The 72089-nt window shown below is 39.8% G+C and overlaps 1 long non-coding RNA gene across 1 annotated transcript; it reads right to left on the bottom strand.

Annotated features, from left to right (window-relative positions):
- Window positions 1-25994: 25994 nt before the first annotated feature.
- LOC146660214 (uncharacterized) lies at window positions 25995-54337 on the bottom strand. The gene is made up of 3 exons (XR_014913505.1): window positions 54255-54337; window positions 26518-26724; window positions 25995-26437 (listed from the first exon to the last, which is right to left on the bottom strand). It is a non-coding gene; the product is annotated as an uncharacterized LOC146660214 (long non-coding RNA).
- Between the last annotated feature and the right edge of the window lie 17752 nt (window positions 54338-72089).

Here is a 72089-nt window from a genome sequence, read left to right as displayed (position 1 = left end):
GTCTTTCACCTTTATATTTCATACGAGAATTTATGAAATGCTGACAATTCATTCATTCAAAGTCTTACTTCAAAGTCTAGAACCATCAAAATTGACATTTTAAAATGTCATACTGACCTCTACCTGTAATGATTTACACTGATGTCTTTAATTAAAAGAAGCATCAATAACTTGTAGATTTTTACAAAAATCCAGTAGTGAATCATTTTAAATTAATGTTAACCACTTTTAAAGGCTGCAGGGCGTTTCTTTAATGTAAAATATATAAAGGTCTTAGTTCAACAGTTTAAAATGTTGAAATAAAAAATCTATCAACAGAATATGAAGAATTAACAGCTATAATATGCTAAAGACTTCTATGCATGAGTTCTGGATAAATATCCCCCAAGGTAGCATGCCAAGCAGTTGGTGCTCTCCCATATCAACATATAATACCTCTTTGTACTTAAGATGGAATAGCAAATTGATTAATTAATTAATGTCCAGTCTAACCACAATACAACTTCACAGAATAAAAATGTATTACTGTCAAGAAACATATTTTTAATATACACACATCCTGTCAAACATGTTGAAGAACAAGCAGTTAAAGAATGAAACAAAGAAAACAATGAATGAGGCATTTGGCAAGTGGCCACTGGATTCCATACCAATTGGAGATTGATGTTAAAGGCTGAGTCAAATTGGGCTAAGACTATGATAGCAATAAATAGGATCAAGACAAGCCACTGTGTGTTATGTTATGGTCAGTATTTTAAGAATATTCTGTATAGTGCACTTTTAGAGGAAAGTGTTAACATTAATGAGAAGCTGAACTTCACTGAGCCACATTGGCTTTGTTTACTAATGTGCTCTTGCTCTTTTCTCCGCTCCCCATCTGTATGCATGGAGGGGTTGCAGGCCACTAGGGATGAAAGTGGCACTTTGCTGTGTACCTAACAGAAGCTCTCACGATTACTATGACAGCTTTTGAGTCTCATAAGAAGATTGAACAAGATAATTTCTTTACCTCAACATCAATTTGGGATGCTGTTAAGATATTGGATAGAAGGCAACAAATGACAATGCACTGAAAGCACTGAGTGTCATCACTCAAGATACAAGTAACACATGATGTTGTTCCTGTCTAGTATCAAATGCTTGCGCAAGTGTGAAAGCAGCAATGGGTTCTTCTGTTCATCAGACTTTTCACACACACAGCCTACTTGACAATACAAATATTCCTACAATATTGTCTATTGCCCAAAAGACAATCATGTAGCATAAAGCAATGCTTTTTGAAGACTTTATTAACCAATTTTATGATTGAGAACAAAAACTTCAGCACAATGTCATTAACCATGAAATATATAGTCCACAATGTCCTGTATATCCCATTTGTTACCATTTCTAGGCGATAGGTAAATGCTGTTTCAGTTTCCAGAATTTTCCACCCCAACACAAATTACTGCTGAGTTCACAAGTCAGTACCTTTTGTTACGTTCATTTTATTTAAAGTTGTTATTTAGAATTTATGACGATGTCTTGTGCCAGAGAAATTGGGTAAAGATAAGACTTAATTAAAATGATAGTTGCTTTTGATGCCACACAAGTCCTGACTATGCGCACAACTTAATGGTTTTTAAATTAAAACCCCTCCCTGACCTCAGCAAAATGTGGTCTTAATTAGAGTCAAGAGTACAGGGTGGTTGTAAGCTCAAGCACTTGTTCACAGATACTTCTTTGTTTGATTAGAGCTTCATTTGGTCACATGGCATTGCTCTAACACCATTGTGGCTTCTGTTTCCACACTGCTTTGCACAGCGAGGATACAGCGGGTTTAATAAGAAAACAGAAGCGATGAGGAGTGGCTGCTATGTGCAGTCAGCTATCAGCTTGTTGGAGTACTGTTCTGGGAATATAAGACTGCAATCCATTTCAATCCGTGTCATGTGTATTATCCTTTTGCCCCTCATTGTGCTGCCTTACAGCAGGTCAGGTGAATCCGATGACCTTGCCAAATCTCCACCACAAGTGAGAGAGCCAAGCATGCAGAAATGACAAATTATAATGGCATTGTTTGTTGGATATCCCACATGAATCATTCTTGGTGTATCACACAAACATAGAGGGAGAACAGAAGATAAAAAGAATGCTCAGTTGTGTGGCCTTGAAAAACTGTGCATGCACTAAAACAGGAAGTGGACATATTGATTTTAACAGGCTGCCTTTGTCCTTCATTCAACATCTTTTACAACCGGCTTTAGCCATATTGAATTCAACTCTTGCATTGTGTTTCATTTAGTTTACTTATACATGCAGTGACATCATATAATTTCCTGCTGCAACATATTAACACCAGACCCTGGGTGGTTCATTCAGACTATCCATACTAATCTTCATTCATATCATGCAAGGATGGGCAGAGCGAGCAGACAATGGACGGGCCTCATACCAAAGCTAGTTAATACCCATGCAAAAACATGGAGAGACTGAATAAAGAGCATCCATTCAATGGATTCAGTCATCTGCAGTAGTTTAGATCCTTCTGGCACACAGTTGTAACATTGCACAACATATCCTTGAAAGAGTGACATTCTGTGGTTGGTCCAGCAAAATTTTGGGAAACAGTTTGAAATGTAGTTGTGTGTGGTAGTATCCATAATCTTTTACAGCCTTTCTAAACATCAAGTCCCAGTAAACAAGAATTTTAGAATACATTTTAACATTATTTATGATTACTTTTGTTTCACAGCTGAGCCTTATGAACCAGAACGCAGCTTTCTGATCAGTTCTAAGAGAATAAAAAAATGCAGTGGAATTCTGTACAAAAACAATGTCTTGACTTTTAGTACTCTATTTTAGAGGTAATAATTTGAACTTGCCTTCCCTTACATTTGTGTTTCATTTGGGCTTTTCTGTACTTTTCAATAACTATACATACTATGTATATGTTCATTTCAGAAGACAAAGGTGGCTTTTAAATCACTATTAAGTCTGCCATTACTTTTATGAATTTGCTTCATTTTTCACTGTAGGGCATCATTGTTACTGGTAAAATCTGGTTTGCTTTGTAATGTAATTGGCTGAAATGGAGGGCTTACTGGGTTTTCTCTTTGAAGGTAGACATTCCTTCTGCTGTTTTCTCTTCTCTTTATTTTTTTAATTAAATTGCTTCTTGTTTCAGGTTTGCTTTAAACTGTGTAGAAGCTTAAGTTCTCCTGGCATGCAGCGCTACACATGATTTCAACTTTGATCTCAGATAACTACATCTGCCACAGTCTTGACTAATCAGACAGCTAGAATCAGATATGTTTGCTGCAGTCACAGCATGCAAAACAAAAGGCAGTTTGTCTGTAGCCAGACTTTAAAATTTAAGGCTGCTGCTTTCTTTGCTCTCACAAAGTGTTTTGTTTTTTTTACTCTGATCTGATCCAGGTCCTTCAAGTTTTTTACCTGATAATGCTACGTGATGTCTTGCAAAGTCAGTTGGTGTAGACAAGAGATAAGGACTGAATTATTAAAGATGCTGGTACCTTTAACAGATCTAAATGCCCAGACATTCTGTGTTATCAATAGGTGCAATATTGTGTGTGCTCCGAACATGCATGTTCAGTAAGTATGCTGATACATTATCTAGGCTTCCTCTGACCTCTGATGGCATTATTGTGAGGATGGCTGAATTAAAAATATGAGTTCAAATACGCTGCCCTGACATGAAACATTTTTACTTAACAGAGGGTTCAGTTAAAAAAAACAACAACAAAAAAAAAACAAAAAGAACAAAAACATTTTCTTTTTCATTCCAGTCTATCAATATTCCAACAATTTTAGCATCTTCTGACTACAAGTAATGGACACAAAAGCTGCTTTAAGGTCAAAGCCAAATCCCCCTGTATACAGCTTTTGTGAGAACCTTGAAAATATGAATGGTATCAACAAGGACTCAGTGTGCATTACTGTGTGTTTTTTTTTTCACTCTAGTCCTTGCATGTTTATTCTTTGAAAATACAAGTGAATGCATTTGATCCCTTCAATATTTTCTTTTCAGTTATTTCAGTGGCACTAAATAGGAGGCAAATGCTTATGCAACACACCTTATTTGGAGTAAACCACATCTAGGATCTATGCCATGTAAATGATGGCTTTGAGATGGCGTTTCAACAGTTACCTTAGGGGAAAAGCCTAATAAGGTTTTGGAGCGTGCTAGGACAAAGAGATAAGACTAATGGAGAGCAAAATGATCTGGCAGTATTTAGTTATGCTTACAGCACAGAAGCTTTCAGAAACAGCTTCATCAGTAAACAATTACCTCTTTCATTTACAAACAAACAAAAATACCAGTGTTCTGGGTCATTTAGACAAAGTTTCATTAACAGGAAATTACTTTGGTAAGTGTATTTTTTAAAAGTGGGATTCTCTTCAGCAAACACTGTGGTTATCCAGTGAGTGGGGCCACCAATTCTGCCAATTGATCAGTTTCATTGGTATTAAATAGTTCATCTGTATGTATGTAAATGTAGGAATATTTAACTCTACACTGTTAGAAAAAGCATCTTGAAAAAACGGTGATATTCCGGCAGCTGGGGTGCCAAAATACGACCGTATAATTACAGAAAATAACTCCCGCATAAAAATACGGTTATTTCCAGTAATGAAAATACAATTAGTTGCGCTAATTTGACATGGGATCTCGCCTTTTTCAAGTGCCACTAAACATTAAATTAGGAACATGTTAATGTGATTAAACAATGAAATCATCTATAAATAGGGAAAAAAAAACATCTTAAAAAAACGGTAATATTCTGGCAGCTGGGGCGCCAAAAATACGACCGTAAAATAACAGAAAATAACTGTCCCATAAAAATACGGTCATTTTCAGTAATGAAAATAGAGTTTGTTGCGCTAATTTTACATGGGATTCTGCCTTTTCCAAGTGCTTTTAGACATTAAATAAGGAACATTTTAACGTGATCAAACAATGAAATTACCTATAAACAAGGTCACTGAATGTGGCAATATGAATCATAATACGTAAATGTACAGAAATATACAGTTAACATTTGGTTTAAATAATAATGGATTGCATGCCCTGGGACAGACTGACAGAGGCGAGGCTGCCATATCGCACCATCGGCCATCACTAGTAGGCGAAGAGTCTTGACCACGGACACAACGAGTGTCCGAGCCGGGGTGCGAACCAACAACCTTCGGATCACAAGGCGAACTGCCAACTCTTGAGCCACGAACGGCCTAACTAGCAACGATAATAATACTTATGTGATGTAACACAAGCTTATAGGGATCATGTTATATACTTTTCCATAGCATTACATTTGAATGTATTTTAACAATCGAAATATGCATATGTACAGACAGATACATTTAATAATCATGACAATTATGTTGTATTACATTACAGTGATTTAACGTTAATTTACATTCAAAATGTGAAGTCAAAGTCTATTTACGTAACTTTAATGATATTCTAGAAGAACAGAACATTACTGTAAAATTCACAGTAAAAAACCTTCATATTAGGGTTTTTTTCCTACGGTCGCAGCGTTACCCACGACCTTGTTCTTAGTTCACATTCATTGGCCGATGCTTAGTGTCATGTTATTTATATTAATTGCAATTCCTACCTCTACATTTCTTTTTCAAAATATATAATTAGCACAGCGTGTCCGTGCAATGTCTTACATTGTGGCATGCAGAGAAATCTTAACAAAGAAGCTCACAGAGAGAGATTGAGCTTGTTATTTAACCCCAAGCTGGTAGGGGGAGCTGCTTATTAAAACACTTGCTGGTGCTACAATGTGCCTCAAGGTTCAACAACAGCACAACAGAAGTCGCTCATGGTACAGCACTCTCTCTACAAAACAACAACTATCAGTGACGCTGCACCACGGCGTAAACACAACATTCAAGATAACAGTTTAAAGTAACGTAACCATAAACAATAAAACAAGAACATCTAAACATCAGCACATGTCCCGACGCATGTTGGGAGAGAACTAGCTGTTCACTCGCCACAATATGTTTTTTTAAGTTTTTATTCCTATTAATTATATTTTCACTTGTTACCTCTGAATTATTGAATCAGACCTAGGTGACATGAAATTTTCAGCAAAATCATAATTCAAATACTCCTTTAATGATTGGTTATTCTCATTAATTTTCGATCATTTTATATATTTTTCCATAGTATTACATTTGACTTTAACAGATCATTCTCTCACATAACAGACGTTATGAGAATTATGATACATTTCCGAATGTATTTTTACAATCTAAATATGCATATGTACAAAAAATATATTAAAAAAACAAGTAAATTGTGTTTTACATTTACAGTGATGTTATGTTATTTTACATTTGACGTGTCAGATCACAGTCTACTTATGTAAATGTAATGATATTCTAGAAAAACAGTACACAACTGTAAAATACACAGTAAAATAATTTGACATTACTATTTTTTGGAACAGTGTAAGGTAATAAGCAATTTAGAGACAATGAGTGTCCAATCCAGGACAGTAAGCAGCGCACCTCTAAGTAATGGTTATTATTTAGGCAGAGGCTGTCATCTCAAAGATGGATTCTACTCACTTCAAGTTAAATGCTTCTCACTGACAAATTTCCATTGAAATATTAGAACCTACCAATTTTAGGGATAAAATAAGTTAACCACTCAGATTTTGTTTGACTCTGACAAATGGATGGCATTTTTGGAAAGTTGGGGAAAATATCAGCATGATTTGGGAATGCTTCACCAAAAATTCAAAACAATTTTAGACACCCCAAATGGTTGATTCTGTTCATCTGGATGTAGCGTTTTCAGTGGGAGAAACATTTCATCAATCATACAGGTGACTTCTTTAGTCTCAGCTGACTGCAGGTTTCCCCAACCTCATAAACAGTACATTTGCACAATGACTGAAACTAGCACCACGGAATCCATAATTGGCTGAGAGGTCAGTTCCTTGATCTTTAATATGCAACTTGTCATGGCCAGTCATCAACAACCACTGATCATTGATGAATGACCATTCATAAATGGCCATGAGTACCATTCTGCTGTTCTAACCACCCAGCCAAGTTCATTCTGTTCTGTGCAACTGCCACACCATAAGACGAAGTATGATTTCTATTGTGGTTCTATAGAGGTTTGCCAGCAGTCCAAGGAAGAGTCAAGCCCATTCAAGAGGTTTTGTTCGACCTCCAGTTCAGCATTCAACATGATCATTCCCCAGCAACTCATTCACAAACTGGATCTGCTGTGGATCAGCATATTGCTGTGTAACTGGCTGCTGGATTTCCTGACAGGAAGACAGTAGACACTACGGGTCGGCAGCAACACCTCCGGCATAAGAACACCTCCCAAGAATGTGGGAGGTGTTCTTATGCCCCCTTCTCTTCACTCTGCTGACCCACGACTGGACATCACACAGCTCCAACCTTTTCAAGTTTGCAGACAACACAACTGTGGTAGGTCGCATCAGCAACAACTATGAGACCTACTACGGAAGTGAAGCGGCCAAGTGGTGCAGAAAAAACAACCTGTCCCTCAATGTGGAGAAGACTAAGGAGATTATCATAAACTTCAGGAGAACTCACACCCTGGACACACCAGCCTCATCTGGAAAGTCCTGTGCATTGCAGGTGATTCCACCTGCAATGCACATCCCCTGATCTGTCCAACAGCTTCTTCAGTTTGCTGACATCAGGAAGGAGACCGAAGAGCCTGGCTAGAACCAGGAGACTAAGAGACAGGTTTGTCCATCAGGCTGTCAAGATGCTGAATTCACTTCCTGCTGTCACACACACAACTCCAGACCTGCACTCACCCCTTCCCTCTGAACCCCCCATCCCTACAAAACCTCCACCATTGCCCTTTCAAACAAACAACCTTTATTTGTCACATACACAATCATACAGGGTACAACATGTAGTGAAATGCTTGAGTCTGAGCTGCGGACAGGTTGCAGACATAGCCACGCCATTCCAGGGCTTGGTTTTAGCATGGGGGATCTAGCCAGGACCCTTACTGGATACCAGGTGGGAATCTAACTTCTGACTCCCGCTACAAAGGTGTGTAGTTTTACCATTACACTATGCAGCTGCTTTCACTGACTGCCCCACCCCCACTTGCACACAAACTTGCCCACAATCACTATGATTGTGTTGGACACTGCTGTTTATATAAGATTGTATATTACTGTATTGTACATAAGACTCTTATTTTATTGTAATCTTTTTATCTTTATATTGTTTTAGTGTACACTGAGGGCCATGGGAGCATTGCAGTTTCAAATTCCTGTGTATTACTGTACATATGGTCTTTGACAATAAAGTCTGTGAAGGTTCTCAGTCATCCAGGTCATCGTAGTCAAAGGAGCTTGCAAAGAAAAGCGTCTGGACTTCTTTAAGTTGCTTGAAGACGTTTCACCTCTCATCCGAGAAGCTTCTTCAGTTCTAAGGTCAAATGGTGGAGAGTCCCAGATATAAACCTAGTGGGAATAACCCCCCACAGAGGGACAAAAGGACCCCCTGATGATCCTCTAATCGCCTGAGCCAAGGTGTGAAACTGGGCGTGGGTCCCAATCAGCCAGAGTTTCGGGTGTGTTCATTGTGAAACCTGGCCCCACCTTATCATGCGAATTCCTGAGGTCAGATGGCCCAGGATGTGAGTGGGCGTTAAGGCGTCTGGGAAGGGATCTCAAAACTGGATTATAGATGGCAGAGAGTTGGTGTCGTAAACCCCCGCCTCTGTTCAAAGATGGTCGCTCACAGTGGACATAGATGGCTTCTTTCACTCCTCTTTCAAACCATCTGTCCTCTCTGTCCAAAATGTGAACATTGGCATCCTCGAAAGAGTGTCCTTTACCCTTAAGATGCAGATGGACTGCTGAGTCTTGTCCTGTGGAGGTGGCTCTTCTGTGTTGTGCCATGCGCTTGTGAAGTGGCTGTTTGGTCTCTCCAATGTAGAGGTCTGAGCATTCCTCGCTGCACTGTACAGCATACACCACATTGTTAAGTTTGTGTTTTGGCGTTTTGTCTTTCGGGTGAACCAGTTTCTGTCTGAGCGTGTTGCTGGGTCTGAAATACACTGGGATGTCATGCTTGGAGAAAACTCTCCTGAGTTTCTCTGATACACCGGCTACATAGGGGGTGACAATGTTGTTGCGTCTGTCCTTCTTATCCTCCCTCGCTGGTGTCTGGTCTTCTTTTCTGTGCCTCTTTGCTGACTTTAAGAACGCCCATTTAGGATAGCCGCACGTTTTGAGTGCTTCCTTTACATGTGTGTGTTCCTTCTTTTTTCCTTCAGGCTTAGAGGGAACATGTTCTGCCCGGTGGTGTAGGGTCCTAATTACTCCAAGTTTGTGTTCCAGAGGGTGATGGGAGTCAAAGAGGAGGTACTGGTCCGTGTGTGTGGGCTTCCGGTAAACTTCGATGTTGAGTTTGCCGTTCTCTTCAATGTGCACGGCGCAGTCCAGGAAAGGCAAACAGTTGTCCTTTGTGTCTTCCCTGGTGAACTTGATGTTTTTATCCACAGCGTTAATGTGCGCAGTGAAGGATTCCACTTCTTGTGTCTTGATTTTGACCCAGGTGTCGTCCACATATCTGTACCAGTGGCTGGGTACTCTTCCTTTGAAAGAGCCAAGAGCCTTCCTTTCCACTTCCTCCATGTAAAGGTTGGCTACAATAGGTGACACGGGGGAGCCCATGGCACAGCCATGTTTTTGTCTGTAAAAGCCTTCGTTGTACTTGAAATATGTAGTGGTGAGGCAGAGGTCTAACAGTGTGCAGATCTGATCGGGTGTGAAGTTGGTCCTGTCCTCCACATGTAAAGGAAGCACTCAAAACATGCGGCTATCCTAAATGGGCGTTCTTAAAGTCAGCAAAGAGGCACAGAAAAGAAGACCAGACACCAGCGAGGGAGGATAAGAAGGACAGACGCAACAACAAATCAAATCAAATCAAATCACTTTTATTGTCACATCACATGTGCAGGTACATTGGTACAGCACATGTGAGTGAAATTCTTGTGTGCGAGCTTCACAAGCAACAGAGTTGTGCAAAATACAATAATGTAAACAAGCAAAATACAAGAATGGCTACATCTGAAACTAATAAATATATGTACAATATATAATAGTATATGCATTTCTGGATGTGTATACTAAATATTTTTCTACGTGTGTGTGTGTGTGTGTGTGTGTGTGTGTGTGTGTGTGTGTGTGTGTGTACACATATTTTACAAATTAAATAGAGTAAACAATAAATAAAATATATAAAATAAAATATACAGAGTGAGACATGTGCAAAACAGTGGCGTTACTGTACAGTATGGAGTGCATAATGTTAAAGTTCCAGTAGTGAAGCTGAGGTGTCTATGAAGTGTTCAGCAGTCTGATGGCCTGATGGAAAAAGCTGTCTCTCAGTCTGCTGGTACGGGACCGGATGCTGCAGAACCTCCTTCCTGATGGAAGCAGTCTGAACAGTTTATGGCTGGGGTGACTGGAGTCCTTGATGATCCTCCCCGCTTTCCTCAGGCACCGCTTCCTGTAGATGTCTTGGAGGGAAGGAAGCTCACCTCCAATTATCCGTTCAGAGCACCGCACTACTCGCTGGAGAGCTTTGCAGTTGTAGGCGGTGCTGTTGCCATACCAGGTGGTGATGCATCCAGTGAGGATGCTCTCAATGGCACAGTGATAGAAGGTCCTGAGGATGCGGGGGCTCATGCCGAATCTTTTCAGTCTCCTGAGAAAGAAGAGGCGCTGCTGCGCCTTCTTCAATGTTTTGTTTGTGTGTACTGACCACGTAAGATCCTCAGCCAGATGTACACCAAGGTACCGGAAGCTGCTCACTCTCTCCACAGCAGCGCCGTTGATGGTGATGGGGGTGTGTACTTCTCTGCACCTCCGGAAGTCCACTATCAACTCCTTTGTCTTTGCGACGTTGAGGGTGAGATGGTTGTCTTGACACCAGTGGGTCAGGGCGCTGACCTCCTCCCTGTAAGCTGTCTCATCACTGTTGGTGATAAGACCCACCACTGTAGTGTCGTCCGCAAACTTCACAATGATGTTGGAGTTGTTAGTGGCCGTGCAGTCGTAGGTGTAGAGTGAGTACAGGAGAGGGCTCAGTACACACCCCTGTGGAGCATCAGTGTTCAGTGTGACGGGGGATGAGGTGATGCTGCCCAGTCTGACCACTTGGCGTCTGTCAGACAGGAAGCTAAGGATCCAGCTGCAGAGGGAGCTGCTCAGTCCTAGATCCTGCAGTTTCCTGTCCAGCTTCGAGGGAACGATGGTATTGAATGCTGAGCTGTAATCTACAAACAGCATTCTCACATACGTGTCTCTCTTCTCCAGGTGTGACAGGGCAGTATGTAGTGTCAGGGCTATGGCATCATCAGTGGACCTGTTGTGGCGGTATGCGAACTGTAGAGGGTCCAGTGAGTCGGGTAGTGCAGAGCAGATGAAGTCCCTGACCAGCTTCTCGAAGCATTTGCTTACGATGGGGGTCAGGGCTACAGGTCGCCAGTCGTTCAACATTGTCATCCCCTATGTAGCCGGTGTATCAGAGAAACTCAGGAGAGTTTTCTCCAAGCATGACATCCCAGTGTATTTCAGACCCAGCAACACGCTCAGACAGAAACTGGTTCACCTGAAAGACAAAACGCCAAAACACAAACTTAACAATGTGGTGTATGCTGTACAGTGCAGCGAGGAATGCTCAGACCTCTACATTGGAGAGACCAAACAGCCACTTCACAAGCGCATGGCACAACACAGAAGAGCCACCTCCACAGGACAAGACTCAGCAGTCCATCTGCATCTTAAGGGTAAAGGACACTCTTTCGAGGATGCCAATGTTCACATTTTGGACAGAGAGGACAGATGGTTTGAAAGAGGAGTGAAAGAAGCCATCTATGTCCACTGTGAGCGACCATCTTTGAACAGAGGCGGGGGTTTACGACACCAACTCTCTGCCATCTATAATCCAGTTTTGAGATCCCTTCCCAAACGCCTTAACGCCCACTCACATCCTGGGCCATCTGACCTCAGGAATTCGCATGATAAGGTGGGGCCAGGTTTCACAATGAACACACCCGAAACTCTGGCTGATTGGGACCCACGCCCAGTTTCACACCTTGGCTCAGGCAATTAGAGGATCATCAGGGGGTCCTTTTGTCCCTCTGTGGGGGGTTATTCCCACTAGGTTTATATCTGGGACTCTCCACCATTTGACCTTAGAACTGAAGAAGCTTCTCGGATGAGAGGTGAAACGTCTTCAAGCAACTTAAAGAAGTCCAGACGCTTTTCTTTGCAAGCTCCTTTGACTTTGACAATAAAGCTTTTTTTGACTAAAGGCAGAACTGAAATTAACCAATAGCATCCTCACATATGTGGTCTTTCCGGGCCCTGCTAAATGCCAGCCTGTCACCCGATCAATAATAAGCATCCTGTGTCTTAAACAGAGCCTATGCTGTGCTGACTAGCCACAGTTTCTGTGATGCAGAGGTGTGGTGTGGTGTGGAAAACATCAGCCATCACTCTGTCTTAACTGAAGTTGTTAGTAGGGTTGGGCAATTTGACGAATATATCGACTATTGACTATAGGCTGTGTCCAAATTCAGGGGAAGGATGCTTCAAATGGTGTATTTGTAGGCAATGACGTCACAGCAACGTGACAAAGGCTGTCCAAATTCAAAGAGTCCTCCAAATGTGGTGACAAATGCGTCCTTCATTTCCCCGAATTTGAACGATGGGTTGGGTGTATCCTTCGTGTCCTACCATATCCCAGGAATCACTGCAGGCCATACAGGAGATTTTTTTCTGATAACGATGGCAGTTGAAGCCGGAGAGGAAAACACTTTCAAATGTAACTATATGAAAATCTGGTGGTACAAAAGTAACATTTTCATAGCAGTTGTATTGTTAAGCTTTGGGAATCTGCATAGACATGTTTTTTATTAAAATTAAAATAATTGTAAACTAGCCTGTATGGTGGGTCCCGTGGTTTTTTTATGTATTGCTGCAATTATGATTTTTGCGAATTAACCTTTTTTGTGATATGTGTTAGGCAAGAAAGACCAAATGGCTCAAATGGCTTAAAATGATAGTAGAAAGTGATCACCTCTTCACTGGGGTGAAGAATTCGGCCACTGTGGCATGGAGGTACAAGAATAATCAATTTACACATCATATTTATGTGAGTACGGATTTATTAACCCTCATGCTGTACAGAACCTGTGATGTCAAGACCGTACTCCTCTTGTGTTCTGCCGTGAAAACTTTTGGATTTAGGGATTATCATAGTTGCCATGGTTTTTCTCTCTTCTCTGTTTTTTGTGTTTAGGACAATTCTGGAGAAGATGGGCCAGCAGGGGAAAGTCACCCCCTTGCACGCCAGAAAAAAATGGGGTAACTTAAAAAAAATACAAAGTATGTATGTGTGTTATCAAGAAGATAATTCTTAAGAACACAAGTTAATAAATGTTTTAAAGTTTTTGCGCTGTGGCACTAACGACCAGAAAAACACGGAAGTAAGGGCGGACTTGAACAGAGGCTAGAAGGCTGTCCATTTCACAGCTGTTCACTTCCGTCCTACCCGGCCGTCAAAGGATCCTACCTATGTGGAGCAGGTAGGTAGGATTCTTTGAAGCATCCTTCTCCTGAATTTGGACATATCAAATGTCTTGCCAGCTTTATATACTCGGAGACCACGGCTTCTCACTTCAAACTGGCCTACAAAAGTACTGCATTTGAGGCGGGCTTCCTCATTACTGGAAAAACAAGACGGCTACCACAGAGGTTTGACCTGGGTAACTTACAAACATTTTGCTGCATTAGTGATCCCCACCAGTTTCTGATTTCAAACACTCTGATGGTTTTTGTGCCTAGGATAGAATTAAAACAGAAATGCAGAGAGGCCAGGACAAATAATTTCTATTCCTCTAAATGCCATCCTTGAACACTTCCCAGTCAGTATGCTCAATGCAGTCCTATAATACTGAAGTGACAGGGATCAGCTCCAATGAGATGTGATCTTACATGCTATGGTGTGGAAATGCTGCACCTTGATATGTCCCAGGGATGTTTCAGTAAACTTTGTCCAGAATATTATGGTCTCTGGATGGGAAGTCACTGTACTTATGTACTTAAGATTGCTTTTCTGACCTGATTAAAACTGTTTAGTTTTCATTTGTTTAGTTTGGACAAATAGTTATTAGCATAATAAAATGCTAACCTAACATAAATCTGCCAACATTTACGTTGAACCTTTTTGTAATTGGTGCATCTTAAATGTTGCATGTTAAACTGTAGCTGTGTGGAAATGCAGTTTCTGGAAAAATCTTCTGAAATTGTATGGATGGAATTAGAAACATAACCTAATGGAGCTAGCATAGCTATAGGCAAAAAAAAAAAAAAAAACAGCAGCCAACACAGTTATAAATTTATAGGTTAAATAAAAAAATGTATTCTTATTTTTCTCTGTTACTCCTGCTTGACCATGCCAAGGTGTCAAATCCAAACATTCCCTCAGATGCTGCTAGACTTCCAGAGACATTCGTTGAGATCTGTATCATGATATTGCTGCCTATGGCAATATGAGATGCCAGTAGATGCCTCTTTGAAAGTCAGTATTAAAAGTCAAGAAGGGCGTCTTGTCAGTCGAATAATTAAAAGTTTATCAGACAGAAGACTGGTTTGCCTTGTTTCGAAGTTCTGGGTTTTGCATCCTGTTTGGATTTATTTTCATTGATCGTTTAGTTTTCACTAAGCTTTTACTTCTGATTTCACTCAGTTTGTGGCTTAGTTAATGCACTAAAACATACCAGTTTCAGGTATCATAATGCACCTTTTTAGGTAGTCAAAGAGCTAAATGTGACATGGACAATAAGGACATCTTAGCATACTCACGAGATACCAATGGAATTAACTAAATGTCAAAAACTGACAACCTGCGAATGAAAAAGTAGTGTTTCACCAGCATTCACCAAAAATTTGACACCTTATCATTTTCTATATAGAAACAAATAGGAAGTAAATTTGGGTCACTTTTCCATAAATCATTTTGTGCTGCATTGTCTGAACAACCTCCCCCCTTTTTGTGGAGCTCCTTGATTAGACACCCTGTTGCAATGGACATGAAGTACAATAGAGCTGGTCAAAGCAAATGTCATGGACAAAATGTAGAGAATACTCTTGCAATGGTTGTTGCACTGTCTAGAAACTATATCCATGGGAAGGATCCTTAAGAAGCACCAAACTCTATATATGGCAACTCTGTTGCCATACAACTTTAATTATTTGTCAGACAGGATGTATGTAAATATCTACAACTATTTGTATTTCACTGCATGTTTATGCCTTTATGGAATATAAGTTGAGAGGTCATGCTGGTATCTGTATACCTAACTGTATCACACACATCTGACTCAACCAACATACACCTACCTCAGTCAGTCCAGTTGACTTGACAGGCATAATAACAGCTTGCGTTTTATTCAGGCTCTAAAAAAGGACTAAGCTTTATTTTTAAGCTTTAAGTCGATTTTCTTTGAGCACATAATCATACAACAGTAACTGCATGTTGATGTTTGAGCACTTCCATAGCACAGGTAACCTACAGCTCAATACTGTGCCTGAATGCCTCCTGTGTAGACACAGATGGAGCTCCACAGCTGCTGCTGCTGCTCTGCTAAAGTGCTGCTCACGCAGTGGCTTCTTTTTAGACACGAGTTTAGTCACTGACACACACACATACACAGGGAAAGCTGTGACATAACTAAGACCACAAATATGCTGACATGATTCATCTTTTGTGATTTCACTTTCTGCATCTCTCTGTCATATAGTTTTTCCTCAAGGACTGTGCAGAGTTGCAGAATTTGTTTCCTACATGGATAATTGTGTTTTCAGACTGGAAAAATGATAAATTATCACTCAGCAACAATGAAAGAGATTAAGCCATTGTGCAGAAATTGAGGCTTCCTCTGATAACCGAGATGATACTCCTGCTTTTTCCCCCTTTTTTACACATTTCCTGGTTAATTTACTTAACTGAGTAAAAGGTGATTGCTTTCCAGCATGTGTCACAGCAGCATCAGAAAATGCCTCAATGGGGCATTTGGTTCCACCAAGAGTGCTTGCTCTGTCTAGCCCATTTCTTGAACTAACTGTATAAATGTCTGGAGGGCACAATTACAACCGGCAATGGAAAAGAAAATGTTGGCATTGAGAAGAAAAACGAGGTGTAATCTTACTTATTTTTCTTATCTGTGGAAGTCCAGAAAGACTGAGAGGGTACAGTATTTCCCCAGATAAAAGCCCAAATGATATTCCACACACGGAAACAGTGACTCAGAAGTACACAGTGGATCTTGCTATCTTCACTTGGTATTCCTATTGGTTTGTTTTGAACTAAACTAAAGCCTTCCCTGTCTGGCGCTGACTTATGAATTTAGCTTTTCTAAAAGGAAAATAAATGAGTGTATTTTAATAATATATTATCAGCTTTATTCCTTCTCACAGAAAAAAGCAAAAAAACAGGACAGGTTCAGCGATTGAAGACGTTTGCAATGGCATGAGTCGATTAATTCCACACACTAGATCTTAATTAACTCAGCATAACCACACAGATGATTTGTGTGCTGATGGGATTTGGTGAACGGAGATGGCTGCTTGAAGTAGATATGGTCATTCAATATTCATTATCTTCTTGTCCCATTTTCTTACAGGGCTGAGCAGGTCCTTCCTGAAATCAAGATATCTTCCTTATGTCTTCAAATGCATAAAAAGTTCAATATGAAACCTTTATTTTAAATAATTCTATCAAAAGGCTGAACTATTTTAAAAATTAATCAACCTTGAAAGTTTTTTCCCCCACTGATTTAACAACATTAAAATAGTTTTTAGCCTTTCCCGTGAATCAAATATAAAATAAGCAAATTTGTTTAAAGTGAAAACTGCTTTTAGAGCTCTAATTCTTCCTGAGTTGCACATTTTACTTCAGGGCCAATTTGTTTGCACTAAATGTTATTACTAAGGATGTAATGTAATGCAATGTGTCTTCCAGTGTTAGTTGACTGTAACTAAGATGAGGAAAAACCTCAGAGGATGGATTTGTTGTCTTTATCAAAAGCCAATGAGGAGACAAATATTCATTCATCTGGCCTCAGTCTCTCATCACAAACCCTTGGGGAGTGGCATTAACAGAGAGACAATTACAGAGAAAACGTGACGCTGTAAGTGTGTTGAAAGGATGCGCCATACTGTTGCACAAACCCATAATAACATGTGCAATTGAGTAGGCTCTTCTCCAAACATGTTATTGTTTCCATTATATTTGCACTGACAAACTGTGGTGGAACACCATGGCACTGAACACAGTAACCTCCTTTCATCTACTCTGTGTGCACTGAGCAGGGTCTCAGTGGTGTCTTGCTTTCATTATTGTTTTTGTTTGTGGGGTTGAATAGTGAACAAAACAAAAGAACATACAAGCTCACATTTATGCTGTTATGAGTTACAGATTCTTCAAAATTGCAGATAAGGACCACTGTGTTGCAGTTTCCTTTTGTTAACAGATCGAAATGCATTAATATGCATTTTTTGGCTGCTTATGTGAAATGAAAATTTTTTAATAAATGTTTTTTGGATGTGTTATATTTTTTTATGAAGCAGGGTATTGGCCATTTCACAGAATTCTGCAAATTGCCGATAATTGTAGTAGTTGTTAATTTATTGTTTCCGTTATGAACCACTGTTGTGTTGACATGGTTATTCTTTTCCTTATCGCATTTTATTTAATGACCTGATGAAAAACCCAGGGGGTCATGTGACTAAGTTAGACATGAATCCTTTGTGGGGGTTTACCTCAGTCTAAAAATAGGTCAAACCACTACATGAATAAATGGTGCACAAATTTTAAAGAGCTCAAACTGAGAACCTCGAACCAACAACAACAAAAAAACACCAAGAAACTAAACATGGAAAAAAATTAACCCACTTGAAAAAGAAAAAAAAAAACACCAAAAAACTATTCATCATAAAATTAAGTAAATATACAGACTCGACAAATAATAGACTAACAGCAGTAATCAAATCTGCAAATATTTAATATGGACAGCATCAGTTTCATGCTTCATCTCCTGCTTTGCGTTTGAATGGGAGCCCGTCAAAAACCTGTCCATTATCCTAGCGGTGTCCAAGCATTCTGTTTCCCATCATTCCCATCATTGGCTCTGCATCCCACCCAGAGGACACGCCCACCACTTTTTGGAACCACTGGTCTACTGTATTTTCTTCACTTGACCTGAATAGTGGCTATTGGCAGGTGGAAATGAGGTACGGGAGATAACTGCATTAATTTGCCCCTTGGGTTTCTACCAGTTTAACCACCTGCGACATTCCAGAGACTAATGGAAAGAACCGTGGGGGATCTGAAAGCTGTTGTGTGTATTTGGATGTTATCATCATTTTCTCCAGATGCTGGAAACAACACATCCAAGATGCCCAATGTATCTGTACCCTCTTCTGTGGAACCAGCTTCCAGTTTGGATTCGGGAGACAGACACTATCTCTACTTAAAAATTTCCTTTTTGCTAAAGCATATAGTTAGGGCTGGACCAGGTGACCCTGAATCCTCCCTTAGTTATGCTGCAATAGACGTAGGCTGCCGGGGATTCCCATGATGCATTGAGTTTTTCCTTTCCAGTCACCTTTCTCACTCACTATGTATTAATAGACCTCTCTGCATTGAATCATATCTGTTATTAACCCTTTAAGACCTACCATAGGACCAAGTTCGCCAGAGCTTATATTATATTTTTACATGCTGTGGAGCCATTTTTGGGAGCATTTCAAGTTGCTATACATCAATACAACCATTATAGCCCAAACTTTAATAATATGTCTGCATTAGGTGCATAGTAATTACATAAATTGCAAAAAAGTGCAATAAACTACAAAAAAATTGAAAATCGTTTTTGTTTTTTTAACATATATTTCTAGTTAGAGAAATTTAAGAGGCTTATCCCTCAAAACTGTAAATACAAAAAAGTTACACAAACTAGTTTCCCACCACAGGAAATTTATTTTGAGTGTCTTCATAGTTTTCTTTTTGAAATACACCAATTTTTATATACTGCAGGAAAAACGAAAATAAATATTATAGTGCAAATTTGCAAAATAACAGCATATGCATCAAAATAAACTATTTCCAGCAGTGCAATAGGAGTCCTAAGCATCCCAGAAACGACACAGAAAGTCATAAACTCAAACATAACTTTTTAAAACACATAACAAGTAAAACACAAGCTCATAAGGCCCCGATCGTAAAAAACTACATTTCCGCAAAATGACGTCACTTCCGGTTTCGGGCAGGTCATGCGGTCATGTGATAGTTCGCGCTGATGGACGTAGGAAGTGTTACAAACAGCTGATGGATCGGCGAAGCGTGTTTCTGGAATATCATGTTTTGTTGCTGCAAGTGATTTTTATGCAGTTTTTGCAAAGCTATATGTGGAAGGAAACTGTGACCTAGGACAAGCTGATGGCATCAGATGTAAGTACAACTCCTCCAGTTTCATATGCAAAAAAAATTATTGCGCTAGCTTACGTGGTTGCAGAGCTACCGGGATTTAAAAATTGTTACGCAAAACAGAGCGTGCCCGCTCCGATCGGCTGTAAAGGGTTAACCTCTGTCTCTCTTCCACAGCATGTCTTTATCCTGTCTTCCTTCTCTCACCCCAACCGGTCGCAGCAGATGGCCCCGCCCCTCCCTGAGCCTGGTTCTGCCGGAGGTTTCTTCCTGTTAAAAGGGAGTTTTTCCTTCCCACTGTCGCCAAAGTGCTTGCTCATAGGGGGTCATATGATTGTTGGGTTTTTCTCTGTATCTATGAAGCGCCTTGAGGCGACTTTTGTTGTGATTTGGCGCTATATAAATAAAATTGAATTGAATTGAATTGAATCTGACTTAAAGAGAGGAAGAAGGAAGCTAAAACAGCTTGTTTCACATAGTGAATGAATTGAGAGACTTTGCCAAGTTCCAGTATAAAATAAATACATATACAAAGTTAATGGTCCAAGGATTGCTACACAGTTATTACACTCAAATTAGGCAGAACTAGCAGCATGTGTCTTGGTGTTCAGGCAGTTGGAGGTATACCGGACCAAAAAAAAAATGGTTAGAGTTTATAAAGCAGCTATGGAAATGGTGGAAGTAAGTCAATGACTTATGTTATCAATAGGTACCAAATTAATGGCAAATGTCATTGGTACATTTTATTTTACTGACGAACATTTATATCAATCTCTTCATAGATAACAGATTTGTTTACATTCCTCCTGGGCAATACATGTCCAATATATGTAGTTTTGTGCTTTTTTTATGCTGATTAAATTTGTCTAAGAACCACATGTAAATGAGTATGACCTTTTGGTAACTTGGGCATTGTGCACTGATCCTTTCACTACCATGAAAACAAAAATCCAAATTTATGGGATGAATGGGAGTGAATGAATTTGTTTGTTTGTCTTTTGTTTGTTTGTTTGGTATGTAATTCTTATAATTGTTCTGTTTTTTGTTTCGTTTTTCTTTTTGCTTGTTTTTTTAGGTGACCTTTCAGAGACCTTTTTAGAATAGAATAGCAAACTCTGCCATTTATCAACAATCACCTACAGCTATTATTACAGTGCTTTGGGCTAAATGCTAATATTATCAGGGTCACCATCTTAATTTTGCATATTGCCACAAAAACATTTGCTAATTAACATTTACCATTAACTAAAACATAAACACATCCAAGGTTGTAAACAGTCTGGGTTTTGCTGAAATGTTGCCATATGTAAGTGAAATGAAAAAATGTATATAAGCTATTTACACAAGATAGTTAAACAAGAGTTATACAAGCTATGGCACTGAATCTTGTCAATAGGACTGTATTTTTAATGTCCCTGGCCCAATAAATAGCCATTATCTGTCATAATCACTCCAATAGATATATGTATTAGAAGATGTCCTGTACTTTCTAGCAGCCCAGAAGTATGCTCTCTTTTGTAATCAGTAGTAAACTGATAGCAACCCAAGCAAGTACAGTAAGTGCTTGTGAAAATGTCACCCTGATAACTTGAAAATGGAACCATGAAAAATTTATATTTTACACATCTGATGAACTTTTTCTAATGCTAATCAGATGTGTTTGGTTCCTGAATGAAACCAAATGATCAAAATAACTCAAATTAAAAAGCAAATTGAAATATTAAGTGGAAAAATTAAATTAAATAAAAAATGAAAACAGTTCTCAGGAGTATCAAAAGTTAATGACTAAAGTAATTTTAATTTCTGCTACTGTGTACAATCAATTCTGAGAAAAAATTCTCAGACTGCAAATTTAATGTACAGGCATAAAAATATCAGATTTTTTGACAATTGATATTGGATGTGCTTATGTTGAGACAATGCATATTATTCTCCAATGCCTGTGAACTGTACCTAAAGGAGGTTTAAGATGAGTAAGGTTTATATCTTATAGGTTATGGTTACACATAATTCAGGATGAGATGTGATTTAGCCTAGAGAATCTGTTGAGTTTTATGAATTGCTCCTTTTGAGTAATGATAGATTTTCCTTACAGATTGTCAGTAAAATATTGAGGCAGTTTGGATAAAGTGATTGTAGGTCTGTGAAGCGCTTTCAGGACACTTTGAAAGAGTTGGATGGCTCTCCAAATACATGGCCATGCAGTTGGCTGTCAGTATTACTTTAACTTATACAGCCACATTGTTGTTTAAGGTTATAATGCTAACTTTAGATATTGCTGTGATGTTCCCTGGAGAGGCTTCATATGATTGTGCTGACAATTCTTCCTTAATCTGTCTGTATTCTTTGAGACAACTACCTCCAAAGATCACTGTCCTTTGAAAATACCCTTCTTGCTTTTACTTTTTCATAATAAGCCAAATGAAGTAAGACTTTTCAAATGTCTAGGTTTGGTTTCTTTCGCTTTGTCCCTTTTTTGATGTTTTTATTGCATTGCTACCTTTTTTCTACATTTTCTATCCACCCCCCCCCCCTTTTTTTTCAAGTATAGTATACCCACTGCTTATTAAGCTTCTAAGTGCTAATTGCCAGAGCTATTCAAGATCGAGGTCCACATAGTTAAAAACACATAAATACAAACTTCCATGGCTAGTAAAACTCTTTTCCTGCCTTGCCTCTTCACCCTTTTTTATGAGAAGTGACTGTTTTATATAATATTCTGGGAATATGCTTCTTATTTTAGCGCCGATTGTAATGTTTATAAGTAAAGGTTACTTATTACTTTTTACTAACATTTTTGATTAATGTTACACAATGTGTCTCTCAAGTCGTTGTTAAGTTTGTATTTGACAAAGATCATAATGTTTTCTTCCTGGCCATGTACTTTTAAAATTAAACCATCATCATGCTTTAACACATGTATACCAGAGGCCTTTACCAGAGGCCTGAGAGCTTGAGGGTCCTGCTCAGTATCTTTGCTGTTCCTAGGACTGCTGTCTTGGACAGAGATCTCCGATGTTGTTCATGGAATCTGCTGGAGCCACTCACCTAGCTTGGGGTCACTGCACCTAGTGCTCCAGTTACCACAGGGAGCACTGTTACCCTCACCCTCTTCTCAAGCTGTTCTCTGAGCCCTTGGTACTTCTCTAGCTTCTCGTATTCCTTCTTCCTGATGTTGCTGTCATTCAGGATTGCTGTGTCTATCACTGCATCAGTCTTCCTCTGCTTGTCCATCACTATTATATTCGGTTGGTTAGCCATCACCATTTTGTCCATAGGTATCCGGAAGTCCCACAGGATCACCCTAGGGGGCGTCTCCCATTTTGACCTCAGGACTTCCAGGCCAAATTCGGCCCAGATGTTTCTGTATACAATGCCATCCATTCCATGGATGCTCTGCCTGCTGGCGGCATGCACTCTGCTTTTATGTGATGGAAGGGGCGTCTTTACGCAGCCTGCAACCGGCGTCTCACCTGGTGTGATAGACCCCAGCCTCTATGGATCTTGTTCTTGTGCTGCCATGATTAGTGCTTCTCTGCTGTCTTTCAGGCCGGTTTTGTCCAGCCACTGGTAGGACCTCTGGATGTCAGCCACTTCCTCTGCCTGCCGGTGGTACATACTGTGCAAATCAAATTCAAATTTTATTTGTCACACACACAGTATGACATGTGGTGAAATGCTTATATGACACTAAGAATTGACAGTAAGATTTACAGATTTATAGATTACTACAAAATTTACAGATTTTAACTTAGAAATTTACAATAAAAATGTGCAAATAACAGTTTACAAAATAATTTATGAATAAGAAGAAATTATAAATTATAAGAAGTATGCAAAAACCAGAATGCGTATGGTGACGTCACACCTGGTTTAGTATTCAAATAGCCTAGGGGAAGAAACTCCTCATCATTCTCTCTGTTTTGGCTTTAGGGAGACCTCAGCAGTGGGGAGGGGGAGTCCATTGTTGGGAACGGAGAGGTCCATCATAATCTTCCTGGCTTTAGTCTTGCACGGCTTGGTGTAGATGGACAGTAGATGAGGAAGCTCTGACTGAATGATGCATTTGGCCAAGCACACTACGCTTTGCACATCTTGTCTGTCCTGCTTGGTGCTGTTCCCAAGGGGCCTATCCTCTCATGATGGTTTCTCCTCTTTGCTGCACCTCAACAGACAGTTTTTGATTTTGTATCTTTTGAGACTGTTCCTGTCATTGCTCCTGAGCTTCTCTTTCCTCTTCCCGCTCCTGCTCCCAGAGCAGCTCGGACCCAGGTCTCCCCTGCATCCATTTCAGTTCCTCAGGTGGGAGTGGCAGAGGAACCGCCTCAGTCACCTGCTCAGTCACCTACAACTCCCACATCTCCAGACGTTGGTGTGGTAGCCGCTAACGTCTGTCTCCACTAAGGGCTTTTGGTGAGCCCCTCTAGCACCTCCTTGTGTCCACTGATGGCTCTGATGAGCTGGTTCAGCCACCATCTGCTCCATCTGCGACTTCTACGCCGTCACCTGCAGCGCCGTCACCTGCAGCGCCACCACCTGTGGCTTCCATGCCATTGCGTGCAGCGCAACCACCTGCTCAACCATCTGCAACAACCACCCCGCTGTCTGGTCTTGCGCCATCTGGTCCTGCCTCGCCTGGTCCTGCCCTATCTGGTCCTTACTCATCTGGTCCTACCTTGTCTATTTCTGTGCACCAGCCACGTGCCAAGCCGTCCATGAGCCTCGGGTCACATCCACGCCTGCTGTACTGCCACCGCCTTCCAAGCAGTGGGTCTCTGGACCAGGTCCGTTTTCCATTACGGTGCTGTTGATCTCCGGGTCGGCCCCCAGAACTGCTTTTGGACTTTGATTGACCCAGCTCCTCTGTTTTGTTTTGGACCCCTGCTGCTGGGATTTTTTGTTTTGAACTCTGTTTTTGTTCATTTCTGGACATGAAACAGGGCCATATGCAAAATGCAACAATACTTCTGTCAGTTGTTTCAGAGTTTTGGGCTTTAGTATGTTGATTAGAACAAGTGGCACTTTTCTTCTCCTTAATTTGGCAAGCATAAACTTTCAGCCAATGTGCTCATTCCTTCACACACAGCAGAATGCCTTGGTGGAAGGTGTTAAACTAATTGCTGAGAAATTGTGGGCTTCAGGACCTGAAAATTTGATTAGTAGGTGCTGTAACTGTCTATGTGCTGTGCCGATGGAGGTGTGTTTTTGCTTGAAAATGGCAAAAGTATTTACTTCAGAATATTACTTGAGACAAAAGATTTACTATGCTACCAGTATGGTATTATACTGTTATTCCACTTGTTCTTTTTTATAAACAATTTATTGCTTCAAACTGTACAAGGTACTGTAAAAGGCTATATTTCCCAAATAATACTGGTAAAGGCTAATGATTTAAAATGACTGATTTTAAAATCCTCAAAATTAATTGAGCTTTCAAGATTAACCCATAATGAAAGCCACTGTAACATTAATTCATTCAGTAATTAACAAATTTCAGTCATTTGATTATTTTTAACAAAAAATAAATAAATAGATAGACAAACATATGCACTTATACCTGCAGGCATGACCAATTAACCTAACCCCACTAACTGTATGTTTTAGGGAGTACCAGGAGAGAACCAATGCAAGAACATGCAAGCTCCACACAGAAAGGCCCTGGTGAAGAGATGCAATTGAACTCTGGACCTTCTTGCTGTGAGATAACAGCAACAATCACTGCACCACCGTGCTGCTGGTCGTTTGTCTTTAAGTGTTAACCCTGCGACACACTGGAAAGATTTACACAGTATAGGTTAAGGACAAAAACCAGACAATGAACACAAATTTGAATTTACTATGAAAGCTAACAGCAAAGACAGAACCTGAAGAACAACATCCTCAAATTTTATTTAACCAAAAAACCAACAATGATTCAGTACTACAATGCCAACAAACACCATACAACAGATGCTCTGCACTGGTTATTTACAAAATAGTCAGATTAACAAAATGATCGGACCATGACTGGTTTTATATTCAAAAGTAAAAGAATGGCAGCAACCAGGCTATTGGTGCCATTTTTTGAGCTGTTGTAGCAGCTCTCTATGTTTGTCACATTTTTTTTACTATTTTAGTGCTTCTTTTGTCATATTTTCTCGATAGTTTTAAAAAAAAAAATCTTAATCTTTTGCTTTAATTGTCTGGATATTTTCACAATTATTTCTGATACTCACACAATGTCTGTGTAAGTATCTGAAATTTACTTTTGCATGGTTGTTAGTGTAGTGCAGCCACATTGTTATCAGGACCTGAATAAACTCAAACAACATAAGATCCATTATTTGTACTATTAAAAATTTACTTTTAAAAAAAGGCTTGATTTGATTTGAGGGACCAGACAAAGAGCGATTCACAAGAGCCTTATGAAGAAAACATCGAGGGAACAGTTTACCCTCCCCAGGCTTGGGGAGGGTGCCCGAGGGCAAGCGTCTGGTGGCCGGGCACAGCCTGAAAAGGGGACATGGGCCCATCCTCCCATGGGCAGCGCCATAGGGGTCGGTGCATTGTGTGCCGGGCGGCGGCCAGGAGCGGAGGCCCTGGTGGACTGATCCCCAGCTGCCAAGACTGGCAATCGGGACATGGAATGTGTCACCTCTCTGGTGGGGAAGGAGCCTGAGATAGTGCGTGACTGTCACGGGGCCAAGTGGCCTGTACTGAACAGGACTCAGGTGCAGAAACCCAGAGCAGAGACAGAAGATGATGTAACAATTTATTAGGCTTAAGTGCAAAAAAAGAAAACGTAGCAAAGACAAAAAAACAATAAGACGTGGAGTTTGACGAGGCGTGGCCTGGGGAACGTGGCTAGGGCGAGGGAATGAGGCCTGAGATGCAGAGTGGAGCTGAGCAGGGAACAGTCACACTGAAGAGAGAAGATAGAGGAGTTAGGGAGGTAGTGGAGGCAGCTCTGAAGTGGCCAGTTGTAAGAGTAGCAATTCTTACTTGCAGCAGGGGACATGGAGTGTTGAGAGGGGGGTGATGAGAATCCAGGGGAGGCTGAGTGGCGTGGAAAGGCTGACCTGAGATCCGGGGCTTCAGATGGAGTGTGATGGCAGGAGGGCAGGCAGGTGAGGCACAGAGAGATTTTCAAAATGATTGCTTGGTATCCTGAGTCCGGAGGTGGAGCGTGAGCCAAGGTGAATACAGCAACTGCAGCACAAGAGAGTCTTGTTAACAAGATGGATCACAGCAAGAACTTGAAGTATAAGGCCTGTTACCAATATGTGTTGATGACGAACTGGCAGTGAATGAACATCAACGTGTGGTTTAAATCCCTCTGGCTTGATTGCCTGCAATAGGCTCCAGGTGTGCAGGAGCTGGAGTTGGCCCTGCCCAGGGACGGATCCCAGGTCAGTTCAGGAGCCTTATGGAAATTCCAGCCACCCACCGCAGACCATGACAGTGACGTTGAGAGGTACCGGCTAGATATAGTCAGGCTCACCTCTCCGCATGGCTTGGGCTCTGGAACCAGTCTCCTGGAGAGGGGCTGGACTCTGTGTCCGTCTGGAGTTGTCCCTGGTGAGAGGGGTGGGTATTCTAATATCCCCTCGGCTTGCTGCCGGTACGTTGGGGTTTTTCCTGGTGGATGAGAGGGTTTGTTCCCTGCGCCTTAGGGTCGGGGAACGGGTCCTGACTGTCATCTGCGCTTATGCGCCAAGTGGCAGTTCAGAGTACCCAGCCTTCTTAGAGTCCCTGGGTGGGGTGCTGGAAGGTGCTCCACCTGGAGACTCTGTTGTCCTACTGGGAGACTTCAATGCTCACGTGGGTAACGACAGCGAGACCTGGAGGGGCGTGATTGGGAGGAACGGCCTCCCTGATCTGAACCCGAGCGGTGTTTTGTTATTGGACTTCTGTGCAAATCACAGTTTGGCCATAGCAAACACCTTGTTCGAACATAAGCGTGTCCATAAGTGCACGTGGCACCAGGACGCTCTAGGCCGCAGGTCGATGATCGATTTTGTAATCGTATCACCAGACCGGCGACCATATGTTCTGGACACTTGGCAGGGGCGGATCTAGAGAAATTTTCTTAGGGTGGCAAAGAAATCAAATGGGGTGGCAAAATCAAAGCCTTTTTTTTTTCAAACACATATGCAAGTAATGATTCAAATGCAGTAAGTATACACATTTTTAATATAAATATAGTCTATAACTTAATTATTGTCTGTAGCCCACATAATTAAACACTTTAGTTACATAAAACATGTGATTTTTGATTTTATGTACTGTATAGCCTGTATAATAAATAAATATGTAGCCCAATAAGTATAAAATCCAGAATATTACACAACAACGGGCGGTTCATTTACAAACACAGGTCTAACTTAAGTTTCACACTGTTTTTTGTTAGAAAACAGTCACATTGTTACAGCTTAAATTACACAAAATGTCAGGAATCTGCACTGTCATGAACAAAAATTTAATCCTAATTTTTCATGATTTGTTGGATGAACCCAATGAGGTCTGAAATACAATCGGCCATTTTTGACTCCTTTTGAGTTTACGTTTGTATTTCACCCTCAGATTGTTTCATTTTATTTTTTTCCCCTTGCCTTGTTTGGTATCTTTTCAGCTCAACTGAATTTAGTTTGTTTTTTTCACTGACATACTGCATTAGTATTACTGATCTGAAACTTAAAATCCTAGTAGTATTTTTTACTGTAAAAAAACCCACAGACATGTTGAGTAAATTTTTATAACTTGAACTGCAAATATAAATTGTACATTTTGTAAACTACAACTATTTATCTAAAAATGCAGCCAATACACACGACAATACACGTTTTTTTCATTTTGTATAAGAATTTAAAAATATTACTAAAACTAAAATGAGAGAAAAATCAGGTGTCGCATTAACATGCCCCACAAATGATGTGTGCCAGTAAAAAAAAGCTTTTCCACCAAAAGACAGAGGAGAACAGCACAGGGATAAACCTGCAGGCCTGACAACAGGAGGTGTATCACTCCGCTGGTTTTATACTCAGTGTTTACGTTGCAAATGTGCCTTAGTGACATTCATTAGTGCCCTCACTGACACACAAAACAAAACAACGACTACACCACACACTAAGTATACACTCCACACTAAACGTCACAAATCTCCCACATCTAAAAACTCTCTCTCTCTCTCTCTCTCTCTCACTCGCTCGCTCTGTCTTGCTGCCGTTACCGTCACTCCCAAAACTCTCCCCTCTTCCTAAACAACCAAATCCTACGTGTTGACATTTTTTTTTAATTGGTCGACATGGTACAGTTTTCCATCGATAGGAAAGCGGTGACTTTTTTTCTTTTACTGTTTTTGCGCTGTCCTTAGAAAACACTTAAAACACACACACACACACACAAAACATGACGACAGTATTTAGAAAAAAGCGTGGCTTATATATATTATCATAACTCTGGATCTACTGGCCTGTAATTAAAATTTAAAAACTTTGAAGTCCGAACTTTCAGTGTGGGCTGAAATAGCGACTGAGCGTGGCTGCAGCTTGTTGCTATGTCAGCTTACATCAGTCATGTGATTTGGAGGTGCAGCGTGTCCGTGGACCACAGAGGGTTAATAACACTCACATTCCTTCCATTTCCAGAGTGTAACATCCAAACACCTGTGTAAAATCTGAAATTCCCATGGTGTTGTTCAAAATGTGCTCTGGCACAATCATAAGCATCGCTTGCTACTGAAAACAAGAAAAAAGCTGGTCTGCACCATGGGCTGAGCCATTTGTTAATGGTGAGGGGTGAACACTATGCAATATTTTCAGTTTTAGCATTTATATTCACTGTTGACTGTAACTACGCTCAAAGTGTTAATGCCATCTTATTTTAATAAACAACACTGTCATATGGGCGACCGTGGCTCGGCTGCGAACCATGGCTCAGGGGGTTGGGAAGCGCATCTGTAACCGGAAGGTCACTGGTTCGATCCCCGGGCTTTCTGTCCTGGTCATTGTGTCCTTGGGCAAGACACTTTACCCTATCGCCTACTGGTGTTGGCCAGAGGGGCCGATGGCGCGATATGGCAGCCTCGCCTCTGTCAGTCTGCCCCAGGGCAGCTGTGGCTACAACTGTAGGTTGCCTCCACCAGTGTGTGAGTGCGAGAGTGAATGAATAGTGGCATTGTAAAGCGCTTTGGGTACCTTGAAAAGCGCTTTACAATGGATATAAATCCAATCCATTATATGCAAAACTAGGGTGGCACTTGGGGTAGCAAGGGATCATTTTAGGGTGGCACTTGCCACCCCCTGCCACCCTTCTAGATCAGCCCCTGACACTTGGGTAAAGAGAGGGGCTGAGCTGTCAACTGATCACCACCTGGTGGTGAGTTGGATCAGGTGGCGGGGGAGGACGCTGGACAGACCCGGTGCACCTAAACACCTAGTGAGGGTGTGCTGGGAACATCTAGCAGAGGCCTCAGTCCGCGAGATCTTCAACGCACACCTCCGGCAGAGCTTCAACAGCATTCTGAGGGAGACTGGGGACATTGAGTCCGAATGGACCATGTTCAGCGTCTCCATTGCCGAAGCTGCTGCATTGAGCTGCGGCCGCAAGGTGGTTGGTACCTGCCGTGGTGGTAATCCCCGAACCAAATGGTGGACACCAGAGGTGAAGGAAGCCACCAGGCTGAAGAAGGAGTCCTATCAGGCTTGGTTAGCCTGTGGGACTCCAGAGGCAGCCAACAGGTATCGACAGGCCAAGCGGAATGCGGCTTGGGCAGTGGCTGAAGCAAAAATTTGGGTGTGGGAGGAGTTCAGAGAAGCCATGGAAAAAGACTTTCGGACTGCCGCAAAGAGATTCTGGCAAACCGTCAGGCGTCTCAGGAGGGGAAAGCGGTGCTATACCTGCACTGTGTATAGTGCTGGCGGAGCGCTGCTGACTTAGACTGAGAAAATTGTCAGGCGGTGGAAGGAATACTTCGAGGACCCCCTTAATCCCACTGACACGTCATCCGAGGAGGAAGCAGAGTCTGGGGATGACCCGCCAGTTTCCGGGAGCGAGGTCACTGAGGCATTTAAACAACTCCTTGGTGGCAGAGCCCCTGGTGTCCGCCCCGAGTTCCTGAAGGCTCTGTCCTGGCTGATATGCCTCTACAATGTTGCGTGGAGGTCAGGGGCAGTACCCCTGGACTAGCAGACCGGGGTGGTGGTCCCCATCTTTAAGGGGGACCGGAGGGTGTGTTCCAACTACAGGGGGATCACACTCCAATTTCGAAAACACAACTTTCTTTTTTTAAAAGTTTTTTTTATAAAGCTCTGACTTGTATTATGAGTCTGTGGTCTGGGAGAGAGTCCTGTAACTCTCTGTCTCCAAAATACAGTATATAATGACCAATGCTGGGCAATTAATTATATAGTTACTTCTTCAAAAAAGTAACTCAGTTTGGCAAACAAAGTTTTTTGCAGCTATTTTTTTTTAATGCAGCCAAGGCATTTTTAAATAAACATTTCAAACTATTTACAGAACAATCAGCTGTTCTGCATCAAATCTGATGCCACACAAATTATTTGTGTCACTCCAAAAAATTATTTCTGTCCACTATGAGATAAAGGAGAACAACAGCCTGATACCTGCAGGCCTGACAACAGGAGATGTATCACTCCTGTAACAACTGTAACAGTCGCCTAATTGTTCTGACACACACAACAAAACTATTGACTACACTACACACTAACGACACAAGATTTGCGCTTAACGTCGCAAATCTCTCACATCTCAAAGCACCGCCGTCACTCCTAAAACTTCCCCCGTTTCTTAACAACTAGATGCCACGTTGTCATATCATTTTTTGATTGGTCGACATGGTACTTTTTTGGACGAATAGGAAAGGGAGAGGGGGGTGGGGTTTATTTTTGCTCACAGCCTTTTTTCTTATAAAACGCCGATTTAACCATTTCTTCCCGCAGTAAATTTAAACAACGACAGTATTCAGGAAGAAAACCAAACATTGCATATTTTTTTTATCATAACTCTGGTTTTACGTGGCCTATCAACACAATTTAAAAACTGGTATAAAGTCCCCAATTTTTCCGTCAATTGTTCCGTCTGTCCTGCTCACATCTCCAATGGTTGTACACGTTGTCATTAATGTGGTTTCACTCCACATCAGCCACGCCGGTTTGCCAGCTAAAACACCGGTGTCGGCACATAAGGACGCTGTTATAGCCTGTCAACGACGTTGATTGGCTGCGCATATACGGATTATTGGGTGGACTATGGGATAAAGTGGCATCGTTCATATATGGAAGCAGCCAGTCACTTACTGACTAACACTGCAAAACAGAATTGTTTAAGTATTAATTTTAATTTCAATTCAGGTTAGATTTTTTTTGTGCGCAAGGCAGAATTTCTGTGTGCAGAGACTGTGCCCGCAGTGCGCAATTGCGCAGCTTAGAGGGAACATTGGTCTGGCCCATTGCTACGGGCCATTCGATCCCTTTATAACCGTTGCAAGAGCTTGGTTCGCATTGCTGGTAATAAGTCGGACTCGTTCCCGGTGGGTGAATGGCTCCGCCAGGGCTGCCCTTTGTCACCGATTCTGTTCCTAATTTTTATGGACAGGATTTCTAGGCGCAGCCAAGTGGCGGAGGGCTTTCACTTCGGTGGCCTCAGAATCTTATCTCTGCTTTTCGTGGATGATGTGGTTCTGTTGGCTTCATCGAGTGAAGGCCTCCAGCTCGCACTGGAACGGTTCGCAGCCGAGTGTGAAGCAGTGGGAATGAGGATCAGCACCTCCAAATCTGAGGGCATGGTTCTCAGCCAGAAAAGGGTGGAGTGCTTGTTCGCGAGTGATGGGAGAAGGGAGCCGGAGATCGACAGATGGATTGGTGCTACGGCTGCAGTGATGCGGACGCTGCACCAGTCCGTCGTGGTGAAGAGGGACCTGAGTGTAAAAGCGAAGCTCTCAATTTACCGGTCGATCTACGTCCCTACCCTCACCTATGGCCACGAGCTGTGGGTAGTGACCGAAAGAACGAGATCGTGAATACAAGCGGCGGAAATGAGCTTCCTCCGAAGGGTGGTTGGCTTCTCCCTTATAGATAAGGTGAGAAGTTTGGCCATCCGGGAGGGGCTCAGAGTAGAGCCTCTGCTCCTCCACATCGAAAGGAGCCAGCTGGGGTGGTTCGGGCATCTGACAAAGATGCCTCCTGGGCACCTCCTGGGTGGCATGTACCACGGGGAGGAGGCCCCGGGGCAGACCCAGGACACGCTGGAGAGATTACATCTCTCGGCTGGCCTGGGTACACCTTGGTGTTCCCCCGGATAAGCTGGAGGAGGTGGCTGGGGAGAGGGAGGTCTGGGCATCTCTGCTTAGGCTGCTGCCCCCGCGACCCAGCCCGGGATAAAGCGGAAGAAGATGGATGGATGGATAAAAAGGTTTGATTTACACCCTGACATATCCACAATATGCCATACTTTTAAGTTCTTTTTGATCTGCACAACACGCAAGGGAATAGAGGGGAAAAGCCTACTTTAATTTAATGAAGTTTGATGTAAGTGCAATGATTTGTATCTTTTGTGTATGTATATATATATATATATATATATATATATATATATATATATATATATATATATATATATATATATATACACAACAGAAAAAGTTGTTTTGGCTTACATGTTTACATGCTTTGGAAAGTTTTCATTCCACTCTTAATAAGCAATTGATCATAAAAGTATATCTACAAGTTTTCCTTTTAGTTATAGATACACTGATTCATACCAACAGCACACATCGTGATTTTTACACAACCTTCTTTGGGACATAATAAAAGGTAAACACCTCTGACGTGAAATGAACCTGAGGTCTGAGTATAGGGTGCGGAATTACTAGCAGTAATGCAGTTGCTGTATAACCAATTCCTCCCTTGGCAAATGGACTGGAGCTTGCTCAGATAAGCAGCAGTCATTTGAAATCCCACTATCTACTGACAGTTTATAAGGCTCAGCGAAAATAGGGAGTGATGCTGCCTTTCTTAGTGAGGGCAGATTTTCTGCCTCTTATCAATGACTGGACAAATTGACAGGTTGCCCATGTAAAAAAGCTAGGGGTCAGAGTCAATCAAGCTCAGTCTTTTGCAACAGACCATTCAAGCATGTTGCCATTTGATTTAGCATACCTAGATAAACAGCCATTCCACTGCAGGAAGATGGGTTTAAGAATTTTAATCTTTCAAATCCTGAACATCATGTCTCTAAAGCTGAGCTCTTGTCTTGTTCGGTCTGGCATTTTCAACTAGCACTGTCCAGATAAATAAAGCTATGATAAAATAACTCTAAATTCACTGCATCACTACGCTTTCTAACTAGGGGCACACTTCTGGAAATAATATTAAAAATGGGGAAAAATGGCTATTATATGTTTTCATGTTCTTAAAATTGAAAATTTTACATTGTCAGATAAATAATAATAATAATAATGGATTGCATTTATATAGCCCTTTTCGAGAACCTCAAAGTGCTGTACAATTCCACTATTCATTCACTCTCACATTCACACACTGGTGGAGGCGACCTACAGTTGTAGCCACAGCTGCCCTGGGGCAGACTGACAGAAGCGAGGCTGCCATATCGCCCTACAATAATACAGAGAAACCCCAACAATCAGATGACCACTTTATGAGCAAGCGCTTTGGTGACACTGGGAAGGAAAAACTCCATTTTAACATGAAGAAACCTATGGCAGAACTAGGCAAAAGTAGAGTTAATTTTACTCTAAGTAGAGTCGCATTCTTTTAATGTAACTCTGAGGTGTAAAATGATAGTATTTAAAACCGAGTGTTAAAAATGAGTGTTTCTGTGTCAAATCTGGAGGTGTTACAATGGAAACATTAACTCTTGACCTCTTAAATCCAAACTCCTAGAGGGGCTATGACACCAATAGAGTAAATTCACAGACTCCGCCGCCAGCATCATAGGATCCAATCGAAGTCAAGTCAAGTCAAGTCAAGTCAAGTTTATTTATAAAGCACATTTAAAAACAACCAAGGCTGACCAAAGTGCTGTACTGAAGCTGAAGTGAAGCCGTTTCAGAACATTTTGCTCTACATATTTGAGTTGTTTGCCATGCTTGGTAAGTCATTTTTTCAAAGATTGTTTCAATTATTATTATGAGCTTTTACTTCTGTGGCTCTTTGGAGTTGAGACAAAGCTGTGTGAAAGGCATTAGCCATGTTGCTCGGTGATAGCACAATATTCTGTTCTAGCTAGCTGAAAGGTATTGTTTGCGGGCAAATACCACAGCCTTGAAAAAAAGGTTGCATGTGAATTTTCAGTCAAATTTTTGGTCAACTTAAATACACCTAAAGCAATGTCTAGAATGTGAAATGTTGGTATAATGGTGCTACTTGAAGCCTGAAAACGATCTCCCATAAAAAAAACTAGCAAACAGCAGTAGCAGATGTCCTGACTGGGTTCTACGTTAGCATTTAGATCCCTCCAGAGTTTTGTGCACACAGTTTAGGTAAAAATAAAAAAGGCTGAGGTTTTAAATTTAGTTCAGTATTGTTGTCTATGTCCTTGTCTTTTAGGAAAATACTTTACACAAGTAATGGCTCAAAAAGGATTTTATTTTTTTTTTACTATGCTGCAATTGATTACCGGATTATTTGTGCAATTAATTAGTGTCAACTAATTTTTAATAAATCTCGACACAGAATATGCTGTGAATATATGAAGGTGGAATATGGGGGACAGCAGAAGTGCGTTGAAGTTCCACAAAGTGATGAATGAAGGACTTGCATATTGTATTGAAGAAATAAGTGATGAGAATGCTGTTATTTGCATGTACCAGCTCACCTATGCCAGACCTTTTGATAAACAAAATTCTATTGAAAGTGAGAACATGTACACTGTTACATCTTTCAGAAAATGTTTTTGAAATTGTGGTGCACAGTTCAGAATAAATGTTTTTCAAAAACCATTGCATCTTTTTAATAAATGTTTATTTCCAAAGGAAATTCTAGAAGTTCAGAACAGTAAAATTTCCACTTTTTAGAATTAATTAGAAGATAACTCTTATGTAGTTAAACTAAAATACTCTTTGAGAATTAATATATAAACTCTTAACACCTAATTAGCATTAGTAAGTGTTAAATTATCCTTTGGATGCCGCATTTGTAGACCGATTACGTTACAGCCAGGCGATGAAGGCTGTCCCAATTCTAAGGTTGCTCCAAACGCAGCAGACAAATGCGTCCTTCATTTCCCCGAATTTGAAGGATGGGTTGGGTGTATCATTTGTGGCTCAACCTATCCCCGAATTCATAGCATGCCCCAGCCAATTCCAGTTTCCAACAATGGCGGCAGCTATTTAGTTTTAATATTACTCTTATTGTGCTTTCTGGGTCACAAAATAAACTTTTAAGATATTTTCAGGCGAGAATGTAGCTGTGTAAACTAGGGCTGCACGATTTTGCATAAAATGAGAATCACAATTTTTTTGCTTAGAATTGAGATCACGATTCTCTCACGATTTTCTTTTCCAGTATAAATATTTATTGCACTTATTAACTGCACATCAACTTCGTAACAGTTGAGACTGAACATAAAAACAATAAATAAACATAAAAACAACAAATGTCTCACATTTTGTCGTTGCCGCAAAATGTTGTACTGCTTGAAATTCCGTCTCCACCGTTGCTCGACACTGCGTGTATTGAGTAGGTAGTGCAACAATAGAAAAATAGTTGCGGTACGGCACTGCGTAGCGTTTGTCATTTAGGAAAATGATTTAGATCATTTTCCTAAATCCCTCGTTTTGCACAGTGTACAGTGGGAGCCATATCTTTGGTCAGGTGATAAGTAATAGCGTCCGTAATTTCTTGTGCCTGTGGGAGTTCGACGGGTATAGGGAAGCGCTGTATAAGGTTCCCGTTATTGATGTTTGGGTGGTTGACCGGGACGGATTTTCTCCAGTCACTTTCTCGTCATCCCTGACGTGCACTCCGTTGTTTTTTCCCTGCTAATTTTTGCAGCCAGCTTCTGTATCACGTGGTATAAGGCTCCGCCCTTGTCATTTGTTGAGCAGGAAGAGTGAGCACTTGTTTTCATGCAGATTACTTCCCGGATCAAAATGCGGTACAATCGTCGTCTTTTTTAAAAAAAATTTTATCGTTGTCATTTGGAAATGAGATCGCACATAAGTATGAATTGAGATCGCGATTTTCTAACGATTAATCGTGCAGCCCTAGTGTAAACTTCAAATATCTGCTCGGTTTATCAAGACATCACATATTTGCAAAAGTGCTTTGACTTTTCGTGAGATGTAATGACTTCATGAACTTCTTCACAAATACATTTTTTTATAATTAGAGAAAGAATTTCCAGTAATCATCTCACAGATGTAATATTATCTACAGCTACTTTTAGTAGTATTGATATTCATTAGACTATTTTTCTCCAATTGATCTTTCTGAGTTAACTTCAATAATTATTTCCTTCAAACCATCAACATGTCTTTTAGACCCCATTCCTACAAAATTGCTCAAAGAAGTCCTGCCATTAATTAATGCTTCAATCTTAAATATGATCAACCTATCTCTAATAATCGGCTGTGCTACATGCCTTCAAGCTGGCAGTAGTTAAACCTTTACATAAAAAACCATCTCTAGACCCAGCAGTCTTAGCTAATTATAGGCCAATCTCCAACCTTCCTTTCATATCAGAAATCCTTGAAAGAGTAGTTGTCAAACAGCTAACAGATCACCTGCAGAAGAACGGCTTATTTGGAGAGTTTCAGTCAGGTTTCAGAGCTCATCACAGCACAGAAACAGCTTTAGTGAAGGTTACAAATTATCTTCTTATGGCCTCTGACAGTGGACTCATCTCTGTGCTTGTCCTGCTAGACTTTAGTGCAGCATTTGATACTGTTGACCATAATATCCTATTAGAGCGATTAGAACATGCTGCAGGTATTACAGGTACTGTACTGCAGTGGTTTGTATCATATCTATCTAATAGACTCCAATTTGTGCATGTAAATGGAGAGTCCTCTTCACACACTAAGGTTAATTATGGAGTTCCACAGGGTTTAGTGCTAGGACCAATTCTTTTTACATTATACATGCTTAGCTTAGGCAGCATCATTAGAAGACATAGCATAAATTTTCACTGCTATGCAGATGACACCCAACTCTATCTGTCCATGAAGCCAGATAACACAGATAACACACACTATTTAGTTAAAGTGCAGGAATGTCTTAAAGACATAAAGACATGGATGGCTGCTAACTTTCTGCTTCTTAATTCAGATAAAACAGAGGTTATTGTACTCAGCCCTGAAAAGCTTAGAAATATGGTATCTAACCAGATTCTCACTCTGGATGGCATTACCTTGGCCTCCAGTAACTCTGTGAGGAACCTTGGAGTCATTTTTGACCAGGGTATGTCCTTCAACGCACATATTAAACAAATATGTAAGACTGCTTTCTTCCATTTGCGCAACATCTCTAAAATTAGAAATATCCTGTCTTAGAGTGATGCTGAAAAACTAGTTCACACATTTATTACTTCCAGGCTGGACTACTGTAATTCATTATTATCAGGATATCCTAAAAACTCCCTGGAAAGCCTTCAGTTAATCCAAAATGCTGCAGCAAGAGTACTGACAGGGACTCGAAAGAGAGAGTATATTTCTTCTGTATTGGCTTCCATTCATTGGCTTCCTGTTAAATCCAGAATTGAATTCAAAATCCTGCTCCTCACATACAAGGTCTTAAATAATCAGGCCCCATCTTATCTTAATGTCCTTGTAGTACCATATCACCCTATTACAGCACTTCGCTCTCGCTCTGCAGGCCTACTTGTTGTTCCTAGAGCATTTAAAAGTAGAATGGGAGGGAGAGCCTTCAGTTTTCAGGCCCCTCTTCTGTGGAACCAGCTTCCAGTTTGGATTTGGGAGACAGACGCTATCTCTACTTTCAAGATTAGGCTTAAAATTTTCCTTTTTGTTAAAGCATATAACTAGGGCTGGACCAGGTGACAATGAATCCTCCCTTAGTTATGCTGCAATAGACGTAGGCTGCCGGGGATTCCCATGATGCATTGAGTCTTTCCTTTCCAGTCACCTTTCTCACTCACTATGTGTTAATAGACCTCTCTGCATTGAATCATATCTGTTACTAATCTCTGTCTCTCTTCCACAACATGTCTTTATCCTGTTTTCCTTCTCACCCCAACCAGTTGCAGCAGATGGCCCCGCCCCTCCCTGAGCCTGATTCTGCCGGAGGTTTCTTCCTGTTAAAAGGGAGTTTTTCCTTCCCACTGTCGCCAAAGTGCTTGCTCATAGGGGGTCATATGATTGTTGGGTTTTTCTCTGTAGCTATTATTGTACGATCTACTGTACAATATAAAGCGCCTTGAGGCGACTGTTGTTGTGATTTGGCACTATATAAATGATATTGAATTGAATTAATTTGAATTGAATTGATGTCTGTTACTCAACAGATTGATAGCTAGCTGGGGGTTCAAGAGTCACTAGAGCCGGCGAGAACAGTGGATTCCCGGCACATCGTTTTCAGACCTCTCGTGGGCTTTTGCTACTCAGGTTAAACATGATATATAACTCACTTAGATAACTTAAAAATGTTATTGTTTGGCTTTTTCCAGTGTTTTATTTGTTCCTGAGTTAATCTGTTTGTCTAAGTTTAAAGTTATTAGATTAAATTAGATTAGATTTAATCCCTCACACAGTAGCATTTTGGATCAACTAAAGGCTTTTTGGGGAGTTTTAGGACATCCTGATAATAATGAAATACACTAGTCCAGTCTAGAAGTAATAAGTGAACAAAGTAGTTGTTAATGTCACTCTGAGAAAGAATGCTTTAAATTTTGGAGATTTTGTGCAAAGGGAAGAAAGCAGTCCTACATATGTGTTTAATATGCACATTGAAGGACATATCCTCATTAAAAATGACTCCAAGATTTCTCAAAGTGTTACTGGAGTCCAAGATAATCGCTCCCAACATCTTGAGTTGAGAGCAAAAGCTCTGTCTCATTCATTGCATAACCCAGTGTGTCATGCACCTCCACCAAAGTACAAAGTACACCTGAGGCATGGCCTGAAATCCTTATTTAAAATCACTGTGTAATTGAGCAAATGAGTAGTTATACCCATGCACCTTTACACATGTCCAGAAATATAACTTTAAGGATCGTTTTCCTCTTACCACTTCCTCTTTACCACTAAAATGAATCATAATGAACACTGGAGTTAAGCAGATAAATAGAAAAATATGATCACATTCATCATACTCACATTAGTCAGACTGCATTTCACTGAAGAAGGAAATTAAACCCTACACCTACTTCTCTGCCCCATTTGTCAGAAGAGTTGCACTAAGTTTAGCCAATGCTGGTGAACTGAAGCTCTTAAAATGTAGGAATGAAATGCTCTATAATTTCAACGAAGTCTCAGGTCTAATAGACTGTAGATTATATACAAGAAACATGGCATTGGCCTGTAAATGGCCTGTATTTGTAGAGTGCTTTACTTAGTCCCTAAGGACCCCAAAGCGCTTTACATATCCAGTCTCCCACCCATTCACACACTGGTGATGGAAAGCTAGTAGCCACAGCCACCCTGGGGTGCACTAACAGAGGCGAGGCTGCCGGACACTGGCGCCACCGGGCCCTCTGACCACCACCAGTAGGCAACGGGTGAAGTGTCTTGCCCAAGGACACAACGACCAAGACTGTCCAAGCCGGGGCTCGAACTGGCAACCTTCCGATTACAAGGCGAACTCCCAACTCTTGAGCCACGATCACCCCATGGCATTTGCAGAAATAAACAACCAAACAAATAAATAAATAAAATCAGTCAAGGATGTCTGTAGTGGAATGACCTTGGCTAATACAGCCAAGGCTAAACTGGTTGCCAAAGACTCTGTCTTATCCAATCAGTATTTTTGTTCATATTCAAGAACTTACTTTTTTCCTGTTGTCCCTTGTGCAGGATATTATCATTACTTTTGCGTGCTGTAGTATATTGTAAGACAATTTATAGTCACCTGGGGTGAATGCTTCATGAAAGCCATATTTACAGAAATGAAAATATTAAATACAGATTGCGTTGTTCCTAGCAATGAATATAGCAGCTTGTTTGATCTTCCATATATACACATTCATTGAAATGCAAGAAAACCCAGACTGGCACATAATTTTGGTGGCTCTTCATAAAACATAACAATATGTTACATAACAACACTAGAACATTTCCTGATGCATGTCATTGATTTTAATGATCTAAATTAAAAAACTTAGAAGGTAATCCCTCTTTAGAGTTGCAATTTTATTACTGAAATGTTTTCTCAGGCTACAGAGAGGTACATTTATGTATAAAATAACACCTATAGTCTTATTTAGTTAATAGCCTAGATAATACTATGTCCCAGGGACCCACATTAGTCGTGCCAGTTCTTCAATGTCATTTGCTGCAGACCAAATCAAATCAAATCACTTTTATTGTCACATCACATGTGCAGGTACATTGGTACAGCACATGTGAGTGAAATTCTTGTGTGCGAGCTTCACAAGCAACAGAGTTGTGAGTTGTGCAGACCTGCATAAAAGAAAAATCAGTGGATTATGCAACCTGGCATAGTCCATGTTGATTTGTACAGGGTGTTATAACAGGGGTTATTTTCCAAAAGAAATTGTCATTGTCAGTTAATAGTAAATATTTTTGGGTTATATAGTAGACAGTGATTTAACTATAGTAGAGGACCAGAGCTAAAGCTGTATTAACTAGTCAATATGGGGAAATCGGACAACCACAGAGACAGGACAGGGAGAAACCAGTAAAGACCTGCTGTACAAGAGGGACACAAAGCACTGCGGTTTGCGTATTGACTAGTTAATACAAATGTTTACCAGCCAGAGGTGGAGGAGGCCCAGTACCCTAACAAACGACTCACAGACCGGTACCTGCCCGTGGCCTGGGGGTTGGGGACCGCTGGTGTAGGGTCCTGTCATGGTGTTGTTGTCAGTGTGTGTAGCTGGCAGCGAGAGAGAGCTGCAGCCAACTGTGTGTATACAGCAACCAACAAATAAACAATGCTGCAAAGCATGAAGGTGCACCCGGGTCTGTCATGGTAATTTACATTTGCCATCAAGTATCGACCAAGGATCCACCATGGTAATGTCAAGGTGACCATTTTAGTTTGATCTTTACACTGTAAAGATTTAGGAGATTGTGGGGGTGGATATAGGACTGTACTCAATTTTGTTTAAATTAAAACAGATAAATACAATACAATAAGCTAGAAGGCAAACTGCTTGTGATTATAGTAGAAAACAACATTTCAGTTCAGTTTTATTTATATAGGTAAAAATCACAACAGTTCCCCTAAGGGGCTTTGCACTGGAAGGTAAATTTAGGCAAAATGTAAGAGTCCTTTGCACAGGTCTTGATTTCAGACAAATTGAGCAAGTGACATGATTTCAAACAACACTTTTACATTTCAACAAACTTTTGTGTGAGTTTTCAGTTTAACTTGTACAAATACATGTACAAATACAGTTTCCTAAACAAAGGCCCAGCAGGAAGTCCATGAATATTTGTCTACAGGCATACAATCACAAAGGAGCAATCAAGCAGCCTTGAAGGAAAATGAACAGGCAAACAGCTTGGCAAAACTTTCTAGGGTCTTTTCTTTTCATCCTAATTAGGTTATTGATTTGCACTTCAACTGTAATCATCATTTTAGGTGGTATAATACTAATGTTTAGGAGAAAAGTGAACTTATTTCTTTTAGGGGAAAAGTGTTCTATTTTTCAAATATTAGCTTCAGAAAAGTAAAGAGATACATTACGTTCAATACACGCAAATATATATGCAATCTATGCAAATCAAACCATACTGTTCAGATGTTATGTGTAATAATTAGAAGTTTGAACATGCTTGTTAAACTTTATTTCATACTTGCACAAAAACCTTTGTTGGTGATGACAGCTTCAAGACACAACCTGTATGGAGAAACTAGTACCATGCATTGCTCAGGTGTGATTTTGGCCTACTCTTCTTGAAATGCTGAAGGTTCTCTGGGCCCCTTCTGTTAACTCTGAGCTTTAGTTTTTTCCATAGATTTTCAAATCAGGTCATGTGATTGGCTGGGCCATTCTGACGGGGAGGTTTTTTCTGAAACCAATTGGGAGTTTCCTTGACTGTTTGTTTGGGATCATTGTTTTGCTGAAACATCCACCCTCATTTCATCTTCATCATCCTGGTAGATGGCAGCAGATTTTTATTAAAAATGCCTTGGTACATTTTTCAATTTGTCCTTCCTTCACTTATATAATAAGTGAAGGAAGTGTAACAGGGCTGCATGCTGGAAAAATAGCCCTACACTATGATGTTCCCACCTCCAGCTTTTTTATAGGCTACCATTTGGGACTGAGCCAGCTGATATTACTTTGCAGTAATTGGTAGGATTGCTTTCTAATTACTGATTGATTTTAGTTAGTGCCCTGACTTTCCTGCATTTTTGGACTTCTCTTTCTTCATTTGTTCAATACCTTTTCCCCGTGTCATTTCTTATTATTACTGATAACTTCTAATTCTAGTTTCTGGACATCTATGGTTTTATTTCTTTTGCATGTGTGGATTGCATGGGTTGTTACAGACATCTGATGAGAATTTCAAGTCAATGGTACTTTTAGAAATATTTGAATTTAGAAAATTGATGATGTGTTCAATACTTATGTTATAATACTTATGTTATTATTAAAGGAAATTATGTGATCCCTGCTGCATTCATAAATTTGATCAACAACACATGGACAGTCTTGATAATATATTTTTAATGGCGGTTTCATTTTAATGAAGAGTCAGAATTTCAACCAAAATCAAGAAAAAGCATGTTATATGAAAGTTATAAATTGATTTTCATGCAATTCAGTGAAATAAGCATTTGATCCCCAACAAGAAAGCAAGTCAGTACTTGGTGTATAAACCCTTGTTGGCAAACACAGTGGTGAGACATTTCTGTAGCACTGTCCATTACAGCTCAGTAATAAAGCGGCAATATCAGGTTAACAAGGGGGGAAACAAGAGTGTAAAAATGTTGTAATTTTTAAGTTATATCATGGTAGCACCAGAGGTTACAGTCGGGTAATATTACACTGAAATTTGTATAACTGGATAATAAGGGCACCAAAAACAGAGGTAATAATGTGGAAATACAGCTTGGTAATAATAATGGTCTAATTAGAAATTATTACGTTATTACTGTGTGCTCGGTGTAATTTTGCCAGAGTTTCCAACACTGACAAGTCTAAACTTACAGACTTTTATGCTTAAAGTCAGATGTTTCAGCCAAGCTATATTCATGACTGCAAGACTGCATATGTCATTGTGGTCGTAAACAAAGTATAAAATCTTAACCATTCTCTGTCTTCTACCTCTTCCAACCAGCATTCCAGATTGTTTCAAAATATACACAGTAACTGTGGGCCTTCAAACCCATTTGAATCACAGTTTGTGGGTTGAACCAAAGTTAAACAGAGGTTTGACACACTGACTGATTGGGAAAACCAATAAGACCTTTTACACTACACCTACGTAGTCTGATAATTCTTTCTGCAACAGATTTGACTCATCAGTGCAGTAAGGTAAAGCTCAAAGAACATGCAAACATTGTTGATTTCAAGCCACAATGTTGTAGAACACACACCAGACTCAGAGTGATCAGTTTTACTGAAAGATCTTCAATAATAGTCAAAGGCAGATGTTAATGCCAGTTTTAAAACTGTGTTTGCTCTTGATACTCCATAGTTATTATATTCTCAGTTTGTTATATTCTATTTTGTGCTTTTTGCCTCTCATCCATGGTCCTTTTTTGTCTAGCCTGCAGCTGTATTAAAACATCCTAAGGCTAGGGTGATATGAGAAATCGACCTTTCTCTTCCTCTCATGCTTTCATTTGCACAGCATTAGCTTCAAGTGCAAGACTCTCAAGTGCAGATTTTCGCATTTCAGTGCAGTCGATCATGTGCCTTCTTGCATCACTATTTTGATTTTAAAAAATTATAAATAAACAAAAAATCATCAACCCTAAATGATGGCCAGCAAGCTACAATTCACAGGAACCATCCACAACCCAAATCTATGTATATTTATCAGTCACTAGGTAAAGCGTAAAGGGTTGGCCTTTTTTGCATTCCAAAAAATTGTAATTTTAGTATTTAAGTAATTACATTAATTTAAATTAATTAGCAGGCAGCACGGTGGCACGGTGGTTAGCACTGCTGCCGCACAGCAATGACGGTCCTGAGTTCAATTCCACCATCAGGCCGGGGTCTTTCTGTGTGGAGTTTGCATGTTCTCCCCGTGTTCGCGTGGGTTCTCTCCGGGTACTCCGGCTTCCTCCCACCGTCCGAAGACATGCAGCTTGTGGGGATAGGTTAATTGGATAATCCAAATTGCCACTAGGTGTGAACGTGCGAGTGAGTGTGAATGGTTGTCTGTCCCTGTGTGTTGGCCCTGCGACAGACTGGCAACCTGTCCAGGGTGTACCCTGCCTCTCGCCCTATGACAGCTGGGATAGGCTCCCGCACCCCTGAAAAGGAGAAGCGGAAGCGAATGGATGGATGATTTAATTAGCATCAATTTGAATACATCTTTTAAATTGATATATTTCACATATATTTCACAAATTATGGTTATGAAGACTATACTATTATAATTCATTATTCATTATAATAGTAAATTATATTTATAGATAATTAGATTAGTTATTCTATTTTGTCATAATCAATAAAAATCTTAATTTATGCATTTCATTTGTTTGTGAATTTTGTATAACAGTTTATATCAAATTACATTCATGCAAGAAAGGAAGGAAGGAAGGAAAATAGCAGATCACCACCAAATGTGTATTCTGCCAACATTAGTCTTCTGCTAAAACCAGGAAAAGACCCTGTATTTCCCACGAGCTATCGTCCAATATCCCTCATTATTTTGACCTTAAAATAATCTGCAAAGCTCTCTCAAAGAGATTAGAGAAGATAACCCCCCTCTTAATACATCCTGACCAAACTGGTTTCATAAAAGCCAGGGACTCATCAACAAATACATATAGATTACGTAATTTAATAGACTATTATGTAGTAAATAAACTGAAGCCACAATATTGTCTCTACATGTAGAAAAAGCATTTGACAGTTAACTGGAATTTTTTATTTGCAACTTTACACAAATTTGGTTCTGGAAACGCCTTCATAAACAGGTTAAAAATATTATTAATAAAAGTATTATTATATTATTATAATAATTCCCCAACAGCTTGTGTCAGCACAAATGACCAAACATGCTCCAGCTTCTTTCTCCTGAGGGGCACCAGGCAGGGATGCCCAATCTCTCCTTCACTGTTTGTAATTTTTATCGAACCACTAGCAGCAGCAATTAGACAGGTTAAAGTAATTAAGGGCATAAAATGCAAGAATGCAGAACATAAAATCAGTGTTTGTGCAGATGATGTTTCCTTCAACACTCACAAACCACTCTCACTTAGGTAATTACATTAATAAACTCTTTTTCAAGAGTTTCCGATTATTCAACAAAATGGTTAAAATCTACACTTCTTCTGATTAATTGCTCCTTCCATCATTCTTTTTCTACACAACTGGAATTTGGAAATATTAAATATTTAGGTATTAACGTTTCTCCTAAGCTTACAGATGTAGCTCAATTAAACCACATCCCACTTTTTAAAAAAGTAGAAGATTATCTGGCTAGATGGAAATCTCTACCGATATCACTCATGGGAAGGGTCACTTCAATAAAATGATGGTCTTGCCAAGAATCAATTATTTATTTTCAATGATCCCAAGAAAACCATCACCAGATTGGTTTAGGTCTATGGAATCCTTTAGAAATTTCTTTGGAAAGATAAACCAACACACATTAAAAATGCTACAAAGGACCAAGATTAAATGAGGATTAGATCTGCCTAACTTTCAACACTACTTCTTAGCCAACAGGCTACAAGTCATCTCAGGATTGTTAAAATATATACCCTCTGAGCACTGGCTAGATGTAGAAAAGGCACTAGGCAGTAATATAGAGATTTCAGACCTACCATTTATCAGCTCAAACATCAAATAACATGTATGCTTCAAAAGCATCAATATTAGCTCCTCTCTGACAGCATGGTGGGAGTTTCTAAAAATGACAGAGTGTTCATGCCAACGTACAGCTATTTAGAACAACCCTACAGAACAATCATATGATTAACTTCCCAGATTGGAGTTGTAAAGAAATTAAATACTTGAAAAATATATTCAAAGGAACAAACGTTATTTCATTTCACAGACTAGTGTCTGGGATGCTAGGCCTCCCTCCTTCTGCAGGACTGGGTGTGGTCTGCTTGTCTCCACCCCAGAGTAAAGGAAAACATCTCCTGGGAGTGTTGGTGCCTTGACCTGGAGGTATAGAGTATGTCTGGGGAGTGTGAGTGTTTGTACAATGTTCATTTCTGTGTGTCTCCATGTTGGGCAAGTGCTGAGGATTTGTATATGTGCGCATGAGGGTGGGAATGTATGTTTGTGTCTTTGTGTGCCTGTTTGTTGGTGTTTATGTCGGTGTTTAGTGCCACACCTACTATTAGACAGTCACATGGAGAAACCTTGTGAATACAAGTGTGCGCATGCACATAAGTGTGCATACAAGTGTGAACACAGGTGTTCACAGACACACACTATTTTCTTTGGTTGGTGCCTTTAAACATATCATGCATTGTCGCTCTTGTGTGCTGCTCAGTAACATTCAATATTTCATATTTAGTGTTACTTATGCTTATGTTGGTTGTTGCTGTGGTTTCCCTGTGTTGTTCTCTCTTTGGTTGTTTTTTTTTCCAGCTGGTGATCAAGTGGAAAGAGTGCTTGCAAGTGGATTTTTAGTGTCTCTCTTCCCCTCTGTTTTTCTCTCTTTCTATATAAATAATAAAGATCGGACAATCGAAATAAAGATGGAAGAAACTATGACAATCAAGTGGACCAAGTATAGCAAAAGCTGTAATGAACCACTTGGGAAAATAAATCTCTTGGGCATGAAATGCAAAAAGAAAGGAAACGAAAATTATATTCATGCAGACAGTTACTGTATTGTCAAAAATACTTAAGAAAGGTTTTGGGTATGTTTATATTTTAAGATGAATAACATGGAAAGAAAGGTAGGCAGATTAGAGCATGAATTATTCAACTGGACTTGTTCAAACCAATAATATTTGAGTTTAATTGAATGTGTGTTCAGTGTTCTCATACACCACATTCTGGTACTGCTATTCTAGTATTTGCAGTTGACTCTAAGCTTCCCTGCATGACATGACACCAGGGTGAAAGTAAAAAGCAAGTGTTGCTGCCAACTGCACACCAGGCAATCATCTGTTCAACAAAACCTCTTTTAAAAGACACTACCACCCTATCATGACTAGAGGCATCCATCACTTCATCTTCCCAAGAGGAGCTGCTGCACTTAAAAGTCTATCCTAATATTCTCTGTAACCTTCCATACACCTTGGAAATCTCTTTTCTTCAGAGTCTCAAAAAATGTGTCAGTGGGCATTTTTTACAGTGGCCCTGGGAGGCCAAAACACTACAACTTAATAAAGCAAAAAGAAATAGAAAAAAAACACTACAGAAATTGTTGTAACTGTTGCATCAGGTTATTGTGTCCCCTAAAGCTCTTCTGTTGTGTTTTATGACCTTTAATTTATGTATGCTTCTTTTGTCACCTTTTTTTGTTGTTGTTTGTTTTGTTGTCTTATAATTCTGTTTGTGGTAGGGTGTGGTTCAGCTACAGGGGAGGGGTGGAGCAGCGGGTTTAGGGTGTGGTGTGAGGGGAGGCCAGCTGTCACAGCCAGCAAGCGTCATCTACGGTGCCTTGAGAAGGCACCGTTAGCTCATCTAACGGTGCCTTCTCAATTTTAGTAGCTGCCAGGGCCGGAGGAAGACAGTTGATCAGAGTAGCTGACAGGAGAGGAGTTGGCAGTGGGAATCCATGTCACTTGCCCTCCAACACCCTCCCTCAGTCCAGGAAAAACATACCGGTGAAGTGTCAAGGGGGTACATGCCAAGCATGCTGGAGAAAACTGGGAGGAAAGTCCAAGCGCAGCAAAAAGTTCAGTTCAGTACATTCTGGACCTGAGAGCAAAGCTACACAATTTGGGTAGGTTATTACCAGAAAATTTGCTCCATGCCCAGAAACATCAGCAGTGCCTGTATAACAAAGGAGCTAGACTCGGGCAATTTGTTTTCGATGTTTAGCACACAGCAATTTCCTGCTGTCTCCAGCATGACACACTGACCCAAGTGCAAGTTTTATTACATGAACTCTAGGTTCTCTCCATAGCAACAACTGTTAATTTTTCAGTCTGACAAAATCTATGTTCTGCTGCATGTGGTTCTTACTGTCTTCCAGCATACCATGAGATACCATGATGTTGATATAAATGTTCAACAAGGATACCTGTGAAAAGCCTAGATTAGTAGACGGATGAAAAGTAACACTTCAACACCATGGTGAGGGCTTTAAAAAAAAAAAGCTAAAATTCTTGAGGGGAAAAAACTAACCAAACCTGCTTGGCATTATGTGAAAATCTAACTGCCCCTAACTGGTTGTACCACCCTGGCAGAAAGAACTATAATAAAGTTCCAGGAATTTTGACTTTTCTTTATAGAATTGCATATGTCAGCGACATTGAAGCGTTTTCAAGCATGAATGCCCTGTTTAAAGCCATACCAGAGTCTGGACTTTTGACTAGGCCACTTGGAGCTTTCAGTCTATTTTTTTCTGAGCTATTCATACGTGCACTTACTGATGTGTTTCAGATCATTGTGATCATTGTCCTGCTGCATAACCCAGAGCACTTCAACTTCAGGGCACAAACTGACATGGCTGGACATTATGCTTCAGGATTTTCTGCTAAGGAGAGTAGAGTTCATGTTTAAAATATAAAGGCCTAGATGGTCCTAGAGGGTCAATGAGTGAGGTTTATTTTGATCGAAAAGCACTTCAAAACACTAAAACACAATTTCTGACAGGTGGTAATTATTTAAAATTGCTTTTGAAGACATTGAGTTTCCTACCGTAACTATCAACTGCTCTGTTTTGGTTGCTCTGAGTAAAGAAATATTCATTATCTTCCCCCAGAAATTCACTGGGATGTATCAATGGAAGCCCTGTTGTGCTGGCAAGTGAGCAATGCTTTCGCCTTACCGAGCATAAATATGATATTGATTAGTCATTCTGCACAGCTTTCACTGTCATTTTTCTGCCCAGCTTGCCATGAAAAATTAGTAGACAGTAATCACTCAGAATCCTGCAGGCAATAGCATCCACCATTAAAGATGGGCCAGTATGGAACCCAATAAATCATAGTCACACACTCACGCCAGATCTACCTGTCACCATGAAGGATTCAGCAAGTAGAGTGTGGAAATATTGCCTTGTTATTTGTTGGTCTAAAAATCAGGTCAGGTAGTATGTGTTTTCCCGCCTCCCCTTCATTTCTTTTCTTCTTTCTTTGGGTACAGTTTGGTTTTAGGTTTCCAGATCGTTGTAGTTTCAAGCTATTCCAATCACAGTCATAAATCAAAGAGTTGGACCTAATATGTTTGATATTTTTCTCACAAGTTAGTAGAACTGGGCTGTTTCTTAGGAGTTGGAGTGAGAGCTAGAGCTTGTTTTACAGGCTATAAAACTTACAGCCTGACTCACAGCTGAAACCAAAAGAAAGATGGAATCACAAGTCTGCTCATACCAACATAAAAAAAAGGAACTTTAAAATCATGTCAGGGAAATGAGAATCCAGAATATTATTATATTTTCCTGACAAAGCAGTTATGAACAACAGAAGTGTATTCACAATTCTAACCAGATGAATACACATACTGTATGATATCATAGAAAGTGGATTCTCTGTTTCAGAGAAATAACAGTCTGAAATGTCCCAATAGATGGATACATTTACTTTCAAGAGATACCTCTTCAGTGGACAAAGTAATAGGAGAAGAGAGAGAGGTCACAGTGATATAACACTGCAAAGTTGACTGAGCTAAATAAAGGCCCCACAAACCACTAGATTAACTTATTATGTTTTTAAACACTGATAATTTTATAACTTTACCTGTGTTTTTTTATAAACATAAATGGTAAATGGCCTGTATTTATATAGCGCTTTACTAGTCCCTAAGGACCCCAAAGCACTTTACATATCCAGTCATCCACCCATTCACACACTGGTGATGGCAAGCTACATTGTAGCCACAGCCACCCTGGGGCGCACTGACAGAGGCGAGGCTGCCGGACACTGGCGCCACCGGGCCCTCTGACCACCACCAGTAGGCAACGGGTAAAGTGTCTTGCCCAAGGACACAACGACCGAGACTGTCCAAGCCGGGGCTCGAACTGGCAACCTTCCGATTACAAGGCGAACTCCCAACTCTTGAGCCATGATCGCCAAAATATGTCAACAGTATGAAAAAGCAACATATACAGTGGTTTTCTAAAGTCCTTTTCAATTTGATGTCACCATCCTAAATTAGGTCATATTTCTATATTCTGTAGATGTGGTTAAGCTTAAGCACAGAAACCAAAAAATAAACAAAGCCAAGTAAGGTCAAAGTCTAATATCACATTCTTCTTACTGAAAATATACCAATGTAAAATTTGTGATTGTATAACAATGTCACATTAAGTCTTCTAAAGGAAATAATTCACTTCAAAGGAAATATTATGAGTATTTGGAACATTTGGACTTGGACCACTGGTGAACCTTCCAAGGGTGTGCCTACCGAAATTATTCTAAGGATACATTAATTGCTTGGAAGCAGGGCTGTGCAGAGAGGTTTAAAGGGGCGGGTGCTCAAAGTTAAAAAGGGGCACATTGAACCAGGCTGAATAACAATAACACACATTTATCAAGAATCTAATATGGGCAACAAGGCAAAGCAAACGTAGCCGATGCTTTAACTGATGGGTACAATGTTGCTGTTGAGGGGTTGCTGTGGATAGTGCTGGAGGGCAGGGCTGTGTTGATCTGAGACTGTAAACATTAAAAAGTCCATAGGAGAGATGGTAGCTGATTAAACAAGTGTCATGAGATAATAACAAAATGCAAAGATTGGTGACAGCACTTGGAACCATAAGGCAACAAAAAACTGTGAGAAATAATTTAGGCTCTGCATGTGAATCACTCTTTGCTTCTCTTCTTCCTTCCATCCCATCATTTCATATATCACTCTCCACTTGCTGTCTATGTGAGAACAAGGCACAACTTGCTATTGCAATAAACTATAATCTAATTATCCACACCTAACAACTCTTGCACTTAATCTATAATAAAATGATGACAGAAAACTGTTATAGCCCTGCCTTTAGTAGCCTCACACAGCTCTACTGTTTCCTCCTCATGTCCTTACCAGCCATGTCTGGACGATATTATATCATGAGTAATATTTTTTTTAAAAATCCATCTAAATAAAACACACACATGCACGCACACACAGTGACATTTTAGACCTTCTTCAGAATACTGTATATACTATGGGCATCGTGGTGCTGATCCAGAATCTTTTTTTTTATTATTTATTACTAGAGCTACAATAATAAAGCAATGAGGAGGGGGAAGTAATAAATATGAAATAATAATAATGGATTGCATTTATATAGTGCTTTTCAAGACACCCAAAGCGCTTTACAATACCACTATTCATTCACTCTCACATTCATACACTGGTGGAGGCAGCTACAGTTGTAGCCACAGCTGCCCTGGGGCAGACTGACAGAAGCGAGGCTGCCATATCCGGTTGTTCAGTCTGACGTCACTAGCCGTGTCTGGGTCTAAACTCCGCTGCAGGTCCACATATCAAACGATCACTATGGCATTACTGAGAGTTGAAAAACTGTCTAAAGTCTTTCATCTTTAATAAAATGATCAGCGTTCTGTTCTACCAGGTGTAACAATTGAGTTTAACATCCAGGCATCCATGAAAACGGAATTTATGACATTTAACGGAGTTAGAAGTTAGCAGGGAGTTAGCTCGCTAGCTTCTATCTAAATACAATATAGCATGTCCTGACTGCGGGGTTTTGGAAACAAATTAAAACGTACAGCTCTGCTATCACTTCCAGCATAAATGAAGACAGAAAACTAAACAGCAGTGACGTTTGTAGGGTTACTGAAGTTGGGCTAGCTGGTATATAATGATGTGCTAGGTGACCGCTAGCGACACAGCTATGTTAGCATAATATAAACAAGCTAACTTTTTTTCCACTCGATAAAAGTTACCGTGAGTGTTCTCGGTGGTCAGAAACAAATGTAATCGCATGGCAGGATGCTGTAAAAGGACCAAACTTCAGCCAGGAGAACAACTGAGATAATCCATCCACAATACGAGGTTAGTCATTCATATACTGCTGCATAGGCTGGGCTGTAGTTACATCCTAAGGTTTTAAAGACTGAGCTTAAATAAATGATTAGTGGTAATAAAAGCCGAGGGAGGTCAACAGGGATCACTGACTGTTTTAGGAGCTTTTTGAGATCAAATAGAAGAAAATACATAACATTAAACATGTTAACAACACAAAAGCCATATTAAACGCAGACTACTTTAGACCCGGAAGTAGGATTCGTCGCGTCATCACTGAACAACCGGATTGGCCAACACCAGTAAGCAAGTAGGGTAAAGTGTCTTGCCCAAGGACACAACGACCAGGACCGAGAGCCCAGGGATCAAACCGGCGACCTTCCGGTTAGAGATGCGATTTCCAACCCCCTGAGCCACGGTCATAACGTCATCATGATGATTCCATTTGTTTCACTATCCTCTCTGTGCAGGGGCAAAGATTATTACATTTTTAAACTGTCTTTGTCTTATTTAAAATATAAATCTAATATAATTTGCTTCTTAATGTATGTTCTTTAAAATACAGCGTGTGTTTTTAACATATTATAATTATAATAATGCATAATTATGTGGACATGCATATTAGATCTTTTTTTAGTGAAATATAATCCCTCCAGAAAGGCAGGAAAAGCCCTGTAACTTGCTTTAAAACTAAATATGTTTCTAAATACTTTAAAACTAAATATGTTCCCTAAAACTGTGGCTGTGGGTGGCTGTAGCTCAGGTGGCAGAGCAGGTCAGCCACTAATCAGAAGGTCGGTGGTTTGATCCCAGGCTGCCTCCTGACTGCATGCAAAATATCCTTGGGCAAGATACTAACCCCATGTTTGCCTACTGGTGGTGGTCAGAGGGCCCGGTGGCGCCAGTGTCCGGCAGCCTCTCCTCTGTCAGTGCGCCCCAGGGCAGCTGTGGCTACAATGTAGCTTGCCATCGCCAGTGTGTGAATGTGTGTGTGAATGGGTGAATGACTGAATGTAGTGTGAAGCGCTTTGGGGTCCTTAGGGACTAGAAAAGCGCTATACAAATGCAGGCCATTTAAAACGGTGACAGAGCTACAGACCCATGACAGCCTTATACAGGTAGCCAGCAGCTATGACCAGCACTACATGTGCAGTTAATAAAAGGACAGATAATGTTTGTTGCGCTGTTGCACACACAGCACGCTTGTTTGTTTCAGTTCGTCAGTTGCTTGCAACAAGACAACTTACCAACGTGTACATAATAAGCTAATACTCCTGGTTGCTACACACTACAGTTTACGCTGTACACCTACTTACTGGTTTTGTCGCATCAGTCTGTGTCTCTGAGTTAACTTGTGTTTCTCCTGCAGCTCCGGACCGCAAAAAATGCGCGTGCTCTTTGTGAGCTTGTTCCCGGCTCGTAACCAGCGCGTTCTGCCGTCAAGGGCGATCATTGGTTAAATGTGATCATGTGACTGATGCAAGCCAGATCCTTTTATTTAGCAAAACTGTGATTAATAGTTAAATATTATTGTTGAGGGGCACAGACAGGACTCCGCACGCACACACACATTAAAAAAATAATAATAATATTTTTTTTTTAAAAAGGTGTCTCAACAAAAGGGCACCTTGGGCACCCATCAGGAAAGGGGCGGGTGCTCTCAAACTTGTGGCGCGGAGGCCACTTGCAGCCTGAGTCACGCCTTCTTTGCCGTATATTGATGTGAAGAAATATAATTCAATTTAGCCTTTGAAGTTACTTTTTTATTAAGGAGGATTCGTTTGTTGTTGAGTGCAATGTTTAAATAAGTTATTTAAAAAGCAAAAAATTATTTAATGAAGGCAATATGAGCAGAGAGTACAAAAATGTTGAGGAACTGGCTGTGTTAGTTCAGTGAAAGACTCGAAACTAATGTGCACACTCATGTCTGCATTTTTATCTTGTTAAATACAAACAAAAATATATCAGTTGTGCTGCCTGCCACGTGTCTGTCCAGAAAGACAGGACCAATTTGTTTATTTTTTAGTTCAATGAAAGGTGGTGGTTAAGAGTGGGAAAAAATGTGTGTTCAAGTTCGCAGTTTGATCTTGATCTCTAATATTTTAAATTAAAAAGACAAAAAAACAAAACAAAACACTACATTTTCTGAAATATTCCCAGGTGTTCTGTTGTTTGTTAATTTTTTTGTACTACTTGAACACTAAAGTGGCCCTCCAATGTGATGACAGTGCCAGCAGTGGGCCACAGATGCAGACGTTTGAGACCCTAAGGGGTGAAATTTATTTTTTTGTAATAGAAATGTATCTTTTACTGACATGATTTGGGCTCCAGAATTGAGATAAGCACCGTTTTTTAAGGGATTTCAGCTGTGTCTGGGCACCAAGACTTCAAGGTTAATTTCTACTAAATGAACATGTTTTCTTTTATTACAAGTGGCAGAGTCATTGTAATGCATGGAAAACATACTAACAATAGTTTCCCAGTGGAAGTGGATTGTAATAGTGGCTTTTCATGAAAGTTGTTAAATGGGGGTGAGTTGGAGGATATCAACTGCATACATGCAAATTTTGTAACAAATAACAGATGTGTTCTCTGTATACAAGCACTCTTTCCAATTAGAGTTGATAAAAAAAATCACATTATCTGAACAAGAGATTTTTGTTTTTGCCTTTGTAGCGTAGTGGTTAACACATTCTTTTGGCAAGTGAAAGGTCCAGCTGGATGAGCATCCAATGTAAAACTGCTAAATCAAATATATCCATTGTAGTGATTCTTTGTGTCAAATGAACAGCCAAAATAAGCTTTTATTTGTAGTATATGGTAAAAAGTGGACTGGGGCAGAAGACATGGTGGAGCCATGTTGGTGTGAAATCAGTGTAAAATTAAAGCTGTAATGGGAAAAGAAGTTCATAAAACAAACTATGCTGTGAACAAGATACTGTTATTGACTTAACTTTTATTAACTAAACTTCACTTTTGAGTCAAAAAATTGTCAGTCGTATACTTTCAAGGATATTCTTTCTTACGATAAACCTGAAGATATCAAACCTGAAATACATGAAATATTGTAATGAAAAAAGGTTTTGGATTTTAGATTTCTCACTACTCTTTCCCCATCACATTTGCACCTTATTTTGTTACCACATAATTCATTTTAGCCACAGATTTTACTTTTTAGCATCTCTGCATACTAGCTTTTTGTAAACCAGTGTCATGCAGTCATCACCTTTTGGTTTTAAATAAACATTTTTATTTTGGGGGGGGGAGAATCTGAATTAGCTGTCCCATGCCCAAAGACAGACAAGTCACTTCTGTACTGACCTCACTTTTAAGAAAGTAAGCAACAGACAAGAGGAAAAGAGGTTCATGGATGTAGTGAAGGACATGAAAACGCTTGGTGTGACAGAAGAGGATGCTATAAGTATCACATGTGGAGTTCCCCAAAGTTCCATCTTGGGACCTCCTCTGTTTAACATTTACATGCTCCCACTGGCACAGATTATAAAGAACAACAAAATAAACTACCACAGCTATGCAGATGACACACAAATATATATCACAATGTCACCAGGAGAATCAGAATCAGAATCAGAATACTTTATTGATCCCTGGGGGAAATTATTTTTTGTTACAGTGCTCCATTTTAAACCAACATTAAGACAAGACAGACAATACACTAACTAAGAATAGTACAATATATACATATATATACATACATACATACATAAGTCACTCATAAATAAATAGTTGGAAAAGAAACATGTGTAGTTGTAGCAGTAACCAGTGTGTTAAGTGGATGCGTTGTACAGGGAGATGGCCACAGGCAGGAATGATTTCCTGTGTCGTTCAGTGGTGCTTTTCGGTAATCTCAGTCTCTCACTGAACGTGCTCCTGTGACTGACCAGCATGTCATGGAGTGGGTGGGAGGTGTTATCCAACATTGTCTTTATCTTGGACAGCATCCGCCTCTCCGACACCACCTTGAGGGAGTCCAGCTCCATCCCCACAACATTGCTGGCCTTACGGATTAGTTTATTAAGTCTGTTGGCATCTGCAACCCTCAGCCTGCTCCCCCAGCATGCAACAGCATAGAGGATCGCACTGGCCACAACAGACTCATAGAAAATCCTCAGCATTTTCTGGCAGATGTTGAAGGACCTCAGTCGCCTCAAAAAATAGAGACGACTCTGGCCCTTCCTGTAAAGTGCTGTGGTGTTTTTAGCCCAGTCCAGTTTATTGTCAATGTGTACTCCAAGGTATTTATAGTCCTCCACAATGTCAACACTGACCCCCTGAATTGAAACAGGGGTCAAGTGTTTCCTGGTCTTCCTGAAGTCCACGATCAGTTCCTTGGTCTTTGCCACGTTGAGCTGCAGATGATTCTGCTCACACCACGTGACAAAGGAGTCGACCACAGCCCGGTACTCTGTCTCATCATCCCTGCTGATGCATCCAACCACCGCAGAGTCATCAGAAAACTTCTGAAGATGGCATGTCTCTGTGCAGTGGCTGAAGTCTGTGGTGTAGAGGGTGAAGAGGAAGGGGGAGAGGACAGTCCCCTGTGGTGCCCCTGTGTTGCTGATCACCTTGTCAGACACACACTGTGGCCCTGTTCAGGCTCTTGGTAAATGCATTGAGGAAATTAATGACTGGTTGTGCCACAATTTTCTCCAGCTAAACAAAAACAAAACTAAGGTAATAGTCTTTGACGCCAAAGAAAAACGATTACAGGTCACCAAAGAACTTCAATCTATACACCTAAAAACCACAAACCAGGCGAGAAATTTGGGTGTAGTGATGGATGCAGACCTAAACTTAGAAAAACACATTAAGACAATAACAAAGTCAGCTTACTATCACCTCAAGAATATATCAAGGATAAAAGATCTGATGTCTCAACAGGACCTGGAAAAACTATTCCATGCATTCATCTTTAGTAGGCTTGATTACTGTAACAGCATCTTTACAGGTCTACCTAAAAAATCAGTCAGACAACTACAGCTCATTCAGAACTCTGCTGCTCGAGTCCTCACTAAGACCAAAAAAGTGGACTACATCAGTCCAGCTCTGAGGTCTTTACACTGGCTGCCAGTCCGTCAGAGGATAGACTTTAAAGTTCTGATGCTGGTCTATAACGCTCTGAATGGTTTAGGACCAAAATACATCAGTGACTTCCTGACCCAGTATGAACCTTCCAGATCCCTCAGGTCATCTGGATCCGGTCTTTTATCAGTTCCCAGAGTCAGAACCAGCTGCATTCAGCTTTTATGCTCCTTATATCTGGAACAAACTCCCAGAAAGCCTCAGATCAGCTGAAACACTCAGTTTATTTAAATCCAGGTTGAAGACTCACCTGTTTTCAGCTGCATTTGAATAAAGCACCACTTTTAAGCTTAAATTTCAAAACTAACATTTTAACTACTGATTTTATCTACTGTTCTGATTTTATCTGTTTTGATTTTATATACTGTTTTGTTTGTTTGTTTGTTAATTAGTTTGTTTGTTTGCTTGTTTTAATCAATTTTAAATCATGCTTTTTATTTGTTTTTGTTTCTAATGTTTCTGTAAAGCACTTTGAATCACCTTGTTGTTGAATTGTGCTATACAAATAAACTTGCCTTGCCTTGCCTTGCCTTGCCTATAGATGTAGGGTGAGTTGGAGGCAGATGACCCGTTATGGCGAACCTAAGGGAGTAATAGAAAGAAGTCGTCTATTTTTACTTCACTGCAGTGTCAGTGTGTTTTCCCCGTACTGTTTTTTCTTGTTCCCATTATTTATTTGACAAGCATCATCAAAAGCATTGATAAAGCAGTAAGTCAATATATCGGTGCTTTGCGCCGCGTAGTAATAATACACTGTTCAAAAAATTAAAAGTAACATTTAGAAAACATATCAGATCCTGTAACAGCTGCATTTATGGTATAGCACCATTCCATAAATGCGATAGAAGATTTCATTGCAGACAGCCAGCCACACCTTTCTCCCCTCCTCCTGAAGGAGACCTCAACCTTGTAACAGGCTGGTCTGAGTATCTACTCCGACACTGGGACATGTGGGATTGAAGAGCGTAGATCTGTGGAGATGTAGCTTGTCTTGTTGCTGTTATCTCAAATAAAGTCCTAGTGTTCTAGCTGCCTGCGTCGCCACTGAATTAAGGTAAACATCCAGGGTGCACACCTAGCTAGACCTGCTAGCTGCTCTTTTCTCACTAGAACACAAACACAAATCACACTGGATATATAATTTCATTCAATTTCATTCTGCTTCATTTGTATAGCACCAATTCACAACAACAGTTTCACTAATAATAATAATAATAGTAATAATAATAATAATAATAATAATAATAATAATAATACATTTTATTTGAGGGCGCCTTTCAAAAACCCAAGGTCACCTTACAAAAGAACAACATTAATAAAAGAAGCAATAGTCATAAAATACATAAAATAAGTTAAAATTGAAAAGCAGAACTTGACAACAGGTAAAATCAGCACTAAAGCGAATAAGCCAGTTTGAACAGATGTGTTTTGAGCTGTGACTTAAATGCGGGAAGAGAGTCTATATTTCTTATGGCTGGAGGAAGAGAGTTCCAGAGCCGAGGAGCAGAGTGACTGAAGGCTCTGTTCCCCATAGTGGTAAGACGTGCGGATGGAACATTAAGATGAATAGCAGATGAGGATTGGAGAGGGCGGGAAACAGTGGTGATATGGAGCAGGTCACACAAATAGGAAGGAGCAGATTTATGGATACACTTGTACATGAGAAGTAAGATTTTAAAGTTTATCCTGGCTTCTATAGGCAACGAGTGAAACTGCTGAAGAACTGGGGTAATGTGAGCTCTTGGCAGAGTACAAGTTATGACCCCGAGCTGCGGAATTTTGAAGCTGAAAACCACATCCTCATTTAGATTAGACATTTCTAGAAGATAACAGCAGATGGGACTTGAGGTGACTTTTGTTGTGATTTGGCGCTATATAAATAAAATTGAATTGAATTGAATTGAATGGGATAAGCATAAATTGAGGTTTGGGATGCCTTCTTTGAGGATCTGCCTGCCCCAGGAGCCACTGCCAGTCCTGTCTCACACCTTCCCCAAAGAACAAGTGATGATTGAGTTTTTACAAAGGTTGATGATTGTTGCGAATATATAACTGGTAGGTTTGTAATGACAAGTAGCGTAGATCATGATTGGATGGCCAGAGTGGTGGAAAAATGAGCCCTCCTGAGTCCATGGGCTTTTTCACACCTGTAGTTTGTTTACCCTGGTCTGAATTAGTTGATGACTTTGTAAGCTTTTCTCCATGGTTTGTTTTGTTTTCACACAGATAAAAATTCTGATGAATTGGGAGGATAATTTGCTGTAGCCAAGGATGAATGAGAAGCATTTGGTTAATAAGAGCATGCCTGAGCTATAAACTTCTCAACATGTTACTGGAATTTGCCCTTTTGAGAGGAGGATAGGGTTTGAGTTAGAGAGAAATATGACTGGCAACCTAGTGCCAACAACACTAGCTGAAAAATTTAGTAAAGGAGGATAGAAGCGAGAGAAACTGGCACTCTAGTGCCAGGAAGGTTAGCAGCTGCATTTTGTATAGGAGGGATAGACATGAAGGAAACAGTCATTCCAGTGCCAAGAAAGTCAGCTGCTTTGTTTGCAAAGGAGAGACAGATGCCAGAGAAAGGGGCATCCTGGTCCCAGAAAACTTTTTTTCAGAAGAGGAATAGTGGAGAGAGAACTTGGCATCTTCGTACCAGTAATGTTCAATGCTGCATTTTGCAAAGCAGGGAACAATTGCAGGGAACTGGAATCCCAGCACCTAAAATGTTTTCTACTGCAGTTTGTGAAGTAGGGATAAAGAAGAGTAAAAATGGCATCCCAGTGTCAGAAAAGTTTGCTTCTACACTTTGCAAAATGCAGCAATAAATATTCCTGGCACTGGGATGGCAGGTGCTCTCTCCACAATTCCTCTTCTGCAAAGAAGAAATGAAGCATAAAAGACTGACAAAATTCTGCATCAGACAGCCTCAAATACCTCCCGAGTAGTATACAACCAAAAAGAATTTCAAAATAGCTAGGCTTTCTTTGGCTTAGCTGACAACAACAAACCCTAAAACACCATTTGGAGATAACAACATCATGGTGCGCTCTCTGTGTCTTTTCTGAGGTGATATTGTCAGATTACAGTTCTGAAACACTTAAACATCAAATGTTACTGGCCCATAGCCTTATAAAAGAGATATGGAAATTGTTTTATTTTTAGCGAAGGAAATCGAAGGAAAATTTATTTTATTGACTGAATAGGCATTCTGTGTTCTAGTACATGCAAGACTGCAGTGTAAAACAGACTAAGCAGCAAATTAGAGTCAAAAACAAAAATATGCTTTTTTTTTGAATAACCAAAATAATACATTTATGTTACTTTGAGAATGCAATGCAGCATTTGTGCTTCATTCAGTAGCTTTAGTAAGGTGGTTTACCCAGTAAAAAGAGACCAATTTTTGTGACACAGTTGGCTAAGGTGTTTTGAGAAGAGCCAGAGTGAACGAAGTGGCCAACAAGTGCTTGGTATGGGCATCTTCTTTGAAACACTTGGAAAAGCTTCAGCTGATGATCTGACAAAATCAGTGGAGAAAATGCAAATATGCAAAGCTGCTATTGAGTTATTTTTCATTGTTTGTTTGTCAGTACTTGTCTGCTTTAGTTATTAGAATTAATTACTTAATTACTTAATTAATTGATAATACATGGTGTGTCCAGATTTTTGGGTGATAGTGTATGAATAGAAAAGTATTATATAGTAATATTATAAAGTACTATTACTGGTTCAAGAACAAAGCTATCATAATTTGCTGTTTTATATTAAATATACCTTGTACCTTTTTAGCATTACTCCGAGTTCTCTGTATATTATCACAGTTTTGTGTTCAGGTGTGTTTTTTGTGAAGAGAGCTTTTGCCTTTTGTGAGACTGGATTCCTCTACTTGCTGGTGGAAAATCAAGGGGTTTAGCCAGTTTTTTAAAGCTCAGATCTGGGCATTTAGAACTACCAAACCATGTGAGGACATATGCATACATCTGAGTCACAGTGCCATCAAGCAGAAAAGCTTTGCATAACATCCTTGTCTTTTTGCATTTAGGAGTCAAGGTCAATTTCACTCCAGTGTGCAGAGCTAATTCAAATATAACCTATTTTGAATCCTGAAACTACAACAAAAGTAATAACTACATGTATTTGTGTCATGTCAGCTATCAAATACTGCCAGCTCTTCTGTCAAAAGCTTATTCCTATGCTTTAGCTTGAGAAAATACTAATTTATTTCTATTTGGATCACAGATTGGCCACTGACGAGGAGTTACAAACAGGAAAGAAAACATCAGGCTATTGAAATTACACATCAGCAGCTCATTACTGCCTGTAACACACTGAGGTTTGCTGGCATATCCCATCCTTGTGGAAGATCAGTCACAGTTTTCGCTGATTATATTGCAAAAAATAGAATCATGTTGGTCTGCGTTTGACTTCCCATGGTTTTCAATGTAATGGACAACATTCTCCATCTTGCATTTATGTGGCTTTATATGGTCAGAGTAATTGAACAGCTGACTCTGTGACACACACACATCAACATAAGCAAAAGTTATTTAAATGAGCCTACATTAGAATGAAGAGAGAGTGATTTTTGCATGTTAGATGTGTGTTTCCCAACCTGCACTCTGTTCACAAATCTTTTGATTTAGACAACAATTAATTTACAATCAATCAGGGTCATTGTTGATGCAAGTACAGCAACCCATGACGCACTTCTCCACAAGGCACTTTTCTCTCTAACAAATTGATTAACCTCTTTTGTAAGCAGAAGGGAATGAGACTCTGCTCAGTATATAAGACCACCCCTCCCTGAAAGGGCTCATTGCTTTGCTATGGCACCTAAATAGCCCAGAGGTCACAACTGCACCCTCAGCAGCCAAGCCAGCCTGCTGATCTTTATTCAAAGCTACAACAAGTGAATAATTTGCTGAAATAAAACACTGTGTGACTGTGCAAAGAGTACCAAGGCACAGTCTATTTTAAATATTTGCCTTGGCTCTGCTGCAAATTCTGTTTTTGAAGAGACCAAAACTGAGACCTATTCTGTGGAGATGAATTATATGTGACAGAGGGAGAAATAGCAAGACCCTACAACAGATTAAGGGTGCTTTTAAATGATATAAATAAACGTTTCAAGATATGTGACATGTGAAGACATGGAATATAGGGAAGTTACTTTATTTTATTTTATTTTAAATGGCAAAAGTCTTGCTTAAGTACTGTCCAAATAGCTCCACAATGGTGAACTCAGAGCTGCACCCTAGGGTGATGAATGGGGAAATATCCCTCCATTTCACTGCAACTACCTTCTATATTATCTTCTAGCCTTCAGCTGTTTCATTTTGAAGGGGTAGTTCTTGCTGAAATGCAATGGATAAATATAATGGTTGAGTGGAATGTAAAATGATATTTGAAGTGTGTCAGCACAGTGTTTAAGGTGGATTTGTACAAGAGACAAAAGGTTATATTAGACTTAATATTTACTTTAGTTGTTTGTTTGTTTTTTTCACTATAATGATTATGGTTAAGAGGTTTCATGTGATGTCATTTTTGTCATGTGTCAGCAATTATATGCACTGCCACCTCATCACTTGTGAAGGATACACAATTTGTGTAGTTACATGTAGCCAAAAGTTTAGGAAATCAACATTTAAAAACATGTTCGTGTCTTTTGGAGCATTTTAGTGGAATTACAAGAAAAACAGTATGTTTTGTTATCTGGTACAACTCATAAGACATTTGCATATCAGTTTTTGGAAGTTGAACATCTAATATTTCATTTGTCTGTTATTTTGTACCAAAGGTTTAACATACAACAGAGAAGCAAAGGCAATGCCCCAAGGCCCAGAAGATGGGAGGGACCCAGTCAAAAGAGCTATCAAAGAGCCCCTCTTCTTTATGACCCTGAATGTTCACGTTATCCTGGGGAAGGGTGGTTTGTTGGATTTTGGTTGCGCATGAGTTCTTTTAAATCTTTTACAGCAGTGTTTTCAGTTTTCATAATCATGAATTTTACTTGCTGCTTTAAGCATAAAACTTGCGTTTTTAGTTTATATTCCCCAGGACAGCCCCACCCTTATTACTAATTATTTTCACCTGTTCATTCCCCTCAAGGACTTGGTTGAAGAGGTCATGTCATTTTAAACAGACATTTATTGGACAGTGCATTTAATAAACTGTGCAGGTTTGAACTGTTTTACTCACTGCTGGATTCTTAGATATTATATTTATAATATATATAATAAATTATATTTTGTTCTTTTTTCTTTTCTTTTTCTTTTACTTTTTTCTGCCCACTGGCCATGGCTGGTTGTTTTTTTTTTTTTTTTTGGGGGGGGGGGGGGGGGGGGGGGGTGTACATAGTTTTTTTTGTAGCCTTCTTTAAAAGTGCCTCTACTACTCCTACTCCTTGGTTACACACTGTTCTCCACCCAGTTAAAAGGGTTTTCCGCTTCCCATTTAAGCCATCCTTCTACATTCACATCCACATTGTTACAGTAATTATAAGAGTTCCACTATATGTTTAAGTCATGTATCTTATGCACAAGTTCAATAAGAAATCAGTGTTCTATTCTGATACTGATATCATTACACTAGTCCATTCATTTTCAGTGTCTAGACTCCAGGGGGTCCTGTCCTAAATGCCATCAAAGCTGGTATTCCGTTTCATCATGATGGGAGTTTGAGGGTTCTGCACAGTATCCTAGCTGTTCTTAGAGATGGAGTCTTCTGAACAGAGACCTCTGAACTTGTGCCTGGAATCTGCTGGAGGCTATCATCACTGGAACCACTTTGGACTCTACTTTCCACATTTGTACCAGTTGCTCCTTCAGCCCTGGTTACTTCTGTTTTCTGCTTCTTCCTTATGTTGGTGTCCACTAGAATTGCCACATCTATCATAACTATGGTTTTCTGTTCCTTGTCAGAGTTCACTATGTCTGGTTGGTTGGCCAGACATAGTGATGGCCAGTAGCTGCTTGTGTGACAGGAACTGAAAGTCCCACAGGATCTTTCAGTTCCTGAAAGGCTCTTGTTCTCAAACACCTTTGGTTGTGTCTCTAATTGGTAGTTGGGAATTTTAGTCCATATGTTCCTGCACACTATCACACCCACTTGGTTGTGCCTCTCAATGTATGCTATTCCTTCCTTACATCTTACATCATGCTACTATGTGCTTCTGCTTTGCACAAACTGCAACTTTGGTTCTGTCGGCTATGGTAGGTACTTGTATGGATCTGGTGCTTGGGGCCTGTTAGGGTGTAAAGGATTCTTCGAGCAGGAAAATCACCAGGCGAAAAGGGAGGCAGCTTTCTGCTCACACTATAAATATAGTGGTGATGAAGTCAAACAGTGGAAGTCACATTCACCCAACTCTCACATCTTCTGTCATGGAAAAAAGGTCTGGGTATGAGGAGTTGAATTTATCACTGTGGTTGAGGTAACTGAAACAGTCAAAATAGTTCCTCCAGTTTGTAAGCTGGAACAATACTCCAGAATCAATGACAATCAAGACAGCGGGTTGGAAACCACACACAGATCATATGCAAATGCTATTGCAGCAGAAAGCAGGAAATCTCCAGAGCAAGAACAACTTTCCCTACAACAACAACCTTTTTTGAAACAACTTTGTAACAACTGCTTAAACATGGACAAAAACTGAAAGGAACTAATGTCCATGTTAATGAACACCTAATTAAGAAAAATGCAGACATTGCAAGACAGGCACAACTATTGAGAAGGCAGAAAAAAATTAAGTCCGCATCTGATGTCCACAAAGTGATGTCCACAAACATCACGTTGTGGATCTTTTCATAAAACTGAATGGAACCCCTGAGCAGGCCAAAGTTCTAGTCATTCAGGAGAAGAAACTGGAGCAGTGTTAGTGAGTCCTGTGTCTGTAAGACCAGTAAACAAGTAAATGTTACAGTTAGCTATTATTACTGGTGATACTGCAGAGGGGATGTCTTGTGCATGATGTTGTAAGCCACCGCCTCTGTTGAAAGATAGTTGTTCACAGTGGACATAGATGGCTTCTTTCACTTCTCTTTCAAACCAGACCTCTACATTGGAGAGACCAAATAGCCACTTCAAAAATGCATTGCACTACATAGAAGAGCCACCTCCACAGGACAAGACTCAGCAGTCCATCTGCATCTAAAGGACAAAGGTCACTCCTTCGAGGACACCAATCTTCACATTTTGGACAGAGAAGACAGATGGTTTATCATACGTGACCAACTGTCTGCCATCTGTAATCCAGTTTTGAGATCCCTTCCCATACGCCTTAATGCCCACTCACATCCTGGGCCTTTTAACCTCAGAAAATCACATGATAGGGTGGGGAAAGATCTTACAATGGGTTCAGCCAAAACTGTGGCTGATTGTGACCTACACCTGTTTTCACACCCTGGCTAATTTATCATTCAGAACACATGCATTCCAAGACAAAATATTATCCCATTACATAATGTCATAGACAAACATAATTTTATTAATTACAGACCAGTTTCCTGACTTTCAAACTTTTTCAAGATAGTTGACAACTTTATTGAAAAAAAAATCATATTTTTAATAGAGAGGCTGTTTGGCTTTAGATCAACCAGATCAACATTTATGGAAATGATGGACTTAGTTGAAAATATACCTGAATATATAGGTAAAAAAAAAAATGCAGTGGGGATATTATTTGACCTGAAAAGTGCTGTTGACATAACTGAACCATAAAACATTGTTACATGAAAATAGAACGATATGGTGTGAGAAGGGTAGAAAACAAGTGGTTAAATAGCCATCTACAATTGACAGCCATTGGGAAAATTGGTCAGTCAAAATCTGTGTGTTTGAATATTACCTGTGTTGACCCACAAGGTTCGGTATTGGGTACCAAACTGTTTACTGTGTATAGCCGTGACATCCGTAGAGTGACAACATACTGAGGTTTGTCCTCTTTGCAAATGATACAATCATGTTAAGGGGAAGACTTGAAGCAGCTTTTGGAGGTTTTCAGAAAATAAATAGATAAACATAAATGTTGGTTTGATAGAAATAAATCTATGCATTTATCTAAGCAAGCCAAATTTATGTTGGTTGGTAATCACGAAATTTATACAATTGTGGAAAATTGATAAGGTATTCATTGAAAGAGTATTTGAAAAGAAATTTCTGGGTGTAGTTTTCTGAACAACAAGCTCTGTTGGAAACTCCATATAATACACTTGCGTAATAAGATGGCAAAAATCATAGGGATTTGGGGGGAAACAGGCACATCCTGAACAATAAAACATTGCACACTCTTTATGTGCAGTAAAGAGTGTATATTATATTATAGCCATATTTAGATTATTGTGTAGAAGTCTGGGGTGACACTTAAAAGAATCCTCTAGAAAAATATATGCACAATGCAAAAAAGATCAATAAGGATCATACATAGTCTTTGGTATTGTGAACACAAAACTTTTTTTTAAAATCACAAGTTATGAAATTCATGGATTTGGTGCAATTGAAAACTATGTAGGTGATGTTCAAAGAAAGAAATAGAAAAATGCAACTTAAAGTAGCCATGTGTTCACAGCACTCATAAAAGCATGTGCATATCAGTTTGTCTTCATCTAAGCCATTCCACAAAGTAATATATTACACAATTTAAGGAATAAATATAAGTAGAGTTGGCAAAAGTATGGTATTCTGTACTTGAGTAGAAACACAAATACTACTATTAAAAATACTTGTTGAAGTTGAAGTACTGATTCAATTTCTTTACTCAAGTAAAGGTAAAAAAAAAAAGTACAGGTTCTGAAATGTACTCATCTTTTTGTCCAGAGCTAACTGAACCCTGCATAATGAAAAAATAACATCAGTTGACAGGAATACAAATTTTAACTCTACTTTTTAAGCCTTGAATTCAGCTATGCTGTCTGTTAGACAGTTGTTTTTCTTTATTGTCGTTTTTGTATTTGTTTGTAGTGAACACTACTGGAATGTATAGATTATGCTACGTAGCCAAAATGATTAATAATTTAACTATTGTATCTTTGTGAAAGATGATGATGATTCACATTGTTGCATAGAATTGCAGAAAAATTTATTTGTTTACTGGTAAACTGAATTGAACTTGATGTGCTAATGGACATTTTTCTGGCCTACAGGTCAGTTTTGTTTTGTTTTTCCACACTGAATTGACCTTCTTCATATTGAAGTGGCGAGCCGGTAGGACCATTATTTTCCCCTTTTTTCACCCATTTTGCCGTCTTTGGATTACGGACATGTTTTCCCCATTACATGAAGCTGGACCCTAAGGAGGAATTCCTTAAAATTGAACTTTAAAAGAAACTTAAAAAAAAAAAAAGGATCAAAAGGACTCTTGCACAGAGAATCACAACATAAATTTATTAATTAATTGTGGTACATTTATTTATGTTGTGTTTTGTATTTTGTATTTATTATTTTGTTCCACATGTTCTCCCCGTGTTTGCGTGGGTTCCCTCCGGGTACTCCGGCTTCCTCCCACCGTCCAAAGACATGCAGCTTGTCGGGATAGGTCAATTGGAAAATCCAAATTGCCATTAGGTGTGAATGTGCGAGTGAATGTGAGTGCGAATGGTTGTCTGTCCCTGTGTGTTGGCCCTGCGACAGACTGGCGACCTGTCCAGGGTGTACCCCGCCTCTCGCCCTATGACAGCTGGGATAGGCTCCAGCGCCCCCCGCGACCCTGAAAAGGATAAGCGGAAGCGAATGGATGGATGGATATTTTGTTCCATTCCCCCCCCCATTTATTCAATATATTTTTGTTTTTTCCTGAAAAAGAATTTGCAGTCTCTGGTCTCGTCATTCACAACATCTAGGCTCCATGAAGAACTATTTATTTATTTTATTTATTTATTTAGGACAGTGCATGTTAATGAACATAAATTACATGAATGTAAACATACCAGATTATAGCCAAGGGCTAACTTCCATCTGTTGTCCATAAACATAAAAAAATAGACATAATAATTCATAAAAAATTTATAATTCATTCATAATAAAAACTCCATCACCAAACTCACACGTACACACCATTCTGTTCCCAAATAAAACATTAAAACTATACAACTTATACATGATCACACTTGATTTGTCCATAACCAGTTTTTTAACTGTGCCTTAAACAAATTGAATGTAGAGCATTCTCTAATGGATTGAGGAAGACTGTTCCACAGATGGCCACCCTTGACAGAAAGGACGTTCTGCCCAAATGCTGTCCGTCTGGGGTATAAACAAGTCTCCTCGGATTGTAGCTCGAGTGGTCCTGTCTGAGCTTTCTTTATGCCTAATGAACTGCTTTAGTGGTGGTGGAGCAAGGGAGTGTAAGACTTTATATATTAAACACACTCTTTTAAGTTTCACTAAGTTATTGAAGTTCAGTAATTTATGTTTTTTTTAACACATGACAGTGGTGGTGGGAAGTCGGTTTTTTGTCAAGTAGTTTTAAACTTCTTTTATAAATGTTTTCAATAGTTTTAAGTGTTGTTGGACAAGCAAGTGACCAGGACGTCAAACAATAGTCCATATGAGATTATTAAATTTAAGTACCTGGGACACTATTTCTTCTGCACGTCAGTCAGTAAACTCATCCATTGCAATAAAACTAGCCCTTATAACTTTGCGTTACAACCGTTATAGCTAACTCATGATCTGGGGACCCATGGTTCACTTAGTGTTTTTCTAAACTTAACATCTTACCAATACTGTAACATAACCTCTAAAATATATTACTTTATTGGTTACCCACTGCAAAATATAGAAAATGATTAGAAAAAACAAAAACAAAAAAACTCGTTTGGCAGTTGATGGGCTCTCAGTACCACTGTCTTCTTAAGACTCAGTATGTAAATTCTTTGTGTGACTTAATATTCATAAGAACTCCACAAACCAAAATAAACTTTGTTTACTGTCACTGTGTTTGACAGTTTTACCTTAAAATTTGGAAGTGCAAGCAAACCCACACCTGCTTCATTTATGTGTAAATCCTCATTTATGTTACAGAAAGTTGTATTCCTATTCAGCATAAAGGACAGAAAGGTGGACGATAATTTTTATACATTTTTGGAAACAACTTTCAGCAAGTGCAACAAGCTTGTTTGTCAGCTTTTGTGCAGCAAACCCATCTGGTACTTCAAGCTGATTAACACATTGACTAAGAAGTATTTGTAGCTACTCTTGGACACAAGCCTAAATGGCAGACACCACATGGAAAATCTCCTCCTTTTTTTTATGTAAACCAGCAAAAAAAACATATTTTAAGATTTGGGAAGAGTAACTGAAGAATATTTTTTTAATAGGATGAAAAGCAAGTATTTCATATTCTGAACTATTTCTAGGTCACTCATCACCTGCCATAAATCATCAAGTCAAGCAGATTAGTGCCACTGGCCACCTTAACTCCTTTAAACGAAAGGTCAGATTTCTTTGAATTGCTCTAGTGAAGCAGTGTTTGATGTTGCTCAGATGGATTTAAACTACCTTTTTTTTTTTAAGGAAATCAACATTCTGCCTTTGTTCAAAATGTGGCTGTTCCTCAAGTTAGACATTAGAACTACTTGGAAGTCAGTGTTTGAAATTGTGTACAAATTTTTAAGATTGGTGGTATTTTGTGCATGTTTTGTAGAGATGAGTGATACCATCTGGCAGTTATATCTCTAAAAAAAATGCATGAAAACATTTCTGATATTTAGGGGAAAAAAACATTTTTGTTGATGCTTGCAGCCCTGCTTTTCCACCATAGTACTGCATCAGTAATTTTCATTCGCTGTACTCTTCTGTTTATGTGGATAACAAATAGTGACTGCTCAGAGACACTTGGTGGACACTTGGTTATTAGTTTACTTTTGGTTGCTTATCACCAGCTGCTATTATCCCCTCTTTCGCGGCATGTTTGTACTTGGTGGCGTGTTTTTACCTCAAGTCGTAAAACACGTTTGTTGTTTACACCATTGGTTGAACCAATTTTCTTGGATATTTTGGAAAGTACTGTGTTTTGTTGAAGGTTGTTCAAGTAGCTCCCAATTTTACTACTAAAGAATAATTAGAGTCTTTCACCTGGCTCTTGCTCTCAGACATGCCTGGGCTTGTCTGCTTGTTCTGCACTCCAGAATGGTATTGCTATGTTATCATGAAATGACATTTTTATATTATGTAACATATTATAGCTGTATTGTTGTGGAAGATATTATGTGGCACAGCCCTATTGGGGTCTAAACAACTGCACTAAATTGAATACATTCTGACAATTCGACAGAGATGTGCGCCACCAAGCTTTAGCTTTGTTTGTATGGAGAATGATTTTATAGTGCAGCTTGCTAATGAGACAAACATATAGAAGGTTGTATTCCTATTCAACAGAAAGGACAGAAAGGTGCACCCATATATTTTGTAATTTTTTGGAAACATCTTTCAACTTTTTAGTTTTTAGGCACTTAATCCATCTGACACAAGCTGATTTACATATTGTCTAAGACAGGGGTAGGCAACCTTTCTGATGACGAGTGCCATTTAAAATTTCCTCAGAAGTCAGTGTGCCATGTGATTGCATTAGCAATAAATTTAATAATGCTCTATATGAACAGTTACACAATATATAGAACCACTTTATAGAATTATATTTGTTCGCAGATGTTGGCAGCTATCAGCGAATAGTTATAAGCTATTTTGAAACAACAAAAGACACTTTTTATCCATAACAGCAAATGAACTGTACAACAGAAAATACAAATGCTATTTATGGTCTCCTCACAACAATAAGAAAAATAAACTTGGCCAATATGCCATGTTTGATAATACAGAGACACACATGTTAACTCATTCACTGCCAGCCATTGGCAGTGAATGAGTTAAACCCATTGACTCATTCACTGCAATTGACGGCTATAGACGTCAATGGCAGTGAATGAGTTAATGTGATCTCTGGTCTCCCACTCAGAGACACAGGTCTCCGAGTGTCCAGCATTCAGATGGCTACCTGAGGACTCATGTGAGAGAAAATCTGCTCACACAGATATGTAGAGCCAAATACTGGCAAT

This window comes from Rhamphochromis longiceps, linkage group LG10 (assembly GCF_057381845.1).
Source record: "Rhamphochromis longiceps isolate RC_006_pf linkage group LG10, R_longiceps_female_GT1.1, whole genome shotgun sequence".
Lineage (NCBI taxonomy): Eukaryota > Metazoa > Chordata > Actinopteri > Cichliformes > Cichlidae > Rhamphochromis > Rhamphochromis longiceps.
This window is presented reverse-complemented; position numbering and strand designations above follow the sequence as displayed.